Source organism: Hibiscus syriacus, unplaced genomic scaffold (genome assembly GCF_006381635.1).
Source record: "Hibiscus syriacus cultivar Baekdansim isolate YM2019G1 unplaced genomic scaffold, ASM638163v2 tig00009023_pilon, whole genome shotgun sequence".
In the NCBI taxonomy this organism is placed as follows: Eukaryota; Viridiplantae; Streptophyta; class Magnoliopsida; order Malvales; family Malvaceae; genus Hibiscus; species Hibiscus syriacus.
Window position 1 is genome coordinate 983,150 of NW_024062184.1, and position 72,089 is coordinate 1,055,238.

A 72,089-nucleotide genomic window follows, 5' to 3' on the forward strand; every position below is an offset into this window, starting at 1 on the left:
TGAATTCTTAATTTGGTCCTCGCTTTTGCTCGAGGTTCCAAATTAATTATTTGATCGAATAATTGATTAAAATTAATTAAGATTAATATTAGAGACTCCATTTTAGGCTTAATTTCACATTTAGTTCTTAAATTAGGATAATTCTTAATTTGATCCTCGTTTTTGCTCGATTCCATCACATAAGGAGTTGGATCAACATTAGCACTACGATTGATTCAATCACATAAAGAGTTGAGTCAACGTTTTCGAGAGAATAAGTCCATAATGAGAAGAACTTGTACAATCAAGTCTTACCCATTGATGAAAGAGGTGCATTGACATCCCTAGTGAGGATTTGGTAACGAGAAGAACTCGTAGCTCAACAAATAGAGATCACGTTGAAATATCGTGCTTTATGTCTTTACTCTATTCCAGTTCTACTACAATGAGAAGAGAGGGGCAACTGTAATCACCATTTTTTAACTATTTAAATATTATTATTATGTTATTATTATTATGTTATTATTATTATACAAACTCAGTGCCCAATTCCAAACCAAAACTCGGGGCCCAAACCAAAACCCTAGCCTAAACTAACCCTAACCATAGCAGCTGCTTCCCAAGCTTGTGACGACGTCGATTTCAGCAAGCAACTCTATTGATGTCGCTGCCCGTCGTCCGTAAGGTCGGCCGCCTTCCCTGTTCCACCATCATCACCTCAGTAACAACAAAAGGAAAAATCAGATCAAAACCAACCAAAACCTAAAAAAAATATAGGGAATTAAAAGGCGCAAAACATCAAAAACATTGATGGTCAGAAGGCAGTAGATTAGGTTTTAATTTTTTATTACATCTCTATAAACTCATGTATAAAACCCAAAAATCAGCATGTGAAGGGCATTTTTCCCTCATTTTCAAAAAGAATACCAAGCAAAAATTTTAAGGTAGTTTTTTTTCTTTTTTGTTTTTTTAAAGTTTTTTAATATACGAATCAAAGTATAAAAATATAAAAAATAATAATAATAAAAGGAGGTATAGGGGTTTACCTTAGGGGGGAGAGTTTATCATCAGGATTTGGTCGTCGGAGATTGAAGAAGCGGAAGGGTCAAAGGCTATTTTGTGGGGTTTAGGAGCATTATTTGTTAGTTTTAAGCTTAGATCTGTGTAGAGGGGTTTAAATCGAGCGATCTAGGGTAGTTTGTGACAAGGTTTGGTTAGTCCGACCACCATCGGCGGTGGTCAAAGGCGATAATGGGCCCCAATATACGGAGGACACGACTGATTTCTGGATTGGTAGAAATTCGGCCGAGTAAAGGGAGAAGAGAGAGTTGAGAGAAAAAGGAAAGTTTTTTTTTTTTGGGATTTTTGGCTACAAAATGAAAAAAAAAAGGACAAGTGGCTTTTATAGTATAAACTTAGGGTTATGTAATCTTAGATCCCTCTACTTTTACTGTATTTTTGCACTTTGGTTACCTACGAGAACCAAATATGTTATTTTCCCTTTTTTATATTGCACTCATTTCGTTATTTCCCCTTTTATGCATGTTATGTGTATTGGTATATTTGCTTCTTAGTAGCCCTAATTTTAGCATATTTTTGCATTTTAGCCACTGATTTTGGATTATTTTGGTCTTATTTCGAATATGGTTCATTGATTTCATTTTGTTTATATTTTGATCACTTTTTGTACTTTATTTTATTTTAATTTTGATATGTTCATTTATTTGTTTACATTCTAGTTATATTTACATTTTGTTTTATTTTAGATTTGGCATGCTTTCATTTTTAAATTTAATTTGGTCATCATTTCTGCTACTTTATTTGCTTTAATTTAGCTATTGTTTTATTATTTGTGGCATTTTGATCACTGCTTTTTTTTTATTTATTTGTTTCAAATAGAATGCATTAATTTCGTTATTTTCTACTTATTTATCGTTATTAAAATGTTGATATTAAACACTAATATGACCTTGTAGCGACCCGCCTTGGGTATGATCCACATTATTCATGGTCCGGATAAAATTAAATTAACCCGAAACCTCTTTTCTTATTCGATTAATTTATTTTTCATTATTTACATTTTTACCCTTTAAATTTTTATTATTTTAATTTGTGCCTTTTCTTTTCAGCATTTACATTTCAGTCCTTTAAATTCCATCTTTGATTTTCTACAATTTCTTAATTTAAGCCTTATGTTCTAATTTATTTCATTTTAGTACCTTACTTAATATTTTAATTTTAGTTCTATATTTTTAAATTGTTTCAATTTGGTCCATGTTTATATGTTAATTGTTTTTTATTTATTTAATTGTTGTCTTTAATTTCAATTTCGTGAAATTATCCCTAGAATTTTATATTTTTAAATTAAACCTTTTGATTTAGATTTTTAATATTTTAGTCCCAATCTAGATTACTTTTATTTTAGGTTTAATGCTTAAATTAGGTGAATTCTTAATTTGGTCCTCGCTTTTGCTCGAGGTTCCAAATTAATTATTTGATCGCATAATTGATTAAAATTAATTAAGATTAATATTAGAGACTCCATCTTAGGCTTAATTTCACATTTAGTTCTTAAATTAGGAGAATTCTTAATTTGATCCTCGTTTTTGCTCGAGGTTCCAATTTAATTATTCGAATTCCATAATTGATTAAAATCGAGTATGGTAATGTTTAGAGCTTCCATTTTAGGTTTAATTTAAACTTAGTCCTTTATTCTAAGGAAATTTTTGATTTGGACTTCGCTTATGCTAGAGGTTCCATTTTGGCTGTTCAATTCGATAAATTACCAAAAATGATTAGGATTAATATTAGAGCCTGCACTTTTTAGGTTTAATCCCCTAGATTCTTTAAATCTCATAAATTGACACTTTAGGTTAGGGGAAGCCTTAATTAAATCATCTAGCATAATTAGGTATAATAAAAAGTTGTTTGCTTGCATCTGATTTAAAATAGTAAGGCAATATTCTCTTATTAGGGAGTCAATAGTATATATATCCCGTGAGTGTGCTCAGGGGGTGACTACTGGTGATTCCCGAAATAGGTCGACATCTTTTTCAAGTCCGCAGGTTTCTTGACATGATATTCTCAAATGAATTTTAAAGGAGCTAAGTCCGATTTTCAGAAGTTTCTTGATGATTTCCCCACATGTGTTTTTAAAGAAGTTAAGTCTGATTTTCAGAGGTTTCTTGATGATTACAAAACCAATATGATGGTTTCAAAAGTTTTAAGAAACTAAGCTTGATTTTAAGGTTTTGATGAATATGTCCTGGGCCATCAGTAAGTCTTTCGAGCATGATGCTTAAATCCTTCGAGTCATCTATAAGCCTTTCGAGCAAGATGACAAGTCTTTTGGGCTATCCATAAGACCTTCGAGCAGGATGTTTTCACATTCTTTTCAAAAAAATGATAAAGCGATTTCCAAAGCATCTCATTTAAATCTTTTCTGAAAATTGTTTTTTAACGATTTCCAAAGTTTCTTACTTAGTAAGTCCTTCGAGTCATCAGTAAGTCTTTTGAGCATGATGCTTAAATCATTTGGGTCATCTATAATCCTTTCGAGCAAGATGATAAGTCCTTCGAGCCATCCATAAGACCTTCGGGCAGGATGTTTTCACATGATCTTCAAAAAATGAGAAAGCGATTTCTAAAGTTTCTCATTTAAATCTTTTCTATAATTTTATTTCCAAAGTTTCTTACTTAGTAAGTCCTTCGGGCCATCAGTAAGTCTTTCGAGCATGATGCCTAAATCCTTCGGGTCATCTATAAGCCTTTCAAGTAAGATGATGAGTTCTTTGGGCCATCTGTAAGACCTTCGGGCATGATGTTTTCATATGGTGTTAAAAAATAAAATAAAAATAAAAAAATGCTAAAAATGAGAAGTACAAAAAAAATGAAAGAAGTCAAAAAGGAAAATAATAATAAATTCCTAGATGTGATAATTAATAGTATATGTATTCTTCTTAGGTTCTTCATTTGTGAGGTTGGAGCGAGCCAGATGATAAGATTTTCCAAATACTCATAGAGGCAATCTGTTAGATTGTAAGATGAGAGGAAGAAACGGTAGAGGATCAAGGAAGAACCTTGGTGTGAGATCAAGCTTAAAGAACTGGATATGGAGACTCAGCCAAGAGAACGAAGCAAAGATGACGTCATTTGCAGCAAAGACTCGATGATTCAATCACAGAATGAGGTGAATCAACATTTTCAATAGAAGGGTTCGTAATGAGAAGAACTCATCTGATAAGGGAGAAGAAGTTTATAATGAGAAGAACTTATTCAACATTAACTCGATTCCATCACATAAGGAGTTGGATCAACATTAGCACTATGATTGATTCAATCACATAAAGAGTTGAGTCAACGTTTTCGAGAGAATAAGTCCATAATGAGAAGAACTTGTACAATCAAGTCTTACCCATTGATGAAAGAGGTGCATTGACATCCCTAGTGAGGATTTGGTAACGAGAAGAACTCGTAGCTCAACAAATAGAGATCACGTTGAAATATCATGCTTTATGTCTTTACTCTATTCCAGTTCTACTACAATGAGAAGAGAATGGCAACTGTAATCACCATTTTTTAACTATTTAAATATTATTATTATGTTATTATTATTATGTTATTATTATTATACAAACTCAGTGCCCAATTCCAAACCAAAACTCGGGGCCCAAACCAAAACCCTAGCCTAAACTAACCCTAACCATAGCAGCTGCTGCCCAAGCTTATGACGTCGTCGATTTCAGCAAGCAACTCTGTTGATGTCGCTGCCCGTCGTCCGTAAGGTCAACCACCTTCCCTGTTCCACCATCATCACCTCAGTAACAACAAAAGGAAAAATCAGATCAAAACCAACCAAAACCTAAAAAAATATGGGGAATTAAAAGGCGCAAAACATCAAAAACAGTGATGGTCAGAAGGCAGTAGATTAGGTTTTAATTTTTTATTACATCTCTGTAAACTCATGTATAAAACCCAAAAATCAGCATGTAAAGGGCATTTTTCCTTCATTTTCAAAAAGAATACCAAGCAAAAATTTTAAGGTAGTTTTTTTTCTTTTTTGTTTTTTTAAAGTTTTTTAATATACAAATCAAAGTATAAAAATATAAAAAATAACAATAATAAAAGGAGGTATAGGGGTTTACCTTAGGGGGAGAGTTTATCATCAGGATTTGGTCATCGGAGATTGAAGAAGCGGAAGGGTCAAAGGCTATTTTTTGGGGTTTAGGAGCATTATTTGTTAGTTTTAGGCTTAGATCTGTGTAGAGGGGTTTAAATCGAGCGATCTAGGGTAGTTTGTGACAAGGTTTGGTTAGTCCGACCACCGTCGGCGGTGGTCAAAGGCGATAATGGGCCCCAATATACGGAGGACACGACTGATTTCTGGATTGGTAGAAATTCGGCCGAGTAAAGGGAGAATAAAGAGTTGAGAGAAAAAGGAAAGTTTTTTTTTTGGGATTTTTGGCTACAAAATGTAAAAAAAGGACAAGTGGCTTTTATAGTATAAACTTAGGGTTATGTAATTTTAGATCCCTCTACTTTTACCGTATTTTTGCACTTTGGTTACCTACGAGAACCAAATATGTTATTTTCCCTTTTTTATATTGCACTCATTTCGTTATTTCCCCTTTTATGTGTGTTATGTGTATTGGTATATTTGCTTTTTAGTAGCCCTAATTTTAGCATATTTTTGCATTTTAGCCACTGATTTTGGATTATTTTGGTCTTATTTCGAATCTGGTTCATTGATTTCATTTTGTTTATATTTTGATCACTTTTTGTACTTTATTTTATTTTAATTTTGATATGTTCATTTATTTGTTTACATTCTAGTTATATTTACATTTTGTTTTATTTTAGATTTGGCATGCTTTCATTTTTAAATTTAATTTGGTCATCATTTCTGCTACTTTATTTGCTTTAATTTAGCTATTGTTTTATTATTTGTGGCATTTTGGTCACTGTTTTTTTTATTTATTTGTTTCAAATAGAATGCTTTAATTTTGTTATTTTCTACTTATTTATCGTTATTAAAATGTTGATATTAAACACTAATATGACCTTGTAGCGACCCGCCTTGGGTATGATCCACATTATTCATGGTCCGGATAAAATTAAATTAACCCGTAACCTCTTTTCTTATTCGATTAATTTATTTTTCATTATTTACATTTTTACCCTTTAAATTTTTATTATTTTAATTTGTGCCTTTTCTTTTCAGCATTTACATTTCAGCCCTTTAAATTCCATCTTTGATTTTCTACAATTTCCTAATTTAAGCCTTATGTTCTAATTTATTTCATTTTAGTACCTTACTTAATATTTTAATTTTAGTTCTAAATTTTTAAATTGTTTCAATTTGGTCCATGTTTATATGTTAATTGTTTTTTATTTATTTAATTGTTGTCTTTAATTTCAATTTCGTGAAATTATCCCTAGAATTTTATATTTTTAAATTAAACCTTTTGATTTAGATTTTTAATATTTTAGTCCCAATCTAGATTACTTTTATTTTAGGTTTAATGCTTAAATTAGGTGAATTCTTAATTTGGTCCTCGCTTTTGCTCGAGGTTCCAAATTAATTATTTGATCGCATAATTGATTAAAATTAATTAAGATTAATATTAGAGACTCCATTTTAGGCTTAATTTCACATTTAGTTCTTAAATTAGGAGAATTCTTAATTTGATCCTCGTTTTTGCTCGAGGTTCCAATTTAATTATTCGAATTCCATAATTGATTAAAATCGAGTAGGGTAATGTTTAGAGCTTCCATTTTAGGTTTAATTTAAACTTAGTCCTTTATTCTAAGGAAATTTTTGATTTGGTCTTCGCTTATGCTAGAGGTTCCATTTTGGCTGTTCAATTCGATAAATTACCAAAAATGATTAGGATTAATATTAGAGCCTACACTTTTTAGGTTTAATCCCCTAGATTCTTTAAATCTCATAAATTGACAGTTTAGGTTAGGGGAAGCCTTAATTAAATCATCTAGCATAATTAGGTATAATAAAAAGTTGTTTGCTTGCATCTGATTTAAAATAGTAAGGCAATATTCTCTTATTAGGGAGTCAATAGTATATATCCCGTGAGTGTGCTCAGGGGGTGACTATTGGTGATTCCCGAAATAGGTCGACATCCTTTTCAAGTCCGCATCAGGATTTCTAAAATATCGAGGCAATGTTTGGTTGTTGGGCACAATAGTTGATCTCAAGCATCCATGCTAGGGGGCGAATGCTATTGTCTTTAATAAACGAATACTTTTTTCAACTTTGCATCGTAAATTATTTTAAAATTAGATAAAGTTCAAATTCAAAACTTTCGATTCTAAATATAGGGCAATCAACTAGGTACCAATTTTTTGGCGCTATGGGGGTGCTAATCCTTCCCCACGCGTAACTGACTCCCGAATCTATTATGGTTTCCGTAGACCCTAAACTTGGTATTTTGATAAAAAAAAATGTTTTATTAAAATCATATGGTTTTTGTGGTGTCCCGATCGCACCTTAAAATTATTAGTGGCGACTCCTCACATTTCAAAACTTTTTCAAAGAAAACCCCTAAGTTATACTGGTTTTTCCCCACCCGAGCGAAAAACTGTGTCAACAAGTCTAATTCACCTTCTCCCAAGTTCAACATTTTGCAAGTAATTAAAATTAACTCTCAAGGAGGGATGGATCCACAAGTATTAGAGTATGGTTACATTTCTAAAATTTTTAAATACTTATATAATATTAATTTATTTTTTATTTTTTTTAATGATTTAATTTTATATTTTTAAAATTTTATACTTTCATATCTCATAAAACTTTAATATCAAAATTTATATTCGTTACATAAAATTTTACTTCAATCATGCATATCCCAAACTTCCTTAGCAGAAAACCAAAGACGACGAGCCTTTAGAAATTGCAGAAGCCCTCCAAGTTTAAATATCTTAATACACACTCTATTAGGAGTATTTAAAAATATCCGACCCGCTTCCGCCCGGTAGTTTTATTATATATACATATATTAGTTTAAATTATATTTTTATTTTAGGTTCCTTAATATTTTTACCTTGAAACTAAATTTAAATCCCTAAATTCTTTATAGGTTTGTATTATTTACTTTTAGGTTTTAATTTTTTTTAAATGGTTTTTATTTATTTGTCAATATGAGATTCAAAAGAAAAAATCACGACCGATATTAATATTTTTTAATATTTTCTTTTGGAAATAAACTTTAATATATATATATAATATTTATCCTTAAAACTAACTTCATATCACTAATTTTGGTGTATGGATTGTGTGTATTATGAACTTTTAAATTTTATGTGTTTTCTATGTAATTTTTTTTTAAATGAACTAAGTATTAGTGACCCGAAAATGTAAATACCCGAATTTTATGAATACTCGCTACCGGGTACTCGAACTTAACGAGATAGATCACGGGCAGACAAATCTACTACCCGAAAAACCAAATACCCAAATTTAAACACCCTACACTCTGCTATCCAACTTTCTATACGACAGAAACTCCCATTGTGAATCAAGAGATTATTTCACTGATAAAATTTTATTAAAGAAATACTTTCTAACATCAAAGGCTTTAAAATGGAACCCATAAAATGCTCTCTTTTCAATACATTGCAAATTTGGACCCTATTATTTTAGGCCAACAAACTAAGCCCAGTGACCATTATCTCACCACACCACGTTTCCTTCATAGCTTTAGAATACAGAGTACATATGCTACTCTAAAAGTTTGCACAGTTCACATAAAATCTTGACTCCGTCTCTATTCTCGAGTAAAAATATCTAACGGGAGGGAGAAGCATGAGCAGGTGACATCAAAGACAAGTGATGGCGATTTGGACTCTTCGATGTTGATCCACCATGGCTACCCCTCTTTGTGGTTTTCCTTCGAGGGCTCCAATTGCCACTCCCTAAAGCAGCTTTGGAAAGGCTATCACTCACCACTTCCCTTCCCCTCTGTGGCTTAATGGGCTGTTTGTTCAGGTACGTGAGCTTAGGGAGTAAGCTAACAACCGCCTTGCGCAGTTGATCGTCGCTAATGTTGCTTTGAATCGGATTTCCCAATAGGTTTAGTGCTTGCAATGAGTTGTAGTTTGCAACGAGCTGACCCGGTGCTTTCGTTGTTGTTATCTTGTTGAAACTCACGTCTAAGACTGTTAACTTCAACAGCCTATGTAGGCCTTCGAGATCGCCGATCTTGTTCCCCACTAGGTATAGTTCTTTGATCAAGGTGCAGTTTGATAACCCTGTGTACAATGTCGGAATTATAAGCATTTCATGGAGGAAAAAAAAGATGGGTTCACTAGTTGATTTACCATGTCCGATTCGAGCAATGCGGTTATAACTGAGGTCCAAGACTCGTAATCGCCTTAGATCTCGAAGTCCTTCGATGGAGTTGATCTTGTTTCTTGACAAGTTGAGTGAGTGAAGGCTCTTTGGCAGTGATCCTGGAGTGATATGGCCTGTTGAAGCAGGGGCATATCTGAGTCTAAACCAATTAGCATATTAATGAATCATGAATTTTTTTTAAGAGATTTACCTATGGAGTTATTTGATAAATTGACAGATCGAAGTCTGGTGAAGCCTGTGATGATTGGAATGGCTTTCAAACATACTCCTGAAATGTGAGCAACAGTTGAGTAGGAATTGAGAGTCTGAATGACATTATCGGCATGCAGAATCGACTCAGAGAGATCGGTATCCGAACGGTGATGCGTGTGGGCTGTGTTTCTTCCTGGTGATTTATCATTACGAGGAGGAAAAATTGCACCCTCTTCACCATTCACATCATCAGAAGGCTGAGCAGTTCCGATTTCGAGATCTGTCACCCACTTGTCGACTCTCGACATTGAAGATGGCGTAGCAGGGAAGGCAACCCATTGTTTCTGGGGCCATAAACCAGAAACTAGTCCATTATGAAAACCATTCCAGCTCGTGTTGTCATCAAAATGACCACTAAAATCTTTATTCAAGGACTCTCCAGTAAATGATCCAGGTGATTCCATTCTGCTTAGTTTCATTGCTTGATGTACCTCAACTGTATCCGAAGAGTACCCACCATGCTGGTTTGAAGTAGCTGAGATGGTAAGATGCCGTGCCGGTTTCGTTGTCCAAAGTTTGTGCAAGTTTCGGTGGCTCCATAGGAACAATTTCCACCATAACCTTCTGCTTCTCGAAGGCAGAACTTGACTAGAAGAATGTTTTTTCAACATTACTCTATCAGCACTGCAATGAGTCATTGCAGAAGCCGGACTCGAAGGCAACCCTTGCGATTCTTCGATGGATTTATCCACCTTTCTTTGAATATACCGAGCCTCTAAATTTGAGCATGATCGTTTAAGCTTCGGAGGAGCCCGGAACTCAGCCCTGCTGATCCCTGGATCACTGATATGTCCACTCTCTATCATTTCAACAGCTTTTTCAACATCTTTTTCAGCTTGAAGTGAATCAGGAGAAGCCAATATTTTGGTTTTGAAATCGAATTCTTCGTATTGTGGATCAATCGCCGAGAATTCTCTCTTGATTGATGCATGTTCTTCATGTTCATCTTCAGCTTCGTAAGTTACCTCTGCCACTTCAGTTCTAATAGGGCTCCCCTGGGGGACTAACTTGACATTCCAAACAGAATCCTCCCGTAAACCAACCGGTATAGGGACGGCAAAAGTTGTCAATTTCGAATCATCGCTGTCGAAAGGCCGCAACAGTTGTTCGAGCTTGATTTGGAGAGTCCTAATCCCTTCCTTATGTTTACCAGCATTTGAAGATCCATAATCTCCCTATAAGTAAACAAATTAAAGAAGATGAAACCGAAAATCAAACTAATACTTAATTTACAAACATTCTCACCTTATCTTTCTTTTTGTTCCAGATTAATAAAGAGAAACAATTCAATTTTGCCATTTGAGGAAAAGGCTTGCAACTTGAGAAGGTCTCCCTGAGTGCTTTAAAACAGAACAAACCAGTTAAACTCCATTGAAAAACATGTCTTATTATAGTGTTAGATTAACAAAAAAGCAAGCATCTTTATTGTCTTTATTATGTATGAATCGATTCTCTGTTTCATGGTAAACAAGTCAAATGAAATTAACCACCATTGCAAAACAAAACAACCTCTGAAAATTATTTTAAATCTCTAAAAACCCTTAGAGGACCATACTCCTTAAGTAGAGACCTTAGAATTTCTCTGAGACACTGCGTTATCTTCGAAACTATCCTTTATCAGGATTACACTTTGAAGTCTATATTCCACAATTTTTGTCGTGACATTTGCCAGTCAAATATGTATAGGTTGTCAGTCTATTGACATGATGATCATGGGTCTGGCACTAACCACCCTAGGGTCGAGGTATTTATACTTTGAGGAAAGACTTGAAGGGGAGTCTCACTTTCCCTAACTCTCTCATCTGCATTATTAATCTTCTCTCTTATGATACCTTTTTTCTTCTTCCTCTCATAAAAAACCATCACCTAATAGTTGTCTTTACAACGAATATGACTATCGAGGAAGCTGAGGAGACTTTTATAGATTTACGATGATCAACATTAGATTTGAGGAAATAGTCTTCATATTCGAGTTTAGGAAATAGAATTCATATTCAATTTCATTATATCTTCAAATTCTTTAAGGAAAATAATTCTTGTATTTTTTAATTTAGTGGACATTTTAATTTTACAAATAAATTAGGCAAATAATTATTGTATTTTTTTTAATTTAGTGGACATTTTAATTTTACAAATAAATTAAGAGATTATACCAATAAGTGATTGATTATTTTACATAAAGTAATTGACTTTTAAAATAAATAAGTCAGTTTCGATCACCTCATTCTACTTTCATTATTGGTTTTTCAAGTAATGTAATTGGACATAGATACAATAATTCTTACATTGATATTCGTTTGTATCATATGATTATAAACATGACACTATGCATATGTTTTTTTGTAAATTTTGTTATATAAATAATTTATTTTATGTAAAACTTTAATTAATTTTTTTTATTTCGTGTGTTATATTTTAGTTGATTTATTAAAAATCACATCATGATAAAACTATCATATCTAACAACTAACGTGTTCGACCTTTGTCAATTGAGCTTTAGTAGTTGAGATTTAATAACAATAATAATAATAAATTTAAGATTTTATTTAAATTTATTTTAATCTAAATTTGAATATATTTTAGTATTAATTTAATAATAATTATGATAAGAATTATTTAAATGTATATTAAAACATATGTGATAGTGATTTTAAAATTACACTAACCAGACGATCTTAATAGTTAAAAGAATTATTGTTATTTTTAGAAGTTTCAGGTTTGAGCACAAAGATTATAGAGTATTTAAGCATTTATTACTAAATGATTGAGAATCTTTAGAATATATATTATCATTTATTACCACCTTAGATTAATAATAAATAAATAAAAACTTAAAATAACTGACGTCTTCCTTTTTTATGATTTTATTTATGATTGGACCACGATGGAATTGGCATGCTCAGTCACGTAATCAAACTATAATTATTCAAAATAAACCAATAATTTAACTAAACCTGGAGCACTCATTTGTCTCTCTTATAATGCATCCAGGGAAGGCGAAACTTCTTGGAAGTTTCGGTGTTTCAACGCATTTCATTTAAAAATCCTGTAATAATGTTTGGAAAAAAAATTAATTATTCCCTTCTTAATAACATTTAAATTTTAGATATTATTTTCAATTTCAATAACCCTTCAATTTTGCTGTTAATTTAAGAATGTAAGTTTATGAACTAACTTACTTCCGTGATTAAATAAATTGTAGTTGTTTCTAGAGGTCGTGAGTTCGAGCACCAGCGATTGCAAGAGATTGAGCGTTCATTATCAAATGATTAAGAGTAGTTAGATCAAATATTACTTTGTAATCACCTTTAACTCAATCAAAAAAATTGTAAGTCTTCCACGTGTGTTATCATATTTCACATATTATAAATTTATATATAATTTTTAAGCGGGTTGATAATTTTTTTGATGTATTTACATATTTATAATCATATGATGTATTTATAATTTATTTGTTTTGAACCAATCGTTAGTTACTCATAAATTTTGAAGAGCATAGTCACCAGCAATGGGGATATACATATCTCTTGGGGACATGAAGAGCCATTAATAAGTTAATGTGCATAATTTTTTTAATGTAAAAGTTAATGTGCATAAAGATGGGCAATCCAGGTGACATGTCCGGGCCTTATAAGGACATTAACATCATTGCTTCATGTAACCTCATTTACAAGATTATAGCAAAGGTTTTAGTTAATAAACTTAAGGTGTTACGATTATTTTTATATCAACTCATCAAATGACCTTAATGATTAAGTATGGGTATTTAATTATAGTTATGATGATGTTCCCTACTATGGACTCTCAGATTGAATTTTGATACGTGATTTCATGTTCGTGGATAGTTTCTCACGATGCTCAACTCTTATTTACGGTTCTCAGTGATTTTTCAATAGTTTAATCTTCTTTTGTGGTTCGTTCGCTGATGCAGTCAAATTTGTTTGTATTTATTTATAGTTCGAGTCTTTTGATTGAGTTTTTAACATTTTTCATGTATGGTCCTTGTATTCTAAAGTGACTAATTTCTTGTTTCAATGTTATAGGGAAATTGTCATACCCCTAAAATTTTAATTTAAAAAAATCTTTTCAATTTAATTAATTTAAATAAGGGATCAGAACGAATATTTTTTAAATTTACTGAGTCGGATTCAAATATTTAGGAAGTTCAAGGACTCAACCTTGAAGTTTCTCATTTTTTATCAATAAAGAAAATAAAAAAACGTGCGGCTAATGGGATTTGAACCCCTATACAAAGAACAGGTGTAACCATCCCCAACCAACTAAGCTAAGTGACTTAAACTATTTTTTTGAGGTTATCTGGCTCGAGTTATAACCCTTAAACTATTTTCTCAAATCAGAGTTCAAAACCCAAATTTCCTAAACCCTAAAATCCCTAAGTTCTCTCGTCGTCCCTTCGCCTCCGATCAATTATTTGACCATCGTGACCATCATTGCCACCATCATCCGACTCGCCATCGTCCTCCGACCAAAATCTCTTTGGTCTTGCACTTCTCATCGTCATTTGTTGTGAAAAGCCCCTCGAATTGTAGTCGAAAAACTAAACGATCGCCACTGATTTTACCATTTTCCAATAGAACCGATCGTTGTTTCATCACACCACCACCTCCATTGGTTTTCCCGGCGTCATACAATCAAAAGCTAGTCAGTTTTGTCTCCCCATCATCACGCCACCATCGTACGTCGTTAGGGTAAGTTTTCGAACATTTTCTATTATTTTAGCATGATTTTGGATTGTTCTTGGTATGGTGTTGGTTGATTTAAGTGTGTAGATGAACTAAGAGTAAACGGGTCGTCGAAACAACCTCCATCGTTGTCGCACGCATCACCCCTACGCACGGGGCTTCTCAACCGGCTCTTGAACCTTTTGGAACTGGTATGCTTAAACCAAACCGGTCTGGTCATACCGAATTGGGTCAAACCGATCCAAACCGAGTCAATCCAAATAGTGTCAACTCGAACAGAGTCAACCCAAATTGAGTCAACTCAAACTAAGTCAACCCATTAACTTTAACTTTGACCAACATTGACTTTGACTTTGACCAAAAAGTCAAATTTTTCGAAAACTCATATTTTTTGTTTTTCAACGTCTTGAGTTCGAATTCGAAGTCTGTTTCATCAAATTCTAACCCGAAAGCCTCTGAATTGATCAATAGACATGAACATGCATATATACTTAAGTATTTTATTTAAGCGTAATTAAATTAAGGACAATGATTGATTTAAGATATTTATTAAAGGTACTCGTGACTATCCTGACTGTTCGACAGCTCGACCCAACTCCTATCGATTCGTTCGACCCCGTAAGCCAGTGATTACTCGTATGATTCGTGAAGCTTATGAATATTCAGATTTAAATAATACTTTGATAATAACTCTATTTCATCATGATTTAGGTTCGAGCACCGCTGTAGAGCGTGGCGAGACAAGTGCTCAGTAGACTCCTGGATTGATCCTTTTTGCAAGGTGTGTTCCATGTGTGCTATATGACTGTTTTACATGATTATTCTATCTAATTTGAATATGAATAAAATATCTGATTTTAATCCTAATTCCCGATTCTTGAATTACTGGTCATGAAATATGATTGTCTAATACATGTTCTCTGGTTACTTGTTTTATTGAATAACGAATATGTCTCATTTATGATTTATTGTATTCACTGATATTATATAAATTGTTTTTATTGTGCTATTTTCTAGGATTTACATGGAGTTTTTGAGGTACAACTCCATCAAGCTAGTAAATCCTTATGGACCTAAGGCAACCCTTGGGTGGGATCGTAGGCCCATTGGGCCTAGGGTAAGACCTTATGGACCTTACGGTACTTCCTTATGGTTGCTTCTCTTCTTTGTGCATTGGGTAAGTTCTTATGGCCTGGGGGTATCCCCAGGTGAGCTCTTACGCTTTGGCTAGGGTAAGCCCTTACGACACAAGGTGCTCCCTTAGGGTGTGTTTGTTTCACGGAATGTAAGATTACCAGTGGGAATGTAAGATTACCAGGGAATAGGATTATTGGGAATGTTGTATTTTGTGTTTGGTTGGTTTAGCAGGAATGTAAGATTATCGTGTTTGGTTAAAGGAATAAAAGATTATTGGAATGTATATTTGACCAAATTGTCCTTATTATATATTTGTTTTTTAAACAAGTTGGAAAATATTTATATATATTTTTTTAAAAATTTAAATTCATAAAATTTATATTTTTTTACAAAACTGAAAAATATAAAAAGGTTTAATGAAAGGGTAAAATTTTATTTTAACCCCTGAACTTCATATAAAATTTTAATTATAGACTTTTTTGTAAATCTAAAATAATTTAAGGATAAATTTGTAATTTAACCTTCTTAGAATTATTCAATGACAGAATAATGATATTTTTGAAGAAAAAAAATTTAAGGGCATTTTAGTCCAAAACGTTGGTAATCCAACAATACCTAAGGAAAGGGAGGTAATGACATTCCCGGTAATATATCCCAAAAAATCTACTATTGGTAATAAAACATTACCGGGAATGAGATTCCCGGCCAACCAAACATGGGAATATGGATTACATTCTCATGGGAATCCCACATTCCTTGAACCAAACAGCCCCTTAGGTTGGCGGTATAGGGTAAGTCCTTATTGATGTAGTTCTAGGGGACTTAATTTCAGTGTATGGGAGGAGGGTGGTTATAAGTTTTTAAATATAAATTGTACTGTGACTTTTAGTTGCACTATTGGAACACATTGAGTTCCCTAGTTCACTCGCCAAACTTTTTCCTTTTAGATATTTTTGGATAGGCACCCTTGACTTGGCACTTGGAGGATCGACACATCACCTAGAGAACCTTTTGTTGTAATGTTTCTATCTTCCAAATTGCCTTATTTGGTGACATATGAATGTATTTTGATTTACATATTTTATGACGTATATTACTTTTACTGATGTTGTATGAATTATTTTATTGTTGGTTATTTACTATTTGGAATTTATCGTGATATTTTACACTTAACTTACTAATTTGGGTAATACCATGATTTTAAAGTACTAAAGAATGTTTTGGAAATTTCAATATAGTACGTTAGATCTAGTCATAACGTAAAGGTTGGGAGTTTACATATTAGTTGTAAACTCTTATTGTAATTTTAGATATTTTTGTATTTTAACAAGACTAGTGGTTTCTATTAAAAAAATATAATATTTTTCCTTAGAGGTCTTGGGTTCAAGTAGTTGCGTCTGCAGGATGTGTGCGTGTTGTTAATTAGTTAAAAACGTTATGAGAAAATATAGAGACAGACCTAAAATTTTAGGTTAGGAGGGGCAAATTTTTAAAATTTTAAGAGGACGAAAATAGATTATCAATAGAAAATATAAATAAAATATCTAAAATATACTATGATTTAAAATTTTCAGAGTAAAAGGATAAGAAGACCATGTAAAGTAGCTCCTAAGGTTGATATTTACAAGCCTACCACCAGGATGACTAGGAATTTTTCTTTTAAAAAATTATGTTGGCAAAATTGGATTTGATAATAGAGGGGTGAAATTGATCTTGTGTTTTATCATTATTTGATTTCTTTTAAGGGTAAACTACATTTCATATCTTTGAATTTTAAGGGTAAAATATTTTATTATTCTTATCGTTTTATTTTAAATTGTTTCAAATTTAACATTGAATTTTAGTTTTTTGTTCAATTAGGGCACTGGACTGATTGTTAAATTGTTAGCCACATGGTTGTTTATTCCCAGTGAATTTTAGTTTGTGTATCGATTTTATCACTAAATTTTAGAATGCTTCTATTTTAAGCACTAAACTTTAATTTGTTTATCAATTGGTCCCTACGGAAAATTGTCAACTCCTCCGACCATCATTGTCGAACAACCTTCATGTAACAATCTAAATTTTAAGTCACCTACCATGTGTTGACATGCGCCATAAATTAATCAATTAGTTAGTGTTATTAGGTTCGTTGTGCCAAGCTCACTCCATTTATCAAACCATTCACATTTTAATTTCAATGGATCACATTTTAGTTTTAAATTTGAATTCATAACTTTCAAAAAATCAATGTAACACATATTTAGGTAAAAAAAATTGAGATATGATTATAAATATTAATTCTCAATATCATACCGATGAATGGATCTTTCCTTTTATGATATCAGTGCTTATTAGAAAAAATATTAATTCAATAATTATGTAAATGTAATTATAAAAATAAAAGGTGATAAAAACAAAAAGTGATAAAAACAAAAATGTTATTTTTTAGTTAAAAAATAAAAATCTTGTATCAACCACGGTTGAAATTAAATATTATTCATGTTAATTATCTAACAATTATTTACTTGGTAAATAATATTAGTGATGATTTTTGTAATGCTATGATTTCTGGGTTAATAGTTTCGGGTTAACTCGATTGGGTTTAAATAAACTCAAGTAACCATTAAGAAGATTTGAATTTAGTGGGTTTGATTTGGGCTTGGATGGAGCCCATTTAACCATAAAAGGGTATTTTTGAATTTAGAGCAAACGAGGAAGTACAATGGAAGAAATTAACCCATTAGTTGTTTTTAAGGCTGAAATCCATTAATTTTGAGTAATATCACCGGGCGTGGAAAGGAGAAAAGGATGAACCCCTTCTCATATCTCATTTTCTTCACCAATCTTGTCTTCTTTCTCTTTTCAAACTTCATATTCTCTCTTATGGCTTAGGAAAAGGTGAAGGTTTTGTCATCTTTTCATCTCTATTCTGAATTTGAAAGGTAGGTAGTGAAATCTCCATCTCTTAAGCTTCCATTCAAGTCTCTTTTCTTAAGTTTTGACCATGGAAGCCATAGTTAGAGGTTTTAGCAACTTTGGTGGAATTTGTTAATTTTGAGATGAAATTAGATCTTAGGAAGTCTCCTTAACTTCTTCTCGAGTTCCTAAGAGAATTAGCAATTCAATTCTTATTCTTTGATTAGTGAAAGAGGTGGGAGAAAGCTCCAAGAGCAAGGAAAGCTAGTGCATGGTTGAACCTTGGGTTGTTTCCAGCAATCTAGGAATAAGATAATAAATTTCTAACTCATCTATATCACTTGTAGATCATTAGATGTGTATGAGTTACTTGTATGAATGAATAAAGCATGTAGGTGCATTTTAGCTTAGAAATGATTTTGGATGGATTTGTTGTTATGAAGCATAAGAAAAGACCTATTATGACATCATTTAACTTATGTAAGCTTTACATAATGTTTAAAGACTTGAAGGGTCTTAAGGGTTAAGTTGGGGTGACAAACTCGTGTAAAATAGAGCATTTTTATATTTGAGTACCGGTACTGGATGAATAGTATTGATACTTGTCTTCAGATAGCCAAAATAAGAATTTTTTGGTTGGGTAGTATCGATACTCTATTCATAGAGTATCGATACTATTGGTTAGGTATCGATATCGTCGTTAAGTTTCAAATTCTAGAATCTAAATTTGGTACCAGTACTAAAGAAGTATCGATACTACACAAAGAATAAGTATCGATACCCTAAGTAAGGGCATCGATACTAAATTATTTTCTCTGAACATAGAATCTAATTTAGGTATCGATACTCAGGATGATATCGATACCCTAATAGAGAAGTACTGATGCTCCATATAGGGGTATCAATACTATAAGGCTTCCTCAAAACATCGAATTTAAAATTAATATCAATGCCAAGGGTGGGTATCTGTACTTTAAAGTTAGTACCAATATTAAAGGGCATAGTATTTGTATCATCAGACATATTTAGGCAAAGAGTTTAACATTAATTAAAGACTTAGAAAAAAGGGTCTAGTATCGATGAAACTCCTCTAATAAGCTTGCAAGTGAGAACAATTAAATAAACACGTTAAAAGCATAAGAATATTATGAAGAATGGTGCCATATAACTTATGTCCTTGTATGACGCTCGGGAAATAGCGAGGACGCCCGAATTACTTTACCAAGTATGAAAAGCGTCTTCTTTGATTTGAAATATTCAGATATATCTCAGTTAGTTTCAAGACACTTATTTTTCTAATGGTAAGCTAGTCTGGTGTACTTTTTCGATGCATAAATTTCAGATCTCATCCTAGGTACCCAAGGGTGTCATGGGTAGGCTAGAGGGGTGTGAGTCCCGAGATGTAGTAAATACGTACCTCCAACCACACTATGATGCCTACTTATGTTTGTGTGCTAATGTTCTTATGTGTTTATGTCTATACCTGCTAGTATGCCCATGATGAATGCATATAGTATAGTAGAGTTATTTATGTGGTACTAAGCTTGTGAGCTCGGCATTCAGAATTTGTTTTCGTGTGTAGGTTCTTTGGAGAATTCGAGGAGCTTATTGTCGGATCGTATTCCAGATTTGTCGAGACATCAAAGTACGTCTTGAGTATATTTTAGAGGACATTTACTATTCATATACCTTTTTGTATTCGAGTCGTAACTCTATTTTAACATACTTATTATATTATCCTTCTGACAATGTATTTGGGAGCTCCCCACTATTGTAGACTTATTATACTCATGTTTTTCATTCATGATTTCATATGGCATTATTCAAATAATGGTGATGTTGATTTAAAAGAAAAATTTTGGGTTAGTCACTTCAGTGGTTTCGTGTAAAACTTTAATCCTTCGATCTTCGGGTCGAATCGGATTAGGATGTTACAAATTTACCTAAAAAAAGTCGATGACCAAAATAGAAAAGTTGTAATTGTTTAGTGACCAATAGAATTGTTTGCCATAAAAAATAATTGTATAAGGCAACTAAACTAAACTAAACCAAACCGGATTTCTTATTCTACCTTCTTGAAACCTTAAGATCGTCAATGAACCCTAACTATATATTAAGAAGTGACTGACCCAAGTATTAAAATTGGGCTGTTGTATTGCCGGTGTGAACCCAGTTAGATTCTAACTAGCCCGTTTGTTTTATTTTGTAGTTTATATATATATATATAGCTGCTTGATATTAGTCATTAGAGGTGGCAAAATGATCCAGAAAATGAGAACTCATTTAAAAAAAAGGCTGAGTTCAAATCTGAAAAAATCAAAAATAAAAATTGAATTTGAAAAAGGTTAAATTTGAAAAGATTTGAACTTAAGAAATTTAAATATGAAGAAACTTAAATTTGAAAACGCTTGAATATATATATATATATATATATATATATAAATTAAGGTAAGTCTACACTGGTAGTCACTAAACTTTTAGGGTATTCCATTTTGGTTATCAAAGTTTAAAAACTTATAACACAGCCACTAAACTTTTAATTCGTTTTCAATACAGTCACTATTGTAACCTACCGTTTAAAAAAGTTGATGTGGCATGTTATTTTCTTCCCATCATCTCTTTCTTATCTTTTTCTTCCACGGTTGAACCTTTCTCGTCAATGCGCAACTCAAAGTTCATCGCCCATCACCTCATCACCCCCCTTAGTTGGTAATTCTCAATTCACGTTAATCCCTATTTTATATAAAGAGCTTTATAATAAATAAAACTTTTGGTCCTTTGGGGACTAAGATGGGGACTAATGAAAACTTTAAATAATATGCATTGGGATGGTAAAGTGTAGCAGCACAAGTTTCAGCTCCCATGTGAGAGAATAAAACGATTCTTATATTCCTCGAGACCCTTCAAGCTCCATTTTTTAACTTAATGCTTAGCAGGTTAATAGGACCGACCTTATCAAAACAATGGAGTTAATAGAAGATTGGATTCGAAAGGAAAGTTGAAGTATATATCCATAAATCATGTTGTTCAAGACACAAAAGAAGTGTGATTTCTAAAGTCCATGCACTCGTAAGCGATATCTAGCTGTTTACCACTTGAATCAGCTCCGTCAGTAGGAAATCTAAACACTCTAATGGAGAGTGTAACCAAGTAATGGAAGAGATAAAGAAACTCGTTGATAATAGTGTATTAACGCCATAATTAGTTGAAAAATAAAAAATATGCTTAGAATAGAGTGAGCTATTTGTGGTAATGTAGAAATTGAAGGATGAGTTCTTGAAATAAAGGGGGCATATTCGTCTGTCATGATCCTCGTCACCATGCTAATTAGTTATATCATCAATCTAACGAAGATTAATAGTTTAGTGAAAAAATATAACAAATTAATAATATAAATGATTAAAATATAACGATTGAAAGTTAAGTGATGAAAATAGAAAATATGAAACAAAAGTGATATCTAATACAATTTACCTCATGACACTTGATAAAAATACCCTACCTAATAATTTATTAGAGTGTAAACTATATCAGATACCATCAATCTTGAGGAATTGTATAGTTATACTATTGAACTTTAAATTTTATTAGTTATAATATTGAATTTTGATTTTAATTTCAATTATATTACTAAACAGTTAAATCGTTAATGACACAATCATGTAGATAAGGACTGTCAATGTAACATCTGACCAAAATAGTACCATTTTGATACGATTATTAATAATTTAAGGATTCAATAATATAATTGAAATAAAAATATAAATTCAATACAAAACTAAAAACTACTACCATATATAAAAGCACTGAATTTGCCCAGAAATCTGCTTTTGTTTCAAATCTTCCACTGTCTGACACTTGGATCTGTCCACAAAAATTCCCAGGAAAAAGGAAACACACACAAACCTATGATTGCTTATCTGTCAAAAAAGAAACACAGACACACCCACGATTGCTCATCTGTCTGTTAAAATTATATATATCTGAAATTCCATTTTTGGGGGTTTTTTAAATTAAAAGAAAAAATTCGAGACCTTTTTGGGGGGGTAATTTCCCGCGAATTGGCGATCCGTTGTCGGTCTTTGATGGCTACGAAGGTATGGGAAATGAGGATCCTAGCATTGTTTTTGTGGTGGAGGCTAACGTGCTGCGCCTCCCTTCCCGTTAGGGCTCCGTTGTGTCCCAAGAATTCCGCTCTTGAAGCGGTCTTTGACTTTGGTGACCGCTTTTGCTCCGTTAGCTCTGATTTTAATGAATCTATCGATTTCGTTGGAGTTACTGAGGTACGTTTGTCTTTTTGTTCTTTAATTTTAAGATCATTATCCCATTCAATTTTATTCATTGGCTAAGTTGATCCTGTATTTTGTATGTTTTGAACCAAGTTTAGAGGATTTTTAGTTGAAGTTTGTGCTTTTAAACTGTTACGAGCTGATAGATATGCAATCAGGAAACTAGGGATGGATTTAGGGTTTTTCATTTTGGCTGCTTGCCAGAGTGAACTTTGCTTTAGAAAGGTAAAAGGTCTCAAGAATCTTTGATCGAAATGAAAATGGAGATATGCCACCATTAAATTTCATTAAGCTTTTGCCTATACCTTTCTATGAACTCATCTCCCTTGTTAGACTTGCACTGAATTCTGATTGTATGCTCTTTTGTATGTACAAATTTTAATTATATTCTCTCTGTCTCTGTGAAGGGAGATGAGATTTCATTGCAAAAGGCACTAGACATGGTTCAGAGGAACAGCCGTGAATTTGTAGCAGTTCTTTTCTATGCATCTTGGTGCCCTTTTTCGAGGTCTTTCAGGCCAAGTTTCACAGTCCTTTCATCTTCCTATCCATCCGTGCCTCATTTTGCTATAAAAGAATCAGCTGTCAGGCCAAGGTTTGCTATTGAATATCTTTCGGTTTGGTGTTTGCAGTGATATGAGTATATATCTGGTTAAACTAATTAATGGTGGTATTTGATTTCTTCAGCATACTCTCGAAGTATGGAGTTCATGGGTTTCCTACTCTTTTCCTTCTAAATTCTAGAATACGTATACGTTATCATGGAAATCGGTCTGTTGAATCTGTTGGTGCCTTCTATTATGATGTCACTGGTAAGACCTCTGTTTCTTCAACTTTTGAGCCTCTATGACTATGCACATCCATATTATGTTGAGTTAACGACTGATGGAATGTTTTGATATGAAGTTTTTTCATTCTCTATTATCTGCTTTGTTGTGTTATTTCTGTTCATAAATTCTCTCATGTATTAACTGGTGAATTGTGATTACCTATGTGGTGCTTGATTTATCATCATGCATTTTGGTTGTGTTAGTGCTCAAGATTATGGGTTCGACGTTTTTGAATCTGAAACCATTTTCATTTTGTCTTTTGTTTCTGCTGTATGTAAAAGGCAAAAATGTACCATCTCATCCTACATCTACGCGCGATTATTGCATTCCCACTGTTCTTCATAAGATCCTATAACCCTATAGGATGATAATGAGATAAAATAATTTAAATGAAGACAACTAATTTATTACTCTTGTTTAGTTTTGTAATGAATATGTTACATTGTTCTAGGCTTTAAGAACAAATCTCTGGATAGAACATCGCTGGAAAGAATCCAACATGTATCAAAACATGAGAAGCATAATAGCACTGAACAGGAAGCCTTCTCATTCTCTTGGGCAAGATCTCCACAGAATTTACTTCAGCAAGAGACCTATTTGGCCTTAGCCAGCACTTTTGTGCTTTTAAGGTTGCTTTACCTGTTGTACCCAACTTTACTAGTATCCGCTCACCTCACTTGGAGACGGCTCAATCGAAAGGTGAAGGTGGGAACCATATTGGAACACCCTGTGGCTTATCTTAAAAGAAAATTTCAGTTCATTTCCCTGAAAGAACCCTGCAAGATAAACAACTTGCACGGTGCAATGAATGCCAGAGCATGGGCGTCTAAATCCCTTGCTACTGTTGCAATCGGAGATGCCAGTTCTAGCCGGTCCTCGCTGATGAATGGATCGATCTGACCCTTTTAGCCGGTGTAGCTCCGTATTTGTTTCCTATAAAAGTTCAGGTGCCTTGGAAGCAGGAGCCTTTTTGTCATTGAATGTTCTGATCCTGTAATAGTTAAATTTCATTTGTTAATGTGATTTTAGAATACATATCATCCCCCATAAGCAGCACTGTAATTTGTGGATAGGTTAAGACTTATATAACTAGAGCAATGTATGACTATTGATGTAGCAGTCATCAAGCATAAGCCATTTGGCACTGCAAATGCAATTCCCGTTTTCAACGATTAATAATCCTTTTAAGTTGGGAATGATCTTGATGTAGCCATCATCAAGCATGTTCAATTTTTCTTATATTTCTTTCACATAATTTTGTCTTTTATGTCATAAATATCTTTTGCATTGCAAAAGATTCAAGCTTGGTTTGAGCCTTTTTCATCCTTGGTTGATAGGTAGTGGTATTAGTGTTGAAACTGGTCGTCAACGATTGATAAGTTGTGGTGTTAGTTTTAATATTGATTGTACCTCGTTGATATATATTAATTTTCCTTTATATTCTTATATCGTATCTTTTTTTATTATTTCTAATAATTATGTTTTTATGTCATGTTTATTTCGTTTTTTTTTTCTTTACATTTTTTTGTCTTCTTTATTGATTGTTTGACTTTTTTTCATTTAATTTTTTAAGATTGAATCTAACATAGCCGTAATTAACTAAGATGTTATCTTGTTGATCTTTTTTACTTTGGACCCTCCAAATCGTAATTTACATATGTAGATAATTTTCTTATGGTGCTTGGTTTTGATTTGCGTTTGTTGATAGCTTTTTAATAATTTGATTTCCTATTGTGATTTATTTGTCGTAACATTCAAATATATTTGTATTTATCTTTTTATTCTGAGTCTTTTTGGATTTATTTTTCATATTTTTCTTATATGATTTCAAATAGTTTATTTTTTATATAAATATTTATATAAGAGAATATCTTAATTATATGTCTAATTTAGAATTATAGTTATAAACTTTTAATTTTATTTTTTTATTTTTAATAAAATTAACTACTTTTATTGTCAAAAACAAAATAGAAAATTGGGACTGATTTAAAAAGTAAATAAAATGTTAAATTTTGAATAACAACCCTTTGAAGTCAGGAATGATCATAATCTCCTGATGTTCTCAAAATCTGAAGGTCAAATTCTTTTATTGATATTTAATTTCAACTTTAATCTTTTTACTTTATTTTTTAACTCACGTATCTTCAAATTTTAATTTATTAAATTATACTATTAAATCTTATATTTACTTTTTAAATTTTACAAATCAAATTTAAATTATTTGATTATTCTGACAACTTATCACTCTAATGTGTCAAAATATAAAAATTCCACATCATTAAAACGACTTAAGTTCCAATACTAGAATTTTAAGACTTTATATTTTAATTTATAAATCCGCCAAGTATGAACCACAATTGATGAGATGAAGAAAAATAGACCAAATTTTAACAAGGACAGGACAGGACAGGACAGGCATCGTTTGATTCCAATCCCAACACAAAATTGAGTAGAACCATAATCAAAACTAGAAAGAAAGGGATGAATAGAAGCAACGACACTGCAAATATTCTCAGAAACCCATTCTTTGTAAGTAGATTAATTTATTCCTCCAGAACAAAGCCATCAAGAAACTCAGACTAATTCTTGCGAGAGGCAATTCCCTAAACCCCATTCTTTCATCCCAAACAAATAACACTTCTTTAACCAAGAAGCTGCAAAGAAAGTGGGAGTCATATATATTTATAGTGAAACTAAACCCTAATTGCTCACCTTTTATCCCTCACCCGGCCACCTTGTTTGACTGCTTCACCATCATTCTCGGGCCTATCTCGGCCCATCATTTTTTTTCTTCTAATTTCCCGAATCATCACAGCCATTTATTTTTAGACAAAACTTCAGATATACACAGAAAATAACATTAAATTAAAAAGGGTAAAATTTTATTTAGTCACCCTACTATCATTTTTCTTCTGTTTTGGCCATTAAACTTTTTTTCAAAATAATCACTAACGTTACATTTTTCTTTATTTTAGTCACTCGTTTAAAAATTAATATATTTGTTGACCTGATATTTTTTATTTTTTAATAATGAGGCGACATTACCTTATTTTGATATATCAACATTATCGTTAATTTTTAATAGTATGTGACGAAAATATAATGTTAACGATGATTTTGAAAAAGAATAATTGAGTGACCAAAACAGACTCATTGAAAAATAATTATGAAAAAGAAAAAGAAAATTAACTTTATTTAAAAATATAAAAATCTTAAACTCTTTTTTATTTTTAAATCTTTCATTAACTATAATTTAATACATATAAAATATATAATTTATTTATTAGATTTGATTCAGTAATTTATTTCTATCATTAATATATATATAATGTTGTGAGTATTATTCAAGAAATATTCATAACATACAAAACATTACGAATAACACATATGTATACCTCAGTGATCAATAAAACATAAATATTTATGTCATATAAGTTATTACATTTGCATGCTCAAGCGGTACGCAAGAAAATATGGCAATTACAGCATATCATATCGTTGGTAGTCAATCACACAACTCTCAACTAGGGGTGCACAAAAAATCCGAATATCCAATTTTACGAAAAAAATATCCGAAACCGGATTTAGGAAAAATCGGTTTTTTTTAACCGGATCGGATTTTTTTAAACCGGTTATTTTAACCGGTTTGGAGAAAAAAACCTAGACCGGTTTTTTTACCGGATAAAAAACCGGTTTGAAAAAAACCGGTTAAAAAACCGGTTTTTATCCGAAAAAAAAACCGGTCTGAGTTTAAAAAACTAGCCGTTAATATAGCCGTTTGTGACCGTTTTGACCGTTTTTTTCTTTAAAAAATTACCATTTTACCACCCTAAACATGTATAAATAGGTTGGGGATGTATTTGGTTGATTACAACTTTCTCAAATCTTATTACACAACACTTAAACATCTCTCAAATCTTAGTTTTGTAATTTTTTGTTCATCATGAGTAACACGGCTGAATCTTCCGTCGGGGGAAACCTTGAAGTCGTGAGAGTGATCGAACACACTCGAAACAAAGATATTTGAGACCACTACGATTTATGTGAGATGTCAAATGGCTCGAGGAGGGCACGTTGTAAACTTTGTCTAAAGTTTCTTGCATCGGAAGGAAACACAACGTTGAAGAACCATTTGACAAAATCATGCAAGGCACTTCGCTCAAGATCGGATCCTAGTCAATCGAATCTTACACCGCAAGGTGGTGTTTTTGTTTACGACAACGAAAAATTACGAGAAGCGTTTACAAAGTTCGTGATTACAAAAGCATTGCCGTTCGACCACTTTGATGATGATGATTTCACGACAACAATTCAACAACTAATGCAACCACGTTATACTCAAGTAAGTCGTACTACCCTTAGAAGAGATGCTATAAAAATGTGGCGTACGGCGAGAGAAAAAATGATTTTAGGATTCCAAGAACACCGTTATGGTGTGTCGCTTACATGTGACGTTTGGAGTTCCCCTCATAATACCGGAAAATCTTTTTTTAGCCGTTACGTCACATTGGTTAGATCAAGATAATTGGCAAATGATGAAAAGAACAATCGCGTTTGAATTATTCGGTGAGCCGCATACCGATGCTAATTTATTTACACTTTTAAAAAGGGTAATTTGTCTTTATAAATTAGAAAATAAAGTTTTTTTCTATATCCTTTGATAATGCATCGAATAATACAAACGCGGTTCCAAGATTGAAAATATTACTTTCACCGATTTTAGATGGTGCGTTTTTTCATACCCGTTGCGTTGCACACATAATTAATTTATCCGTGCAAGCCGGTTTGGAGGTTATTGAGCCAATTAGATTAGAATTTAAAACAATGATAAAATCGGTTCTTTGTAACAACAACAAAAGACTAAATGATTATAAACGATTTTGTAAGTTTGTTAATAAAAAAAGCTTTGGGTCCTAATTTGGATTGTCCAACTCGTTGGAACTCAACTTGGATGATGATGCATACTGCCTTAAGGCAAAGGGAAACATTGCAAACATTTCACGATCGGCTTTTCGAGAGGGGTCATGTCCCAAACATTTATCCGGATTCGAGTTGGGAAACTATAGCCAAAATAACCGATTTGCTTGAGGTTTTTAAAAATGCAACAACTTTTTTATCCGGTGTTTATTACCCTACTAGCCCGTTGGTTCTTAATCAAATATTTTTGTTGGCTACCCGACTAAATGACTTTGAATTTGAAACCGAAGTTTTTCAAGAAATTGGCTTTGCAATGAAGGAAAAACTTTTAAAATATTTTAAGGAGATTCCCCCCATTTTTACTTGTGCCGCCGCTTTAAACCCAACGTTAAATGTTGGTGGAGTTGAAACACTAATTGAACAAATTGCGTTTGCTTTTAATCTAACCGATGATGAACCCAACTTTGTCCAAAACCAAATAAATTATTTTAACAAATGTTTTCGAGACATGTTTGCAATTTATTTAACTAAATACGGATCAAGTAGTGTAATACACGATCAAATGAGAATGAATGCGGAATCATCTAGTAGACGTCCAAGTAACATAAATTTGAATCTTTTTAACACTCTTGTAAATTCCCAATCCAAACGATCACGTACTACCACCCAAGTAGCGAGTTGGGAAATTACATGTCATGCGATTTTCTATCAAAAATGACATTTGAAGAGTTTGAAAGTTTGGATATTTTGGCTTGGTGGAAAGAAAAGGAAGCACAATTTCCGATTCTAGCCGCCATGGCCCGTGATTTACTAAACGTCCAAGCTTCTACGGTAGCTTCGGAATCCGCTTTTTCTGTTAGTGGCAGGGTTATATCGCAACGGAGATCAAGACTAAGTCCCGAGTCGGTGGAAGTATGCATTTGTTTAAAGGATTATTTGGATGGAGCGGCTCGTAAGCAACATATCACCATCCTAGAAGATGCAATTGATGCCGATTTGGAAGCAAACTTACACATTGAAGAAGTCGAACTTGGAATATCCCCTCCAAACGAAGAAGGCGAAGATGATGAAGAAGAGATGGCAATGTAGTTTATTTTATAACTTTATTTCAATTATCGTAAACTTTGTTTCAATTATCGAACTTGAAGTTTTTAAGTATTTGAATTTATCGAACTTGGAAGTTTTTAAGTATTTGAATTTATCAAACTTGGAAGTATTTAAGTATTTCAATTATGTTGAGTTAATTAAGTATTTCAATTAAATATTTGAATTTATCGAACTTGAGGTTTGATGCTTTCTCTTTGATTCTCTCTTGATTCTAGTTGCTTGATGTTTCTTGTCTTTGATCAATGGCTTCTAAGCTTGCTTAAATACACCTTGAATCACTTCTGAACGTTAGTGATAATTAATGAAGATAATATAGCCGTTTAAGTGTGAAAACATTTAATAAAAATGCTTGGAGCGTGGGGGAATCGGTACCCTCTCATAGGGAATCGGTTTCCTCTCATAGGGAATCGGTTCCCTAAGTGTAAAATTCAAATATTTCGACCGTTGAATAGGGGGAATCGGTACCCCCTATGGGGGAATCGGTTCCCTCCGAGCATTCTGGAAATCTCGGAGCCAAACCATTCAGTGAGGAATCGATACCCCCTTGGGGAGGAATCGGTTCCCTATGAGCAATCTGGAATATTAAAATCGGTTTTTTTATAACCGGTTTTTTAAAAAAACCGGTTTTTTTAAAACCGAAACCGGTTACACCGGTTAGGATATCCGGTCCTCCAAACCGGTTAGAAATCGAACCGGTTATTTTATAAACCGATTTTTTTTCTATGGAAAAAAACCGGATCGGATAAAAACCGATCCGGATCGGATTGAAATCCGACAAATGTGCACATCTACTCTCAACACAAACACATGTAGCACTAAACGAGTAACACACATCTAGCAAGCTATAGCACCAAAGCTAAGCACGTTTCTCAAGTCCGGTAGTACTAGGTCTAACAGCGTTCTAACAGCGTTAGAACCTACAAATTCGAAACATTACATTAATAACAAAAATAACTTACATTCTAACTATAAAGATTTGCGATTCCAATGTTAAATCATCTTATGTGCAACTCTAGTCGAACGATTAAGATCTATATGAACATGATGAGACGAATCCAAGTTTACTAGCGAGTGTTCGGACCACCTTCACATACAAACAATCACATTAAAGACAATTTTTAAAATGTTACTGTAATATAAAAGTCTAAATAATTAATAAGAATGACAAACTAAAACTTTCAGGTTAGAATTTGATGAAACAAACTATAAAAATGGACTTAGGGCGTAGAAAGGTCACAATAAAGGTCTTCAAAAAAGTTAACAGTCAAAGTCAATCGTTAAAGTTATCGATCCGATCAAAGTCAATAGATCGAACAAAACTCGAATCGAGTTTTGTTCGACTGATATCGATTCAAGCTCGGTTTGGTCAAACTGGTTCAGGCTTGATTTGAACTAGACCCGTTCAAGCAGTTGGACTAATTTCGTAGAAACCGCACCCCACTCGCAGCGACAGCACATGGGTACGCGGGGTACTCTCTGGTGCTCCAAAAATTATAAAAAAGATACCAAATTTGTTATTTTAGGTACGAGTAGTCTCTTACCGAAGTTGGTTCGCGACGGTGAGAGGCAGAGATGCTTAAACCCGAAAGTTTCCTCCTTTCCCTTTTGCTAACAACGACGACGGAGGAGACAACACAAGGTGGGTTTTGATCACAATGATGCAACAATCACAGTGGCGTGGGCGTTGTCGATCACAATGATCGGCAACGTGGTAGTCGTAGAGGTTTTACCTCTGAATGAAAATATTTAGAGAGAAAACCCACTTTTTTTAAAAACGACTTAGCAATATGAAGAATTAAAAAGTCTTCGAGGAAACTACCCTAGGTTAGGGTTAAAGGATGAGTTAATTCTCAAAAAAAGGTCCTTGAGCTTCTTAAGTTTTACGAAAAGGATTAGGAATTTTCAAAAACTTTATTTTGGTCCTCAAAATAATAAAATAAAATTTAACCCCAAACTCGGGTTACACAGTTTTTACATTTTGGAATTTGAACAAATTTAAAACCAAATGATAGTATCTATCAAGAGAGTATATGTACTTCTCTTGTATGTAATATCAGTACCATAAGAACAATATTTGTACTGTTCATGCACTATCAATACTTCAAGAAGTATTGGTAACTATTTACTTAGAAAAGTTTTTTTTTTCAAATTCTTATTTTTTTGGACTTTGAATTATTTGAACAAATTCAAGTAAATCTAAAAATATTTTGTCTTTATTTATTAACTCGAAAACAAGGATAAACGTGGATGTTGGAGGTGTACGTGTGGGTGTTAGGCAAAGTTCATCGAAGTGTTAGTTTGAGTGCATGGTGGCCTAGAAAGGGAGGGGGTTTCCCGGCCTGTTTTAGAGACGTTGGGGGTGCAGAGCTTATCTTATGTATAGGCGCCGCGGTGTGAGGCCTAACAGCCTGGGTTAGCTGAGATGCAATAGAGGAAGGATGGAGTCATGGATTTAGGTTCGACAGTTTTACTTGGTGCAAGGGTGACCGACAGGTGAACAATAGGTCCACAATGAGGTTCGATAAGAACCAGTGGTGGTGGTTAGAGTGACTGCCGACGACAATGATTATCAGATTGAGGGCTATAAACGACGATGATGAAGAGGAACTGGTGCAGAGTTTGGCTTGCGAATAGGCGTGCAGGGCAGATGTGGTCTGGTTGTCTAGATCGATTGAGATGCAAGAGAGGAAGAAGAGAATCGCGACTCTAGGTTCAACGGTTTTACTTGGTACAAGGGTGGCCAATGAGTGGACAATGTGTCAACGCTAAGGTTCGATAAGAAGTAGAGGCAATGGTTAGAGTAAGGACGACGACGATGATTATTCGATTGACGACTATAAATGACAATGATGAAAAAGATCTGCATAATCCTGGACTTTTAGCGGTTTTCTAACACTAAAAAGACAAGAATTTTAGACAATAAATAACACAGTTTTAACTGATAAATTAATACTTTATTTTTTTATTAAATTATTTCAAATTAAAATGAGGACCAAACTGATATGATTTTTAAATATTAAGGATTTATTGAATTATTTTAAATTAAGACCAATATGATAGAATATGTAAGTTTTAGAGATTAAAACTATTATTATATCATACTATATCACTATTTTTTTAGTTAATGATTATACTTAACGGGCGAGGCACCAAAATAGAAAAAAACGTAATGTTAGATATTTTTTTAAAAAATAATTAGGTGATCAAAACATAAACACGATAATAAATGGATGACTAAATAGACAGTTTACCCTTTATATTTTTATGTGGAAGATCTGTAAATACCACTCTTAGCTCTTTATGATACTAATAATATGTGCCAACTCTGTACTGAGTAGCCTCTCATCACCTAAACTTTTTTATGATAAAAAAACATAATTAATGGTAAAACATAATAATCATATTTTTTACGATATCATATTATCTGGTTTTTATCATTATTTTCTATTTTCATCGATCTTTAAAGTATTATTATAATATATATTCTGATAATTTTTATATCTATTTTTTTAACATATCACATTTCATATTATTTCCGTGGTATAATGTAATCATGTTTGTATTAAAAATTACTTAACATAAAGATAAAGATGAGGTCGTAGTCAACATATGGCTGATAACATGGAACCAAGTCTATTATATTGCGTTCTTCACCAAAACTCCTACAAAGAAGCCGACCATCAATCACAACACATGCATTGCTCTTACTCTATTCTGGCTATATCCAACGATCCATCAAACTGTCTTCCGATCTTCAAGAATTACGTCTGGCTTTTGAAATCGGCACCTCTACCGTTGGTTTTTGAGTCGGAACTCGGAGTTTTCGAGGATATTTCATAATATGCTTTCTTGGGGTTCCATCTTGAAGGTGTTCTTGCTTGTGCTGTAAGTTTCCGAACATGTGAATTTAGGATTTTAGTCTTCCCTTTATGGTTTTTGTTTGGTATCAGATGGTGCAGTTTTAGTTATATAAAGTAACACTGATTAGTTAAATGAGCTTCGCATCATGGCTATTGGAATCTGTATTATGCAGAATGCATATCTGTTTAGTACAGGAATCGTAGCACACCCGTGCAGACCTGATTACAGCAACCATGAACACGAGAACATCTGCACCAGCAGCAGCTCCACAGCTCGGATTCAAGCCTTTAGACCCAGCAGGCAATTAACCATCTGGACATGAAAACTTTGGTGGCTGCCAGCCCTATTGCTGTAAGCAAACACCTAAAATGAGAGTTCTCTGCTATATATAACATATCTTAATCAACTGCTCATCTGTTTTTGCAGCAAGAGTCTTCACATGGAGGAGGGGGCACACCAAAGACCCAATCGAGAACGCTTAAGTACTTGGAGCGAAACACTTCCCGCTCCTGTGCGTAGCAGTGCATTATGATCGCTGTTGACAAGCTAAATATTACCACATCAGCTCTCTTAAGATTCATTGACTTCGGCAAGTACCCTACATCTGCCATGCATGTAAAGAAGCTCTCTATGGCTCGTGCAAGGCAGTAGAGTGATATCTCCATCCGCCTACTTTTCTTCTCAACTGCCAAGGCTAGACCCGTTGGAAACTGCCCAATAACACATACTAAGTAAGGAACAATTGGGAAACACTTCGATAAATCGGTAAGAGTCATTTACCGTTCCCAATGCTACAATTGGTATGTCACATTTTCCGAAAAGTCTATTCATCGTGCAAGTCCACATCCTGATTCAAAGTTACTGGTGTTAGAACAATGACAAAGGTCTCTATTTTAAACGAAAGAAAAATATAACAACTCGTGTTACTAACTAGTTCGATGTAGTGTTGCAAATTCAAAAGCACTATAAAGAAAATAAAAGAGCAAGTATGCCGTTACTCAACTTTCAAGCTGTGACTAAACCCATCTAGTATATTCAATGTCATAAACCAACGTTAAATCTCTAGCTTGATATAGTTGATGTTCGGTAAAATACAGACTGGGACAGAGAGCAATAAATTCTTGTTCTTCTCATTTAAGCATCTCACCATTCTTATTTAGTGTAACGACATTTAAACATTTCTCATCTAGGTGAATCGCTCAAAGATGATCATTTCATAGTTTTATACTCAATGCACATCATCTTTCTAAACAAATGATTACATTGAATAGAAAGATCTTTTGTTCATGTTCATGGCACTGAAAACTTTATACTACTTAAAGGGGAAAAATTCTCCCATGGTTTTTCTTTAAGTATTTTGCAAGAAATTATGAACAGTAACTACTATCTGTGTTTAAACCAACAACCTTGTTGTCCCAATAATCAATCTGAACTTTGGAACAAAAAGAAGAAGACATTCAAAGTGTACTGCCACAATAGATGCACGGAACAGCTAATCAAGGTATGGGATTTTATGAGTCTTAAATGGTATGTGATTATATATGTAAAAATGATTGCTCATCACTGACTAATAAATTATAGTTGACCAGAATGCGATACAGTGTTTGTAAAAACAATCAAAATAGCAAAGGAAAAGAATGAAATATTGGATGCAGTTTTTCGACCAACAATGACTATGTTTTAGTTAGTTCAATGATAACACCAAATATAAATTGACTACTTACCAAAAAAAAATTAAAATGGGAGAAGTCTAAAATTGAAGTTGAAATTAATTAAGGGGAACTAATTGACAATGTTATGAAAACAATGCATGACATGATGAAATAATGATACACTAACCAAGCAGATGAGGTGTAAGCAGATAAAAATAAGCTTGATCTGGCTGTACCAAGAAGACTCTTTCCTAATATTGTGTAAGGCCTGCATTAAGACAAAAGAACTATGTCAGACAACAAAGATAACTTGGAACGAGCCAATGAGGGAGGACAGAAGAAAGCAAAACTCTAGATGTTGTGTTATACTAGAAAATGATAAAAGAAGAAGAACCTCTACTGATGATTTTTCTGATGCTCAAATCATGAGGTGATTAAACTTAATTAGACGTAAAATTCTCTGTTAACCAAAACGCTATGAAGCAAAATTTTAACCAGCCTACCAAAAACTATAGTAATCATGTCCTTTAACAAGCTTAATCTCATCAGATTATAAAACGGAACTTAAGTCCTGTAGAAGGAAAAAAGAAAAACTACAACAATAAAATTGGCCAACTTCTGTTGTCTTCAAATACTATTAATAATATTAGAAAAAGAAAATGATCTTGTAAGTGAATATTTCACAAAGTTTCAGCTAAACAGTCTTCAGAGAGGGGAAAAAAGGGGGGGGGGGATCTAATCGCTTTTACCTTCTTAAGAGGCCTTGACGATGAACTAGCAATGTAGGAATCAAATAAACCTGGAAGATATACTGGTAATGATCTTTTATATGCTTCACGAAAAAAAGTAAAAACATGTGAACTGCAAGCTTGATTCCCGTGTATCATCTGCAAATAGCTCAAGGATTTAATCATAATTCTCAAAGGTAACAATATACTTTTGCCAGAGAACTTCAAGCATTAGCAGCATGAGTGCTTGAATTCAATCTGCTTTTAACTTTCTAAAGTTATTTTAGTAATTTAAACAGAAATCACACAAACACAAAAAATGGATTCCTACAAGAGAATCTAGTTTGTTTCAGCAATCAGGCAAACTGCTTATGCAAGCACTCTTAGCTCCTTAGGATCATATGTCAAAGAGAATAATTGCATATGAGATTTGCTTTCAAGGCTTATAGAGATTCTGAAGATGATCACGTGCACTACATACTTTTCGGAATGGAAAACTCCAGATGGTAACTGCATGATTTTTAAGCTGTCAAAAATGCATTGACTATGTGCTTCTACATCTATGAGTCGGCACATATTTCCAACAACAATAATAAAAAGATCAATTTCTCAAATTCTTAGAAGTTACAAGGCAGTGTCAGGATAAAAAACAGACCAACTAAAGTCAAGGAGCCAAAAAATGAGGAGTTGCGCATTCATGTACAATTGCTTATGTTTTCAAATATTTTCATACGCTCTCCTACTCTTGTTTTTGTACTTCTATTTTGTAATTCCTAATAAAGCAGCATGAAGGAGAGTTTTTTTTTTAGCAAAATGAGCTTTGTGAAATATAAAAAGAGAAAAGAATTGAAAAGCTGAATGTTAATTCACATTACCTTTTTCTTAACCAAGACCTTCATACCTGGCTTTCTTCAATTCTAGAAAATTATTCTTTCCAACATGCATCTAACTTAATCTTCATCAGAAATGGAAAGTGAAGCGCTAATCTTTAACGATATTACTCAAGATGTGGTCCTAAATAATTAAAGCACAACTGTGAAGCTTGTCCACAATGTGGATGCTATGTAGGGGAGAATGCTTTGCTAGTATCGTATTTGTTCCAAATGAATGCAACTATGACCAAAATATATACATTAATGCTACATGGCAGAACAACAGAAAAGGAGAAACAAGGATCATACCGAACAGGGGATTTTCATGTTTGGGTCTAATTTAACGGCTGCTCCTTTTGCCTTGTAAAATTCCTCTATTCCTTCCAAATTAGTGTACGGAAGGCCACTTGCATGCTCTTTTACACCTTGCAGGATGACAAGATCCTTTCCGACATGTTTATTGAGAAAGGACCTATATGAAGGGGGGAAACTCTCTGGCTTCAAAAGATAAGAGGACCTGAAAATATAAATGCTTACACTTAAAAACTACATTCCAAAAAACAATAATAAAAGTACAGTCATCATCTTGTTAGGAAAATATAGAGTAAATTTTCCCCATATAGGGTTTTGGATGCTATTTATTGTACAACTTGTAAAGCTACTCAGTTGCAAAAAGCAAAATTTTAGAGATTGGAAACTTAACCCAGAAGACTGGAATCCCAGGATGCTTACTCATTTAGTCTATGTAGTAAATTCTATGACTGATAATGACCATAATTCATCAAGAAGAATTGCACTATAGTTTAACTAATAGCAGAAAACTACACCAACAGCCAAGAAAACTTAGACGAAAGGAGCATACAAAATTTGAGAAGAAGCCAGACACATAAGGAATATGTCTCCATGCTCCCATGTGAGGGGTTTACAAAGCTTCCCAAATCGTTTACTCTTTATCCCGCATCGCGACGCCAATACGGCAGCTCGCATGAGTATGTATATGGCCAAACTCTTATGCTGTGTATTAAGCCCGGTAAGAAGCATGGAAGGACCTGCAACAAGTCCCGCTATTAATGCCCTCCACTTTGCAGTCCTGAATCAAAGTTCATCACTCCAAACAAATCAAACCCAAGTTCATAACTCCCATTCATTCAATTAAAGATGGAGAAAAAATAAGTTAAGATCGTTGCCTGTTATGGCCTCCGAGAGCAACAATAATTTCATCAACTGAAACAAAAGTACCAGAAAACGTTCCAAGAAAAAGACCGTATCGAATTGTCTCCTTGATCCCCAATACAATCGCTTCTTTATCAGACATCGACTCAACTTTCCTGAAAAGGTGATTAATGCTTTAGAACTGAGTAGTCTTTTCAAGCAAATCAAAAGAAATTAATTACCCAACTTATTTATAAGATAATTACCTCGAACTTTTGCGCCGCAATCGTGCAAGAATGGAGAAGAAAGCCAAACCACCTCTAAGGCCAGCTCCGATAGAGAAGCCTTTAGCTGAGGCGACGACCAATCTCCGGAGCTTCTCCGAGTTCGTCAACGGAATCGAACCAAAACCAAGCGTAGAGGAAGAATACGACGATGGTTTCGATCTGCTACAATGCGTGCAAGTCTTGTCAACGTCAACCAATCTCGGGGTGGCGCCATCCTTGAAACCACCATTCTCTCCGGAGGGAGTGGAGCATCGGCAAGCGCAGTTGATGGCTCCATCGGCAGACGGCGACATGGTGGTTAGGTAGGATTTTGTGCTGGGCGGAGTTCACGAAGCTTATGGAGCAGAAACTAAAAAGGAAAGAGAGTAACTGAAAACGTTACTGAGCCGACACGATTGGTGACCACTGAAAATGACACAAAAATTCTCAGTAGGATACCATTGATATACCGAAACGCTTCATTTGATCGTTCATCGATAAACCAACACGCTTCATTATGCTAAATTTCTGCAGTTGCTTTCCCTTTACCAGTCAACCATTTTCATTTGTCATCACTAGCAAAATTATTTTATAGAAAAACCATTTACAGGTGGCAAAACGACAGGATTGAGTTCTTGCGTTGAATAAATTTGATTGCAGCATTTTCATGTGGCTTCCAGAATTGGTGTTTTAGGATTCAATTATTTCACTTTTTAATAAATTCCATTTTCTGTCGAATTACAAATTTGCATTACTTTTAAACAACTCGATTCCATCTCTTAAACTTTTTAATAAAAGATTTTTTTTGAGTTGCGTTCATGATTCTAAAGTTTATTTTTAGTCAATTCAGACCGCATCTCACTTGATTCAAACTTAAAATTTTATTTAAATGATATCAAACTACTTATCATTGAATTAAACTCTATTGATAATAAAAAATTATTACATAACCCTATTCATTATATTATATATGATCTTAATTGCTAAAAATCATTTATTTTATTTATTTTATTAATAATTAATTTTTCCATATAAATATAAAATAAATAATTATTTGAAAGTTTTTTTTTGATAATTAAATTATTTGAAAGTTAATCATAAATAAACTAATAATATATAAAATGAAATAAATATTTTTACTAATAAAATCTATAAATATTATAATATTATAAAATAAAAATTTCCTTTTTAGGACATCAAGAGTCAAGACAAGAAGCCCAATTCTAGCTGTTCCATAGCATTAAATTTCTGCCTATACTTGACAAAACTATATATATATAAGTTTACGGCACACATCGTATCGAAATTAATGTAACATATCAATATACATTATTAATTAAATTATTCTTATTAAATAAAAATAATTAACCCTTTATTATTATCTAGTTTAAATTTAAATATGAATACATTTAAATTATATTTTTTTATTAAAAATATAATTATTTTAGAAATTTTATCTTTTAAGATTAGAACACTTAATTTATATAAATTTATATTCACCCAAACAACAACCATCTAAACCAATCTTCGACGATCTGATCTTTAATGGTGAAAAAAACTAAAAAGTTATTGAAATCGATAAATAATAAAACAAATTTAAGATGAAGGAGCAAGCCACATTTGCTAAAGAGAATGGGCCTGCCTATGATAATGAGCAAGTTTACTTATAGTTTGCTACACCACATTCCATAAAACATTAAAGGGAATCGAATTCGAGATTTACTAGATGCCACATTCCAACTAGACCAAGCCATGAAATTTCAATAGTTCAATTCAATCGTATTAGACAAATTGATTAAACCAGATCACTCTACACTAAGCAGAGCTGACATGGAACTCTTAAAATTAACCATTCGTAGGTTTTAAGAAAAACTGAGTTGACTTCCTTCTAGTTCCATGGTTTTATATAATATAAGTTAAGAAATCGACTTCAATTTCAACATCCGCCCGACGCGATGCATTCTCGTCGGAAGTCGGCATGCTTTTTGCTGTTACAACTTCTGTAGTTATGTTCTTTGGTTTTTGCACAACGAAATTTGACCAGATGACATGTTGGAGATTGTTTCATCACATTGTTCTCCACATCTCATTTCTGTTTGATTGCATTCAACACAAATCAAGAAACAAAAACTACTTATTGGCCAAATCTAAAAATCAGAAGATAAAAACATCGTTGAATAGTTGTCAGTAAAATAAATAATATTGATAATAAGAACATTGATTATGAAAACGATACAAACAACAGAACATATAAAAAATAAGAACGCTATAATATCGAAATTACATAGATTTGCGACTAATACATTATTTTTTGTTGGGGGACGTAATACATTATTTGAGGATAGGGTCGTCAACGATTGATTTTGGTGGTTGTTGTTGGGATAAAGATGTAAATTTATATAAATTAACTGTTCTAATTTTAAAAAATAAAAATTCTTAAAATTATTATATTTTTTAATAAGAAATAATTTAATTACATTTTTATTAAAATTTAAATTAGATAATAATAAAAGATTAATTATGGATAAGTCATTATATTATTTCATATTTATTTAATAAATATAATTTAATTAGAGATGTGTATCGGTATCTTGTATTAATTATATGTTTCGATGAGAGGGAGAGAGAGAGATCGTTGGTCAGATTAATCCTCGGTCCTGATTTGGGTTTAATTTGAACATAGAACTTTTAGCTTGGAGTCTAGTCCGATTCATATAAAATTAAATTATTTTAAATATATATTTTATTTAATTTTAATTATAAAAATATATAAATATTAATATGAAATTATATTTTAACTCAAAATAAATTATTTAAATAAATCAATATGAATTTACTTTTCTTTTTCAGAAGATCTCCATTTAGTTCGACTGGTGAACACATATAATTACAGACTACGGTAAATACAATTGGACCTTAATATAGCGAATTTTTTTAAACTTCTAAAGTTCTAGAATTTGAAACTTTTTATAATTTAATGTTTTAAACGTAGGATAAACTACTAGGCATGTAAACGAACCGAACGTACACGAACGGAAGTATGTTCATGTTCGTTCATTTAATAAATAAACGAACATAAAGAACAATTTTTTTCATGTTCGTTTATTAAGGAATATAATTTGTTCATGTTCGTTTATTTGATAAATAAACGAACATAAACGTTAGATACCCTACCTATGGGTGTTAACGAGCCGAGTCGAGCTCGAGTATTGCTAAGCTCGACTCGAACTCGAAAACTTTCAAAGTTAGCTCGACTCGACTCGAAAACTCGCGAGCTTAAAATTATCAAGCTCGAATCGAACTCGAAATATAATATTGAAACTCGACTCGAACTCAAAAAGGCTCGAACTCAAAAAAAATTAAGAGCTCGATTAAAACTCGAGACTCGAGCTCGATTGAAGCTCGATTCTGAGCTCGATTCAAGCTCGAAATTGCCCCAAGCGCAAAGATGCTTAAACCTATTCTCCCACATCTTCTTTTATATAAGTTACCAACCCCGAGCTGCTTGTTTGCTACTGATGTGGGATTGCATAACGTTCCTCCACTTTCTTTCTTCCTCTCTCATTCAACAACAGTCGAGATGAACACAGATTGTGTTTCATGTGATTGCCGACCTTAATCATTGGGGATCAAACAAACATGTCTTTAGCTTCGTGCTATGTAGAAGTTGAAAATTGGGAGATGAGAGAAGTAGGTTGGTTTATTGTTCACACCAACTCATACATCAAAAACCATTCTTTCTCGGCTGGCTAAACTTCCATATCCGGATGGCGCATAAAATTTGTTTGATGAAACATGTAACACCCCCAACCCGTATCCGACCCGGATACGAGTCTGAAGTGTCACATTGACTTTTCAAACCTTGACTCTTAAGAAAAATCCCGGGAAATTTAAAACTTTATTTAAAACAAAATACAGACTTTATCAGAGTGCTCGTACTTAATGACTTATTACATGCCAACACTTTATACATAACCAAAACATACTTATCAAATATTTCTGATCTGATCTTTTGGTAAGGAAAACTGACCTGTCTTGCTCCGCATCACTCCTTACTCTTCTCGAAACCTACGTGTGAAACAATCACACGCTAAGTCGAAGACTTAGTGAGGCATAACCACTTATAATGCACTTTAAAACCTATATTGATACATGTATGGGTTGTTCTATCATGTTACAGCAAGTTCATGCATTTTTCATATCGTATAAAATCATATCAGATTAATTGCAGTAAATACATGCATACACATAATTCATCATTAACAGTTTATCATATAATCACATACTATTTCAATCAAACACTATACACACACAACATCATATCATTTCTATAGCATTTATCATACCACTAACTTATATTGGTTCATATCTCTGGATTAGCCATGTACATATGTGAGAACTATCGATATGTGAGTCTATAGAGGTTGTGCACTATGCTGTCACCACAGCTGTATAAATGCACCGAAGTGCCCCGTAGAATTGCACCGAAGTGCCCGTAGAATTGCACCGTAGTGCCCGTAGAATGATGTCCATAAGGACCACGTAGAATTCCTTAAGAATCATATATATACTATGGATCAAGTATGTGTCTTTCAAGACTTCACACAGGTTCCAAAGGATATACATATGTCCTAAAGAACCGAATAAACCCTCGACTCTTGGCATGCCAACTATACCCCTAGCTCTCATGACACATAACATGGGCGTTATCATTTATTTCATTTCAAATATACACATAAACTTGTAATTCACTTTCACATATCACGTATCACATAGCTTCTTTCATATGATCACATAGTCACGTAGTTCACTTACCCGTAGATCATTTCCATATAATTCACATGTCACATATGTCATGTTTTCATATAATTTCTATCATTTCTCACCCAATCACCTTTATTCATATAAACAGACTTATCATATCTTGTTCACATAAGATCATATACTTCATATAATATATCGAAACACCTAGAACACTTTCACGTAGCTATAGTCATAAGTTTTGTCTCGTATCATATACTTGTTTTCACATATATATTCCTATCAATTCTTATACCATCACATAATTCCTTTAACATACATAACATATCATGTAACATTATAATAGAAATACTTATAAGTCATATCACTTAAAGCACATATACTTATAGTCACATTGCTTATATCTTAATCGTATGCCTTCTCTTAAACATATATTCACATGTTCAGGTAATTCACCATTTCATCACATAATTGGGTATTCATATAACTCATTTCATTTCATTTCATATCTATCTATATATATATATCCTCAAGATTATCCTAATATAAATCATATAGCACTCTTATATTTCGTATTCATCTAGGGCAGACTTATACACATATCTCACTTCTATTATTTCTATATATAATCTAATCTGTTACTTAATTCAATTTCTTATAGCTCTTATAATCTTCTCATATAACTTCACAAATTTCTATCATTCAACCCATGTGTTATAGTTTTATTAAACCTATGACTCTTTCCCATCTAGCTTATCTTATACGTTCATCTTATCATTTATGTTCAAATCCCTAGTTGGTGTACTATTTTCACTTCATCCTATAGATCAATATTATTCAGTTTATTTCACTTATCATGTAAAAATATAATTATATTTTACTATGATCACATAGTTTATATCTCATACTTTGCTTTCTCATGTTCACCTATATCATGTCATATGGCTCATATCTTTCTCATGCAGTCACATAGTTCAGTTTCACATATGTATATATATATATACCTATATAGCACATACTTCTCATAACATACATTCAAAAGCATGTCAACACATATATTCATGCATACATACAATTCATGTCATTCATATACGTATAATCATATGCATTCTAACATAGGAAATAGACTTGTCGCAAGTCTTGTTTCCATTTAGCACCATCAACTAACTAATATGCACTCACCTGGACTCACTAGCCAATTCCAATCTCTTATCTTTCCCTTGATCGATCTACTTGCCAAACGTTCCGGAATTTCTTTATGCGTAGAATCTACATAAATGTACATTTCGTGACAATCATTAGATACCTACACCTTCTAATTGGATACTAGCAACTTAAACGAACTTATTAAACCCATATTCCCAATTTTCCTTTAGGGGGAATCGGTTCCCCCCTATGGGGGTATCGGTTCCCCATGACATACTGGAAATTCTTGTTCGTTTGAAGGGGTATCGGTTCCCCTTGAATGGGTACCGATTCCCCTTGCCCAGAAATCATATTTTGAGCTCGAAAATCCTTCATTTTCAGCTCAACACATCATACTTCATTCCCTTTAATATTCCTAACTTTCATACACATACTTAAACTCATTTCTACTCCATAATCCCTTCTTTAAACTCAAAATTCTATCTTCCATATAAGATTCAAAAATCATACCAAATTTCCAATGTGTTCTAATTCCAATTCTAACACTTCCTACCTCTTAATTTAATCCTTGACAAGTCAAATTCAACTTCACAATCTATTAACTCCTTCCATATCAAAAATTCACTTAAAAACTCATTTTTCTTAATTCTCATAACTTGTTAATCTTTGAGGTTTAAGCCCCCTAAAGCTTTCCTTAATCTTTCTTAATATCCCAAGAATCAAAACAAGCTTTAAAACGAAAGAATTAACCAACTAAAGACTCACTTACCTTATACCAAGCTTCACGGTGGAGAGGAGGAAGAAGAAGACTGAAGAATGCTCTGGACTCTTCTTCATACGTGCTTATTACCCTTAAAAAATTATAAAAATCTTTCTGGTCAAATGACCATAATACCCTTAATTTCCTTTAATAATTACCAAATAACCTTCAATATATATTCAAATAATCATTGAATTCTTTCATTCTTCTACTTTAGTCACCAAATTCTGAAACTTTACAATTTGGTCACTAACCCGGTATTGCGGATGTTACAAATCTCCCCTCCTAAAAAAAAAATTCGTCCTCGAATTTTTCACTAAACAACTTAGTAAGAACATATCTTCTAATGTTCTTATGTTACTTCTTTTACTTAATCCTTCTTTCTCTTAGTTCTTCAACTACCTTTTTCCTTTATACATCCTTATCATGTTACTATCATATAACCAATAGCATCAGTTCTTATCACTCAAAATCCTTAATCAATCAAATTCTTTATCAATCTTTAATTACCTTATAACCATACCAAACTTGTATTTCGTCATCATTGACCAAAACACAACTTTAAATCTTTCAATGTGTCTATATCAAAATTGTCCTCTGTACCTCCATAGTAATCGTATCTGATCCTTTAAATCAATCCCTTCCATTTCTTTACTCCTTATTCCTTTACATAAATCATATATTTCCTTTCATATTCACATACTCTTGTCTTATCACTTATACTCATCTTTATGTACCAATCTTCATTGCATCCTCATTACTTAATAACCCTTTTCTTATACATAACTTCATTCTTTATCATTCTTATACTTGTATTTTTCTTCCTGAAGATTCCATGCAAATACTTATCTCAGTTTCTACATCATAGATATCTGCTCAGAATATACAATCATATTCAAATTCACATCATAATCAATTAACTCAACTTTACCTTTTCCTTCAATCTTATTATTCTATCACTTTTACTCTGACAGCTAGTCAATAATATATGTTCAATCTAGGGTACAAACCCTAATCCACCAAACACATACATCTGTCAAATCGAAATTATCTTAAAAATTCACTTACTCAACTTATCAATTTCACCTCTATTCTCTTATATCCCGAAATTTCTTTTATTCAAACTCAACATTCTGACTTCCTGTGTCCTATAATTTGATCATCGATATACACATTCTCAAACTCTTCTTATCAATCCTCAGCTTTACTTAAATATACAAATTCTTACTTCCTTTTCCTTTACTATACCTCATTATTATGATCCAAATATGCAACTGTATCCAGATCCATTGCAGATCTGGTTATCATATCCAGACAATATCTTATAATCTTATAATTCCAGTACATTTTTATCGCATACTCTAGTTAGCCAATGCTAACTCTTTCCATCTTAACCGCAAACCCTTATCATAAACATACTCTTGTTTATGCGCAATATTATCACTTCGTTCCAAACTCATAAGCTCTGACATATACATCTTATACGCTTGTCACTGATGCACTTATCCTTGAGTTCTTCTATACGTAATCATCACGTCATTAGATCTTTTTAACATTCTTATGGTGACACCCGTTCACCATATTCTATCTTATTCACATAATAGCAAAACTACTCTACATCATTTTTCCGATTCCAACCGATGAAAATTTTCTATCATCATTCAGATATGATTTCAGCTTTCTGAAATCAACTTTTGATCTTACTAGGCATTTCCTGAGGTGTCCGCTCTTCATCTTGCCTGGCCAGGGCAAGTGAATAGCTATCACCATCAGGAATATCACCTTTCACTTACTTCGAAATTATCACGATCGGATTTCTACTGTATTAAACTATTCTTATTTATTAGCAAGACAACGTATTCCTTACACTATCAGATCAGAAATTTTTCAATCTATGTTGGCATGTACACCTTTTATGACCTTTTGGACTTCGGTTTATGCCGAGAATCGGCTAAACCATAGCTCTGATACCATTAAATGTAACACCCCCAACCCGTATCCGACCCGGATACGAGTCTGAAGTGTCACATTGACTTTTCAAACCTTGACTCTTAAGAAAAATCCCGGGAAATTTAAAACTTTATTTAAAACAAAATACAGACTTATCAGAGTGCTCGTACTTAAGACTTATTACATGCCAACACTTTATACATAACCAAAAACATACTTTATCAAATATTTCTGATCTGATCTTTTGGTAAGGAAAACTGACCTGTCTTGCTCCGCATCACTCCTTACTCTTCTCGAAACCTACGTGTGAAACAATCACACGCTAAGTCGAAGACTTAGTGAGGCATAACCACTTATAATGCACTTTAAAACCTATATTGATACATGTATGGGTTGTTCTATCATGTTACAGCAAGTTCATGCATTTTTCATATCGTATAAAATCATATCAGATTAATTGCAGTAAATACATGCATACACATAATTCATCATTAACAGTTTATCATATAATCACATACTATTTCAATCAAACACTATACACACACAACATCATATCATTTCTATAGCATTTATCATACCACTAACTTATATTGGTTCATATCTCTGGATTAGCCCATGTACATATGTGAGAACTATCGATATGTGAGTCTATAGAGGTTGTGCACTATGCTGTCACCACAGCTCGTATAAATGCACCGAAGTGCCCCGTAGAATTGCACCGAAGTGCCCGTAGAATTGCACCGTAGTGCCCGTAGAATGATGTCCATAAGGACCACGTAGAATTCCTTAAGAATCATATACATATACTATGGATCAAGTATGTGTCTTTCAAGACTTCACACAGGTTCCAAAGGATATACATATGTCCTAAAGAACCGAATAAACCCTCGACTCTTGGCATGCCAACTATACCCCTAGCTCTCATGACACATAACATGGGCGTTATCATTTATTTCATTTCAAATATACACATAAACTTGTAATTCACTTTCACATATCACGTATCACATAGCTTCTTTTATGATCACATAGTCACGTAGTTCACTTACCCGTAGATCATTTCCATATAATTCACATGTCACATATGTCATGTTTTCATATAATTTCTATCATTTCTCACCCAATCACCTTTATTCATATAAACAGACTTATCATATCTTGTTCACATAAGATCATATACTTCATATAATATATCGAAACACCTAGAACACTTTCACGTAGCTTATAGTCATAAGTTTTGTCTCGTATCATATACTTGTTTTCACATATATATTTCCTATCAATTCTTATACCATCACATAATTCCTTTAACATACATAACATATCATGTAACATTATAATAGAAATACTTATAAGTCATATCACTTAAAGCACATATACTTATAGTCACATTGCTTATATCTTAATCGTATGCCTTCTCTTAAACATATATTCACATGTTCAGGTAATTCACCATTTCATCACATAATTGGGTATTCATATAACTCATTTCATTTCATTTCATATCTATCTATATATATATATCCTCAAGATTATCCTAATATAAATCATATAGCACTCTTATTTTCGTATTCATCTAGGGCAGACTTATACACATATCTCACTTCTATTATTTCTATATAAATCTAATCTGTTACTTAATTCAATTTCTTATAGCTCTTATAATCTTCTCATAACTTCACAAATTTCTATCATTCAACCCATGTGTTATAGTTTTATTTAAACCTATGACTCTTTCCCATCTAGCTTATCTTATACGTTCATCTTATCATTTATGTTCAAATCCCCTAGTTGGTGTACTATTTCACTTCATCCTATAGATCAATATTATTCAGTTTATTTCACTTATCATGTAAAATATAATTATATTTTACTATGATCACATAGTTTATATCTCATACTTTGCTTTCTCATGTTCACCTATCATGTCATATGGCTCATATCTTTCTCATGCAGTCACATAGTTCAGTTTCACATATGTATATATATATATATACCTTATATAGCACATACTTCTCATAACATTACATTCAAAAGCATGTCAACACATATATTCATGCATACATACAATTCATGTCATTCATATACGTATAATCATATATTCATGCATTCTAACATAGGAAATAGACTTGTCGCAAGTCTTGTTTCTATTTAGCACCATCAACTAACTAATATGCACTCACCTGGCCTCACTAGCCAATTCCAATCTCTTATCTTTCCCTTGATCGATCTTACTTGCCAAACGTTCCGGAATTTCTTTATGCGTAGAATCTACATAAATGTACATTTCGTGACAATCATTAGATACCTACACCTTCTAATTGGATACTAGCAACTTAAACGAACTTATTAAACCCATATTCCCAATTTTCCTTTAGGGGGAATCGGTTCCCCCTATGGGGGTATCGGTTCCCCCATGACATACTGGAAATTCTTGTTCGTTTGAAGGGGTATCGTTCCCCTTGAATGGGTACCGATTCCCCTTGCCCAGAAATCATATTTTGAGCTCGAAAATCCTTCATTTTCAGCTCAACACATCATACTTCATTCCCTTTAATATTCCAAACTTTCATACACATACTTAAACTCATTTCTACTCCATAATCCCTTCTTTAAACTCAAAATTCTATCTTCCATATAAGATTCAAAAATCATACCAAATTTCCAATGTGTTCTAATTCCAATTCTAACACTTCCTACCTCTTAATTTAATCCTTGACAAGTCAAATTCAACTTCACAATCTATTAACTCCTTCCATATCAAAAATTCACTTAAAAACTCATTTTTCTTAATTTCTCATAACTTGTTAATCTTTGAGGTTTAAGCCCTCTAAAGCTTTCCTTAATCTTTCTTAATATCCCAAGAATCAAAACAAGCTTTAAAACGAAAGAATTAACCAACTAAAGACTCACTTACCTTATACCAAGCTTCACGGTGGAGAGGAGGAAGAAGAAGACTGAAGAATGCTCTGGACTCTTCTTCATACGTGCTTATTACCCTTAAAAAAAATTATAAAAATCTTTCTGGTCAAATGACCATAATACCCTTAATTTCCTTTAATAATTACCAAATAACCTTCAATATATATTCAAATAATCATTGAATTCTTTCATTCTTCTACTTTAGTCACCAAATTCTGAAACTTTACAATTTGGTCACTAACCCGGTATTGCGGATGTTACAAAACACGTTAAAGAACTTTTCAACCTATGGAATAAGGCCTCACCATTATTGGGTTCTTGAGTTCAAAGTAAGCTGACTTGAGTTGCTGGTTGATCACTATTTACTTGTAAATTCGAATACTCCATTATATATGAAAGAAAAGAAGATTATTTGAGTATAAGAAACGGTGCTTAATACTTAACATCCCTTCCGAAATCCATCACCTTTGGACTTGGTTTCGAAAGCAACCGGTTTCTAGGACTCCTCTTTGCTCATCATATAACCAGCAGGTGGCGTAGTCATATAGGGTTTCGACACAGTGAATGTTGACGGTGATGGGTATGCAGCTTATGGATCGTTCAAAAAGAACTAAACCATGTTAATATTGTTGGGTTTTCCAAATAAAATTGGGTTAATTATGGAGTTGGTCATCAAAATATCAGATTAATTAATATTTTTAAGATACTTACAAATTGGTCACCAAAATTGATTTAAGAAGATTGGCTTAAACATAAATGAATGAACATAAACGAACATAAACGAACATAAACGAACGAATATAAACGAACATAACCGAACATTCACGAACGTAAATGAACGAACGAGACCTATGTTCATGTTCGTTCATTTAATTAAACGAACACAAAATCTTGTTCATGTTCGTTCATTTAATATATAAACGCACATAAACGAACTTTCCGCCGCACGGTTCATGAACGGTTCGCTGAACGTTCAGTTCATTTACAGGACTATAAACTACGTATTCAACAATCACTTTAATTTCGTTTTAGCCATCCAACTATCACTTTAATTTCGTTTTAATCATCCAACTATTTTTTTTTCAAAATCATATATAATGTTACATTTTGATTCCATTTTGGTCACCCACCTTAAGAAATAAACAAGATTGTTGAAGCGGTAATTATATTTTTTTCAAAGATGATGCAGCTTTACCTTATAATGATATGTCAGTATCACCATTAATTTTTAACTACATGTAACCAAAGCGGAACCAAAATATAATTTTAGGTGTGATTAAGAAAATAATAGTTTGGTGTCCAAAACAGAACAAAAATAATAGTTGGATGACTAAATAACGTAGTTTACCTAAACAATAATTTCAACATTTTAATTATTTTTCAAATATATCATTATTATAATAATTTAGTGATGTGATAAGATATTTTTAAGAGTATAATTTTAAAAAATAAGAACGTTGAGAGTTTTTTTTGACTATTTTATTTTATTTTATTTTGATTGTTTGAGTTGTTAATCTTTTGTGCGACACCAGACGGTGTACCTTGGTGTATGCTTTTCGCTGACGACATTGTCTTAGTGGCTGAAATAAAATCTGAGTTGAATAGCAGACTGGCTACCTGGAAGACTGCTTTGGAAGAAAAAGGTTTAAGGATCAATATTAAAAAAGACAGAGTATTTATGTTCAAACTTCAGTGGGAACCAAAATGATGAAGATGTAGAAGTATGCATAGAAGGACACGTTCTTCCCTCAAAGGATTGTTTCAAGTACTTAGGGTCTATGATACATAAAGATGGGGGTGTAGATGATGACGTTACACACCGTATAAAGGCGGGATGGCTAAAGTGGAGGGCCGCTACTGGAGTTTTGTGTGACAAGAAGGTGCCTCTAAAACTTAAGGGAAAATTTTATAGAATGGCAATAAGACCAGCGCTGTTGTATGGATCAGAATGTTGGGCACCCAAGAAGGATCACGTAAGGAGGATAGAGGCCGCAGAAATGAGAATGCTTCGATGGACATGTGGTAGGACTCTGTGGGATATGACGACAAACTCTGCTATTAGGATGTCCTTAGGGGGGTGGTATCTGTTTCCGAAAAAATGAGGGAGGGAAGACTACGGTGGTTTGGGCACGTCCTTAGGCGACTACCGTCGGATGCGGTCAGGAGGGTAGAGTCGATTACAGTCGACGGTGCCAGAAGGAAAGGACGACCAAGGCGGAAGTGGGATGACTGCTTGAGATCTGATTTGATGGATTTAGGCCTTACCGAAGACATGACCTATGATAGGAAATTATGGAGGCTTAAGACTAGGGTAGTCGAGTAGTGTGGGTCACATCTATAGGGTGTATCATCTTTGTCTTCTTTTAAATGCATTTGTAGTAATTTCCATGACTTTTACTTTTTATACTTTTCTGTTATTGGTATTTATGAAAGATTAGAACTGGGATTGCTATCGTTGTCTCATGTGTATCATTCTCATCATGTTTCCTCTGTTAATTTTAGCCGGGTCTTAGGTTTCTGTCTATATGCAGAGATTCTTTCGCAGGGATTATTTTGCAGGGATTACTCCCCATTACAGAAGCACATATGATATTAATGACTGCATATGAATACTGTTTAGCTATGTATTTATGTAATTATTTATACATGCATTGCATTTTATCTATATTTTTAATTTTCTGACTGCCGGAGGTCTTTCACGGAAGCTATTCTCAACCTGGCGTTGGGGGCAGCCTACTACCCTACCTCCCCCTTACCCCATACATATGGGAATTGGGTTTTGTTGTTGTTGTTGTTGTTGTAAAATATTTATATATTTTCTTTAAAAAATTAAATTCATAATATTTATATATAATTTTTTTACAAAATTAAAAATATAAAAAATGTTTAATGAAAGGGTAAATTTTTTTTAACCCCTGAACTTCATATAAAATTTTAATTATAGACTTTTTTTTGTAAATCTAAAATAATTTAAGGATAAATTTGTAATTTAACCTTCGTAGAATTTTTATTATTCAATGACAGAAGAAGTATATTTTTGAAATAAAATACAAATTTAAGGGCATTTTAGTCCAAAACACCGGTAATGTTACAATACCTAAGGGAAGGAAGGTAATGACATTCCCGGTAATATACCCAAAAAAATCTACTATTGGTAATAAAACATTACCGGGAATGAAATTCCCGGCCAACCAAACATGGGAATGTGGGAATCCCACAATCCTTGAACCAAACACCCCCTAATATTAATTAGCTACACTAATTTATGATTATGCTTAAACAGAAAACTATGTAAATTGAGGTTTCGAGGCTACCATTTTACCTTTGTGTTGAAACATGCAAAGCTTCAGAGCCGACAAATCTAGCAAACTATGTTATGTATGTATATATAGCTTTTAAAGACGAATTAAGAAATACAATTTTAATTAAAGTCGGAGTTGATATGTTATCCTAAAAAAACTAGATGATGATTACCTAATAGATACTTGCTAGCACAAGAGACTAAGTCTTTGCTTGGATAGCTCCGGTGGGTGCATGAATTTCCAGTTAGGGCAACCACAATGTGGCACCGGCTGCACTCAGGCACCACCATCTCTTGCCGCTCCTCCTCCTCTTCCGCCACCATCCACAAGCCACAGAAGTCTCTGCATTAATCCTCCTAAATTGTTCATCTTTTTATCGATTGAACCGATAGTAACCTGCCGTAATGAATTGTATGGTAGGTATAACTCAAGGTCAAGGTCATGTGACCCAAAATAAGTCATATTTACTCGTACAGACATATACATATGAAAAGTATTTTGAGGATCAAATTATAAGTTTTTAAACAGTAGAAAACTCCAATTATTTCTTCTTGAACCTGCAAACAAACCACTGTGTGTCTACTCACTGTACGAATGTCTTGATGTAAATAACTATAAGATCTTTCAATGTTTCATATTTTAGATTCAATCTTACAACCAAAGGTAATCATCGTCTTCCTAGCTGAATGTCAATAATTCAATTCAAATTTAGTTGTGAACTCACAATCGTTCTTTTTTTTTAACTTTAAACACCATTAATAAAAATATCTTTCACAATTCATTAGAAGATCTTATGGTTCTTGCTTGCGCATTCAATGCAACCCCCATTATGTTTTTTAACCCCAATCTACACTCCAATCCAGTAATGGCAGCCCAGGGAAACAAGTCATCAGCACCATCTGCTCAATCTAATCAGAAGGAAAATAAATACGTATTAAAACAAACAAGAAATATCCTACACTGTAGCTCCAAAGCATTTGTAGTTTAACAGTTAGGATTAATGACTTCCAAGCAATTTGATTACTAGCAAATGCATTTTATAGGGTAACATTTTTTATTTTCAAAAGTATTAGGTCAGTGGCCACATGCCGATCCAAATTTTTTTGTTTACTTAATATAAAAAATTAATAAACCTTTTCAAGGTCTACGTAGCTTATACTTTTTCAGTTTAAATATTTATTAAATTTAAATTATTTGTAAATTTTTATAATTAAATCATTAAATTTAGTATTGTCTTTGAGAGTATACGTGTGTTAATCCTACTTCTCAAAGTAATACTGAACATAACTGTTGACTTTCGGGGGAAAAACTCTTTTTTGAATTAAATTATTTATTTTATTTTATCTGTTAGCCCCCGAATTTTTATTTAAATGTTACTTGGACCTCGAAATTATTTGTTTCTCTAACATTTAATCTCAGTTTGGTCTTTAAATATTTATCGGATATTTTATCATAATATAGATACTAAATATAATAATTTTCTTTTTACAATGGTTTAACACTTACACACCCAACACAAATAATGGGATATTCTTTTATGTTGTTATTGTTTTCTTATGTTTCAATCTTGGTTAAATGAGCTAAATAATGATATGAAAAAGAAAATTGGGAAAATTAGGATGACTGATTATTAATTAGAAATTGAGGTAGATTTTATTGTGATATTTGAAGTTGCCACTTAAACTGAACGATTTTGTGGAAGTCGCCGTTTAAGGAAAACGGCTTTTTTCCCTTTTTTTTTTTTTACAAATTTGAGAATAAAATATAAGAAAATGGAATTATAATAACTAAAATAAGAATTTTCAAAAAATACTTTTAAAGGTGAAAATTTGAATTTAAATAATTACAATTTTGGTATTTATTAGTTTTTAAAATTTTTGATTTTTTTTTAAATGATGTTAGAAATAAACCAAGACTAGCAATTAGTTTGTTTTGATTGTTAGCCTGTTGGACAGTTATCATATGGTTAGCAATATGAGCTATATAAGTTCAGTGCTTGTAATGGGTTAAGAATACTTTTGATTCGTCAATTCAGTTCTCAAAATATTTTCAATATACTTTCTTTCTTTATTTTACTCTAATAAATCAAATCCCTACTTCATAACAAATTCATAGGCCCAGCCACCATGGCTGCTTTCTCACAACTGATACTATTATTGTAGGTGACAATTGCTGATGATTTTGATTCGATTACAAATCTTGTTTGTGTCACATGACCAAATTGAAAGGAAATTAAATTATAAGAATTAAATTAAATTTTTGAAAATTTTGAAGTAAAATTACAAATATCAAATTATTATTAATAGTACATTTCTGTATAAAAAAATCAAAATTTTGAGTATAATGAGTTAAAAAAGAATGAAGTCAAAGATAAATTTCTGAAATTTTATATTTTAGTTATTGTATTTTTTTATTTTTTTCAATGTTATCTTAAAAATTAAAAAAAAGGAATAAAATTATTACATTAAACAGCAACTTCCACAAAATCACCCTTTTCAAATGGCGGCTAGTATGACGATAAAAAAACGCCCAACTTCCCTCCTTATTAACTCCTCATCCCACTCATTTTAATTTTTCCATTTAACCTTTATTTTTTTATTAATATGAAGTAAATATATTATATAATATCTATTCAAACATAATTTTTAATTATTGACATTAAATATTTATATTTCTGACTTTCCTACAGTGACAGATGTATATAGAGGTTAGGGTGGGCATGTGCCTACTTTGAAAAATGAATTTCTTTATATTAATTGTTGATTTTACTGATAATATCTATCTTAAAATTTTATTTGTATTTATCCCATATGAATTTTTTTTGTAATTAATATACATGTATTCCCCTTGAAAATATTTTCGAATCTACCACTATATTCCTGATACTCATTCTTAAAACCTTAAAAAATAACAAAAATTATTTATCGTAACTTAGTTTGTGCGTATATCTAGGCGTTTTTATCAAAATATCACCCTACATTTAATAATTATATGTCAGACACTATTTCTCATAATATTATTGATCTAACACATTTTCTGACAAAGCGTGGATTGCCATTCGCGCCTTTGTAGGGTTTTTTCCAAGCTGGCGCCTCGTCAAGATAAGCGCAGATATCCATTCGCACCTTCGTGAGATTTCTGACATGCACGTAAGGCACGAATAATGATATGCATCTTTCCTTTAATACCTCAACCGTCCACCTCCCACATTTATGGGAACCCGTCTACCCCCTTCCCTATTCTTATAAATACCCCCTCCCCTCTTCCCCCAAACACATATTCCAAACCACACTAAAATCTCAAATTCTCTCATTCTTTCAAGTATCAATTTTTCTATTAAGAATATAAAATATTTTTACTGTATTATGATAAATCAATAATTTATTATTTTATTAAATTTTATTATACTAACTTTTTATTAATTTTTGCAGTTATATAATGGAAGGCGGTTTGCTACGTTTTAATGAGAATCATATCTCGAGGCATTTTACCGATACGGTAACAATTTTAAATTCTATTGTAATTTTAATTATTGTTAATGTTTTATTTATTTAATTTGTTAAGTATCAGTTTATATTTTAATTTCTATAATATTTATTAAATTAGGAGAGAGATCGTATATTATATTCATTCATTCGTAACCTTAAGTTAGAGATACCTACTTGTGTATGGCCATATTAGTCGAGGTTGTATTCGGTTACGTAGCAAAATATGAAGGGCATTGTAACCTTGAATCCAACCTTATTTCTGCATTGGTTGAGAGATGGAGACTAGACACACACACATTCCATCTTTAGTGTGGAGAGTGCATAATTATGTTGGAGGATGTTTCCATGCATTTGGGGCTTCTGTTAGATAGAGATGTGATTTTTGGGGTGGCATATGGTGATTGACATTCATTGTGTGAGGAGTATCTTGGAGGTGTCCCGCCTAATTTCAACGGTGGTTGAATACCGTTAAATTGGTTGGATATAACTTTCCAACATTTGAGTCGCAACGCCTCCGAGGAGCAGGTTAAAATGTATGCACGGGTTTGCATATTGCAGCTTATATGAGGGATCCTAATGCCCAACAAATCGCGCAACCAAGTTCATTGTATGTGGTTGCGTCACCTCGCAAATTTTCATCATGCTGGCACACTCAATTGGGGCTCCGTAGTTTTGGCATTTCTGCATATGGAAATATGTCGAGCTACTGACTATCGAAAAAATGCTATCATCGGATGTCTCTATTTCTCCAGTCTTGGGCGTGGTATTGCATGCTCTTTTTATGTCCGGTGGTGAAAAACTAGTTGGTATTCCCGCTATTATTGACGTAATTTCAATACTGATTTCGTATATAAATAATTTTGTTGAGTATATAATAAAAATTATTTCATTGAATAGGTGGTCAAGTGAAAGAAAAGATCATCGGGATTTTCCTGATGAATTAGAAGAAATTAGACTACTCATTGATCATAAGGCTGGTACAGAGGTATGTATTTAACTATTATTATCTATTTTTAATTATCGTTATATAATTAGAATATTATTTTGATAAAAATTATATATATTTGTTTTAGTTTCAATGGACTCCTTATTCTATTGAAGAAATGAGAATTTACATCCCACATCACTTAAGAGACTCATTAGATGTATGGATGGTGGTGGTCCCTCTGATATGTTATGCTATTGTCGAGTGGCATCCTACTGATCGCGTGTTCCGCCAATTTGGTTTTGTACAATCTATTCAGAAGACACCTAAGAATCTCGACGATTTACATATCATTGATAGACGGGGCAAAAAAGAAGTCGATTGGCTGTTAAAGCACATTGAGTGGGTAATGATATAGGAGGATCGACGTGGGCGTATTCCCCATACAAAACTCATTTTTGTGGATTATTACTCGGTTGTAGATGATTATTATGAGTAGTTCAACACGAACGGGAAATCGTTCCTACTTTTTGAGGAAGCATGAGGCGGGAGCATTCATCGACATCGACAAAGACTTCTATTGTCACATCATCATCTTCCCCCAACTCGCGAATGAGAGCAGACATTTCCGGCTCATCCTCAGGTGCAGCATCGAAACTATCACAGCAGCAACCGTCTACGCCGTTGTACATTTTGATGTCGTTTTAGATGGAACCGTAGTCGTATAAGATGACACCGCAACCATTTCATATGCCACTGTATCTGGGTCAGACGCCACCGTTTCCATACCAAATGTCGTCACCGCCGCAGAGATTTATGACCCCTCTTGACGGATATTATATTTTCATGCTTACAGATCCAACTTGGGGTTCATATGATGGTTATTTGGCGAGTAAAGCTTCACCATATACATAGACAACTCCGGTGCAGTTTTCGTACTCATCGATGTCAGTGTTTTTGTAGATTTCACAGTTTTCTGTGAGTGATGGGATAGTCAACCATACACCTTCAGGGTCCTTATTCTATGGAGGTGTTACATCGTCATTCGTCCCTCATCAACAAAATGTATGTACTCCTGATGATGATGATGATGATGATGAGAGTGAGGAGGCAGAACAATTTATATGAAGAATTCCTCATCGACACAGACATCCACTGCCTTGCATAACACATTCAAGACACTGTCATCGATAGAGTTGTTTACTTCATTATGTTTTTATTTAATTTTATTTGTTTACCAGCAATTGTAAAGTTTTATTTAATTATAGACTTTTTATTTATTTTGTTATTTATTTTTTATTATTTAATTGTTCGAATTATTTTTATTATTTAGTTATTTTTATTTTTTTAGTTGTATCATTTTCTTGTTTTTAGTTTGTTCGAATTGTTTTTATTATTTAATTTCTTAAGTTGTCAATTAATCGGTGATGCTTAAATGACATTAACTGAAAATAAATGAAAATTAAATAACATAAACTTATATTTGATAAACAACAACTACATCAATCACAACATCAACGGTTACTTGATGACAAAAGAGATGAACATTTTTTCCTATTGTGTTGTAGGTTTTTACAATGCCCACATCTTTTGTTTTCTCTGGACGTCTCCCAACTATCCATATCACAATGAATTTGAGTGGATTTTGGACGACTGGGCTGCCAAAATAAGGACGGATCTGGTACAATCAGAAGCCAATTCTGAACCTCGTCAGGGTCTTTCTCATTACCTATGGGGGAACTCAAATTCATATACCTTAAACACTTCTGAAAGTCAGTATCGGGATCCACAAAACGGTTATAGTATTGACGGGTATGAGAGCAAGTTGCTATGACATCAGAGAATGAATACTTCAGAGCTTGAAAAAACCCACAGTCACACCATCTGTCTTGCATATTAATTCTGAACGAGTTAACTTGAATCCCTTGAAGAGGTCGTGACATCTTTGTGACACGAAATAATTCATGGGTTGATGCAACAATTCTTTTTTGTAGATCTGTAATTAATCTTGGGTGATAGACATAACCGTTTTGCAACCAAGTGTGAGCTTGTCCCCCGAGCTTGGCAAAAAGAGCTCCCAAATGAAAATATGTCATTTTAACCAAAGTCGTTACTGGTAAATGGTGTGCCCCCTTTAAGGTCGAATTAATAGTCTCAGCCAAGTTTGTCGTCATGTGTCCATATCGATATTCATCATCATATGCATTTGTCCACATTTCTTTGTTGATGAGGCTGATGTAGTCATATCTTTCCTCGTTCTTTCCTCGCAAAACTTGAAGTATAGACTCAAATGTTTCATGTAATAGTTCATAACCTGAGCATCAAATGTAGAACTTACTGTTAAGTTTCCATAAAAAATGAAAATGATTGAGAAATAAAAAATAACATTTTGACATACCCATGCGCACATGTGGCGCTCATCATTCTTCTTGAACCTTCCATGATAGTTAGCAGCAATGTGTCAGATACAATACCGATGTTGGATATAGGGTGGTTGCCACATTAGATCCAAAGAATCCATTGTTGCTTTGATCCTAGCTTCGCGATTTGAAATGACACAGATTTTTTCTCCCATGACAACATGTAAACGTAAGTTTCTGAGGAAAAAACCCAAGAATTTGTATTTTCTCCTTCAACAAGGGCAAAAGCAACTTGAAAAATGTTGCGATTATCATCTTGGACAACTTCCAATAGTAAAACTTGCTTGTATTTTCCATACAGGGATGACCCGTCGATTTTAACCACGAGCTTACAGTATTTCACAGCATTAATGCACTGTGTGTAAGTCCAAAAAAGCCAGTAGAATTAGCATCGATCGCGAAGCACTCGATCATTGTGGTATGCATGGCAAGTTTCGAAGTCGACAATTTTCCCGTGATTCAATCTGTGCACTACCCTAAACCAACTTCGTAGTTCGTTATAAGATACATCCCATTCGCCATGAAGTTTTTTAATGGTATTTTGTTTTGCCTTTCATGCTTTCCTGTATGAGATGATATACCCATACTATGATTGTATAGTTGAAATCAGCACCGCAATAGCTATATGGGAGCTTACTTTTACCATGGGCATGATGGCTTGGTAGATATTATCGGAGTCTAAGTTGGGATGATCCTGGTTGATCCCTCCAGCATAGCATGTGTGAGGACCATTGTATATCGTTACTTCCCATATATAGTTTTTTCTCTTCATATTCGATACGCGAACCATCTAATTACATCAATTATCACGTTGAACACAGTGGCGACATATTTTTCGGCGGGTGGAACGGTCAACTTTAGACTGATTAGAATTACGAATGTTATTATTCTTAAGGGTAAAGTATAGTAATGGTCACTGAACATTTCTGAAGCTTGCATTTAGGTCCCCCAACTTTTAAAACTTACAATAGAGTCCCCCAACATTTATTTCGTTTGCAAAATGGTCCCCCAACTTAAACCACCGTTAGAAATTAGGGTAAATTATATAAAAGGTTATTGAACTTTTTAGACACTTGAATTTAGGTCCCCCAACTTTTAAAACTTGCAAAACAGTCCTCAATTTCATTCTAAACCCGAATTTCCAAAGTAATTCAATTTCATTCTAAACCCTAAATTTCAAAATAATTCAATTAAATTCAATTATGTCAGATTTATTATTATTTAATTTCATCTTATTTCATGTGATACGTATTTTTTATATAAATATAATAGTATAATTCTTATCTGTTGAAGAAATTTTTTAATTAAAAAAAGTAGTTAGGATATAAAAGAGGTTGAAAATAATTCGAATTTTAAATTTATAAATTTTTATTTTGACGTATAAATAAAAGTGTAAACTACTAGGTTGACAACTTAACTATCTAGCCCTTTTTACTTTTGTCATCATTCTTTTAAATTTATCAATCATACAACATAATTATTTAACTGTTTCAACTAAGCCACTAGTCGTTACCAATTGATACAAATGATGAAGTGGCAGTTAAAAGGAATTGACATTATTATACATTCAGTCTTTATTATTTATATAATCAATTTGGTCCTACATTAAATAGAATTTAATAAATTAATCATTTAATTAGGATCTGACATGTGTTAGCACATGATCATGACACGTGTTATTGGTGACACATGTCACCACCTAATTATTTATATATGCTATCAATTTGGTCCTAAATTAAATAAAATTTAATAAATTAATCATTTAACCAGGATCTGACATGTATTAACACATGATCATGATATATGTTATTGGTGACACATGTCACCACCTAATTAGAAGAAAATTAAGTTACAAAGAAATAAAATTTGGGTCTTGGGCAAACTCAAACCTGAGTCACGCAAATGAAAGATACAGGGTGGAGCCACTAAGCTAACACCATCGTTTGTGTTAAGAGATATACAATAATACATATACTAATAGTATGACCAATGCCAGAAAAAAAGAATATAATGGAAAATAGAAATAATGAGATTTGAACTTCGGCAAAAAATTTGAAAGCAATAAATGATGGGAAAATATTATATTTTTTACAATAAAAAATATTATATTTGATAAATTGTTTGATAGATTTAATATTTTTTTAAATATTAGTTGATACAATATTTTAAAAGAATAAATTTAAGATTTATATATTTTTAAACTAAATTTAATAATTATATTTTTCATATTTATAATTCATGATTATATATAATCTTAAGTTGAGTATTTTAATATAATTAATAATTTTAATTTCTTATTAAAAATAAAATATTCAAAAATATAAATGATTCATACATTAATATATGAATATATTTTTTATTTATACATCTAAATATAAATATACATTTATATAAATATATTTTTATTCGTATATTGAAATATTTTGATTAAAATATAAACATATTTTAAATACTAGTTTATACAAGAAAAATACAATATATAAAAAATATAAATGATTCATACATTTAAATATAAATTGAATCATTTATATTTTCTATACATCTATATTTAATAAGAAAATAAAATTATTGGGGGACTGTTTTGCAAGTTTTAAAAGTTGGGCACCTAAATTCAAGTGCCTGAAAAGTTCAATGACCGTTTATATAATTTACCCTAATTTTCTAACAGTGATTTAAGTTGGGGGACCATATTGCAAACGGAATAAATGTTGGGGGACTGTATTGCAAGTTTTAAAAGTTGGGGGACCTAAATGCAAGCTTCAGAAATGTTCAGTGACCATTACTATACTTTACCCTATTCTTAATTGCCATCATCGCTTCTTCTTTACATGAAAACTCAATTCCTTTATATGACTCACCATCATTGACTGATGTGTTAAATTCGTAGTCATTGACATTAGACATATCCGTAAATTCTAGCCCGTACATTGCACCATAGTCAGCTTCATACATGTGTGTTGGAGGTTCAGTGTGCATCGTATTTGTGTGAACTTCAACTAGATCATCATCATCAGAGTCCATGTTGAACTGCGGTGATTCTGGATGAACAAATAGTCCAGTCTTAGCACCATCCGCACCTGGCTTACGAAGAGGTTCTTCTGGTGGAGATGAAGGTTTCGGTTCCTCCGCGATGTCGATATTAGGTCGAACAAGTTAGTAGTTACATGTCTTCCCCTCGAACTTGAAGGCATCTCGACATTGAGGTCAAAGAAGCTCACAGTTGAATGTTTCCCCTTGGAACTTGAAGGCATCATGTCTAATGAGTATTGCACAGATTGTTGCGTCGAGGGCATCTCCGTATTCAGCTCAAAGAAATTGGAAGATGAATGTCTTCCCCTTGAACTACATGCAATGTTGCCATACGGATTATTTATGGAGCCACCTCGGTATAGATTGTAAGAAGTTGCTGATGATTGTCTCCTCGTTGAACTTAATGGGATGACACCATGATGTGGATTTCCCATTAACGAGTTAAAATCATTACACATTACTTGAGTTGGACTGTCAACTTGATCAACCTGTTGAGTCAACCTATAGTGGGAGCATAATGACATACCAAGAATAACACGTACTTCAACAAATTTCTCATACATCTGTGTATCGGCATCTGAATATTGATTTTGAGAATCAACCATCATAACAACATCGTCATCGTTGGATAGTTTAAATGTTGTATAAGTTAACGAAAATACCACAGTTGGAAATATGTACTAAAGTGAGGACAATCTTCTAATACTTCAAACATGAACATTCGTTGAAATTTTTGTTATCAACTCCTCAAGAGTGATGTTTCTCTTGAAGGATATTCTGAAAGAAAGATTTGATGCGAAGATGACGCCAGTTTCATCTTCCTGAATTTCTCCATCATAGTAAACAATAGCTGAAATACGCGTCATTTTTGAGAATTTGAAAGATTGAGAGTTATATTTTCAAAAAACAATAGTTGAAATACGCATAATTAAATAAATAGTATATGAATTAAAATATAAATTAATAAAAAAATAAAAAAAATTCACAATAATTTAAATAAAATAATTTTATATTGTTACCGTATCGGTAAAAATATTTCGAGGTATAATCCCATTTTTCAATTTTACAACTGCAAAAAAATAATACAAATTAATTAGTACAATAAAATTTATTCAAATAATCATATATAAAATAAATATAACATAATAAAAAATAATTTTACTTTACAACAAAAATAAAAAAAAATTGATAAAAGCAAAAATAAGAAAGTAATTTTAGTGTTGTGATGTTTACATAGAGAGAGTTCTTATTTATAATGGAGGGGAGGGTTTAAAAATCGAACTGCTCGAGTGGTACTAATAGTGGAAGACGCAGATCATTATTTACGTCTTACGTATATGTCAGAAATCTCACGAAGGCAGAGATAGCGATCTGTGCATTTTTTGATGTGAAGTCAGCTTAGACAAAATCTCGTAAAGATGCAGATGACGATTAATTTTTGTGAAAGAAAGTGTTAGATCAATAATATTAAGAGAAAAAAAATGCACGACAGATCATTATTAAATTTCGGTAAAACCGCCTCTCTTCGTCTATGCTGATGTAATAATAATATCTTCACGCAATCCAAGACATTTTCAGGACCGTAACAATATCATTTCAGAACTTTTCAAAAAATTTCGGAACTTATTCCTTATCCTTTTCCAAGAAAAAATGGGTGCTTCCTCGCCGGAGAAACTGATCGTTGTGACCCGTGATCCTGCTGGGGTGGGTACTATTACCATCAATCGACCCAAATTTCTCAATTCGTTGACCAGAACCATGATGGAGGATCTGGCCAAGTCTTTCAAGGAACTTGGGAAGGACAAATCGGTGCGGGTCATCATCTTGACCGGAGCAGGACGGGCTTTCTGTTCGGGCGTGGATTTGACGGCTGCCCAGCAAGTTTTAAAGGGTGATGTTAAGGACCCGGAGGTGGATCCAGTAATCCAAATGGATCAATGCCCCAAACCCATCATCGGAGCTATCAACGGGTTTGCCATTACTGCCGGGTTCGAGATTGCACTCGCTTGTGATATTCTTGTCGCTGCTAAAGGAGCAGCTTTCATTGATACTCACGCCAGGTTCTTTTTTTAATTATTGATCAAACTGTGAAGATAAACAATCGGTGTGTCAATTATGTGTTTGATGTTAGTGTGTTTGAACAATTGGTTGTAGATTCGGGATATTTCCTTCATGGGGTTTATCCCAGAAGCTTGCACGCTTTATAGGGCCAAACAAGGCGCGGGAAGTGTCGTTGACGGCCATGCCTCTGTCGGCTGAGGAGGCTGAGAAATTGGGGCTCGTCAATTATGTCGTTGAGCCTGATGAAGTGTTGAAGAAAGCTCGACAACTTGCGGGAGCAATAATGAAGAACAGTCAAGACATGGTTCTCAGGTACAAGTCTGTGATCAATGATGGGTACAAGTTGGATCTTCGTCAAGGTCTCGCGATGGAGAAGGTATTTCTTACAGTTATCTCTATCTTTTCTTTTGATAAGCATTGGTTTTGTTTATATAGAAAGAACCGAAAAAAAATCTGATTTAGTCTTCACATTATTAATGATATGTGTGGTTATCTGCTGCAAAGTTCCATATTATCTGTTGTTTGTCTACCTTAAAACCTGGTAATGCAGAGCCTGGATTTACCGCCTTGGTATCTTACTGCCTTAGTATCCTTCTGGACTTTATTCGAGAAAGCAGAATTCGAAGGGCAAGTGGTTTATGATTATTGTTCCGACTGAGGGAACGCACTTGCCGTTCACTTCTATCCACCATGATCGTAAATGGTTCTTCGCTACAGGCTTTGGCCTTATGTTGTGTAGTACATTTTTGCCAGAGTACTTGATAGCAGGGAGTTTCCAGACTAGTTGATCACCTTGCTGCGGATTAAAACTGAAGGGCTATTCCTAAGAGAACAGACTTGAGGCAGTAAGAGCCAACCGTGCTGAATTATGCAAACCTTAACCCGGGAACAAAAGTTCCTTAACTCATGTACTTTAGATTTAGGTATGCAAGTTGATTTGCATGCTAGTCTTTTTCCTTCGGGTTATTTATGCTGCTCGGTCCAGTCAAACCTAAAACTAGATTGTTAATTATGTCCAAGACACTTTTCAGAAGAAATGGCTGCACCAGTTCTGGACAATGAACAGCAGTTACTGAATAAGCTGAAGTTTGCCTTCTGAAGGTACGAACTTTGTACGCCAATGGTTGATCATTGGTATACACATGGCTAAGTCATTGGTATCTGAAGAACAGGTTTAAGAACTGTTAGTTTGAACTTTCAGCTGGTTTGGGAAATTAAGTTGAAGTCGTCAATCCACATCAATGGTGGTAAATTAAAAAGATAGATGAGTAGTGATACACGATTCCTTTAAAGAATCCATGTTCTACCGTCGTAGGTTTCTGTGTGGTTGTGGAACAGATAGAGTTAATTTTCTTGATAAAAAATCTTGGTTTTTTGCAGGAGAGGGGTCATAAATACTACGATGGAATGACTCTGGAGCAGTTCAAGAAGATGCAAGAATTCATAGCCGGGCGGAAGAAACCATCATCCAAGATGTAATTGAATCTCCATGGATGTTCTATCTTGGTGTTTAGTCACTGTTTTATAATGAATGGAAAAAGAAAAGAAGCAACAATGTTGGAAACAAATTTGTTGGTTACTGGACTCTTTACAGTTATATAAGATTCAGTTCCGTCTAATGAGGTTTATAGTTTTTAACATAATAAAGCCGTGTTTGAAAAGTACTTGTAATTTGCTTCATTTTTCCTATCTTTGGAGTCAGTCCTGTCCATGTATAAGTGTGGTATGTGACGTTACAGGGTCTCAAAATTTAGTAGCCCCACACATGAATGTTATTCAAGTCCATCCATGTACGACTTTTATACTCTAATGACATTTTCGTTTGAAGGTAACATACATTTTTCAGTTGGTTCTCGAAAAAGTGGTGGAAAAAGTTACAAACGAAGATTTTGATAGTACTTTTATCATTTTTCATGATGAATTGTTGTAAAAAAACCTTGTAGATCTCTTATAATTTCAAATTTCACAAATTAATCGTTATTGTAAAATATTTTAAGGGTCTTATTTGAAAAAGTAACATGGGACCTGTCAATCTTTTGGGATCGGCATGTTCAGAGTTTACAATTACCTTTTATTTATTGGAAGATGGGTAGGAGTAATGTAGATTAAATACTAGGCTTAATGTAAAAAAAGTGTATAAACTATATCCTAAGTTAATTTTAGTTGTCTAAAGAATTTTTTGTTAAAAATAGGTGTCTAACGTTTTCTCCGTTACACTTTTAAGTACCTACCATAAAAAAGATAAAAAGTTATTGACACATGTCATATTTATATTTTTTGATATCTTTTTTATTTTTTAAAAAATTAAAATTATTATTATTTTTAAATATCCAAATTTCTCTGAAAAAAAACCTCCAAAACTCTAAAATTTTAATTTCAAACTCCATTTCAGTTATCTCCGACTACCGCCGTAACTTGTCTCCGCCCACCTATTAATCGAGCATCACCTTTATCGTCACTCTAAATCTCTAAATATTTGAACCCCTAAATACCTAACCCCAAACTTAAAACAAGAAGGATGAGTGCAAACTCAAGCAAAAATTAATAATATCTCTTAAGAATAAGCAAAATATTTTCCTTATCTATGTTTTTTATCTTTTACAAATTCTAAATTTAATCCTAATTTTACCTAGAGGGAAGAGGAAGGGGACTCTAAGGGAAGGAAGAGGAGTGCTCATAATGGATCTAAAACTCGTCACCTAAAAAAATATAAAAAAACAAAGATGAAAAATTTGATCAACCAACCAATTGTATTTGTACCTCTATCTATGTTAAAACTATGTCAGTAGGTTAAAATTACTAAAAGAAGTTAGTGTATTGCTAACTCATATAACATAGCACAAGAAAAAGAAATAATACTCCTATCAAACATAACATAAATGTTTAACTAACATGTAAAATTGTTATTAGTTGAAAACAACTGGATTTTTGCATGATCTTGATAGTGCAATCAAATGACAGTAAAAAGATTCATGACAATTCTTTAACATCATCAGTTAAAGGTGTTACTATTTTGGAGCTAATAATATCATTATAAAAAAAAACAAAATTATGTCAAATTACAATGTAATATATGTTCAAAATTTTCTTATCTTATTGACAGTGCATACATATTCTATAAAGACAACTACTCAAACCCGAATTTTTAAGGAAGAACAACATTCTCTTTTACCATTAAAAAATACTCAATGGATTTGTTAATCCTAATTAAAATGTTTCACATAGGATTTATCACATTTCTTGAGGCTTGGCAATGTTCCATTACAAGCTTTTCTTTCTTCTCTTATGCTTTTCACACTATGAAGGAATAAATAAATGAAGAAACGAACAAAAAAGAAATTGAAAGAGAAGAAAATCCAAAAACAATCTCAATATTGGATCCAAGATGAAGCATTCTCATGCATTTGAAAGCATGATTATATTATGTGGGAAATTATCGATGCATAGAATACGATGAAAAGTAAAGCATTGTAAGACAAAATCTTGAGAGTATGTGATACCAGGCAGATTCATTGAAACAAAAGTTTAGAAAATATTAAATTTAGCTTTACTCCAAGGTATAAGTTCCCCTGCAAGATTCACCATTATTTGCTTAAAATATGGTAAAACACATGTATGTAGTAGTAACGTTTTTGTCTTGATATTGTAACTGCTTTGAAGATACCAAGGCAATCCCGTGTGACACTGTCGTTATTTTTTTGATCTTAACAATTAAAGAATTATTGTATTTTATGAGATCTCGAACACATTATATGCAGGGTATATAAACTTTCACTGTCAAATGATGAGAGTCTTTGAACAAATATTATTTTATATTCACCCTAAATTAATAAAAAAATCCCACTATTAAGACACAAACTTATTCTCTGTATGCATTATAATTTAATTTCTTACCTATATAGATAATTAAAAAATAACAATATAGATGAGAAAAAGAATGTGAAATGGTGAGAATAGTCGAAAATAAGAGTGCTGCAAAATTTGTATTATTTAATTGATACAAAATAATTGTACATACTAATTTAAAGATCCTATAATATTATGATTTTCACAATTAGAATAAAATCATTAAGACATTTATATTTTGAGTTATTGAATTGATTTTAGAGAAAGCTTTTGTAGAACAGAGGCTTAAGGAAGAGTTTAGTTTCTCTCAATTTTTATTTTTTTACAAATTCTAAATTTAATCCTAATCTTGCTTATAGGGAAGGAAAAGAAAGTGGAGTGCTTTTACAAATTCTAAATTTAATCCTAATCTTGCTTATAGGGAAGGAAAAGAAAGTGGAGTGCTACTAGTGAGTCTAAAATCCCTCAGACCACATACAAAATGTTCCCTAGAGAATCTCATCGTGTACTTTCTTAAGAGCTTATCGGGACTTTGGACTCCGCTGAAAAGGTTGATGTTTGAGTGACATATGATCATATTTGCCAAAAAAAATGGTCGACAAACATACTAGATAGTTGTTTAAAGTCCCTTACTGACATCGTAAGTAAAGAATAATACCAATTTTTAGCTCCCCTTCAAAAAGTAGTAGAAAATATTTTACACTTCAACTCATCAGAGGCTCTCATAGTATCCATGTAATCCCTATACAAAGACAAATGTCTAGTGGGATCCCTAGTTCTGTAGCAAGTCTCATTGGGAGGTTCAAAATTTTGAGGGTAAGAGATGACCAATACATTATGCATGAGAGAGCTTTGCTCCTCCCCAAACCAGTTTCCTTCAGGGTTTCTGACGGCTCGTAGATTGTTGATCTACCTTTGTAAGATTTTCTCTATTCATGCTCTATCGGGTCGAGTGGTTAAGGCACATATTCCATGTTATCCCTCCTCTGGTCATCTTATGGAAAAGAAGCACTGACCTCATGGGCGTTCAAGCAAGCATATGCCTTCTCTTGATGACATTTTTATTAGCGTTAGAAGCCCCTTCATCGTCTTCCCATCTATGACCACTCCCTTATCGCTGGGAAATTAATAGCTCTTGAAGAGTTTTCTAAATCAACTCTTTTTATTGTTGATTATATTGTTGCAGTTGTAGGTGGGCTTCCTGAGAGTCTTAGAATTGTTCTTACAAGTTTTTTAGATCGGCTTGCAAGTCCTGAACTTGTGAGAGGTTTTGATCTTGATAGTATATGTATTGTTAATAATGTTGTCAGAGGTAACCGTGACCAGAAACCATAATAAGCTTCGTATGATTTGTAGTACACCAGATCATATGTGTTTTGGTGTTGCTGGCCAGGGGGAGATGCATCGAATGAGTTTTGAGACGAAGATAAGATGTTGGATTGGTTGTCCTGAGATGGATCTTGGGAGTTCATCACGGTTCACCTTTTTTGGTTTGGGTGGAGAGACATAATCGATGGTTGTAAGACATAAAGTCTGAAAAAATTACTATGGGAGTCCCACTTTTCTCCTCTCACATAGATTTATATATCGACCCTTTAACCGTGCTAGTGTCAAACCTAGAATCATCGTTACCTAGATATATGCCAACAATATATATAAATACAGTCGTGATTTAACCCTGACAAATCTATTGGGTTTATCAAAAGTCTTGTTAAGGACCTTTGGTTGGTCGTGTTCCTTTATAAGTGAGTCTATTCGTTGATAGTCTTAATAAGTAGGCGAGGAAGTTGTATCTTCGGAAGAGATATATTTTCGGAGGTATAACATATGGCAAGAAAGTTGTATCTCCAAGAGAATTATATTTTCAGATGTATAACAATTTACATCAAACAAATAAATATGAAAAAGTAAACTAATAATAATATAACTATTTTTCTTTTACAATTATTCATTTCATTTTCTAAAAGCTTTTAATCAAAATAGAAAGATATATTGTTGTTAGAAATAACTATTTTTCAGATGTAGACACCTATTTTTGTTTTTGTCCGGGTTCTTGTTTTTATTAAAATATTATTATTATTATTATTATTAATTTACATATTTACATTCTGTTTTACGGGCCCAATTCTAGGCTTAACCCGACTCGGTTCAAGACCCAACAACTGGGACCCTACCCGAGATCCAGCACGCCCCCACACCACCCATATTCGTGCCCATACCCTGTTGTTCCTGCACACCAACACGCCCCATGTTGCTGCTGCCCATGCCTCACCCATACTGCTGCCCACACTTCACCCATCACTCCACCATCAAACAAATGCAGAAAATCATAGAACGGGGGACCCCGATCAGAATAGAAAAAAAACAGAGAGGGCCCCGATTGGAAAAAAAACTATGTAACAAGATTTTTTTTAGTAATCGAAAGCAGAACAGAAAATCCTAAGGTATTCTAGCCTTTGTTTTCATTTTCAGTTTATTTGTTCAATTCTTAGAATGCCACTGAAAAATATAATTTAGGTTATATGTTGTTCTTCGTTCTATGCTATGCTTAAAAAAATAAATAAATAAAAGTTAGAATTGTAGAATACCTGGATGCCTTGGTGTTCATCATGGAAATAGGGTCGTAGGGTTTAAGTCGCAGCGCCACCGTGTGTGGTGGCCTGCCTTGGGGTTTTGAACCTCTCGGGATGAGAGGATTAGAATCCGATTCTGTGGGGATCGGTCACCGCTCGAGCGAAAAGGAGAGAAGGGAAATCGAGGGATTAAAGTTGATTAGGAAATTTAGATCCTTGCTTGGTCTGGGTTGAGATCGTGGATGGACTCCATTTTGCGACGGCCAACGTTGATGACCTCTGGGCCGATGAATAGTGCTGCGTAGTGAGTGAAGAGAAGAGAGGGTTTGAGAAGCGGGCAGAATTAAATTTGGAGGGGAAAGTATTCTTATTTTGATATTTTGAGAAAATCACGCTAAGGTCCCTGGACCTTAGGCTTGTTTTTCATCTATGTCACCAAATCATGGTATAATCACGCGTAAGTCCTCTAGCTTTGTGAATCCAGTTATATTTTGGTCATTAATTTATGGGTAAATTACTGTTTGGTCCTGGTCCTTAGCAGATGTAGCGTTTTGGTCAAACGTTCATGGGTAAACATCCTTCAGGTCCCTGTTATTTTTATCGTGTTTTATTTCCATCACTAAAATTGGTCTTTTTGTTGTTTTTTAATTTGGACTGCATGTTCAGTTTTATTTCGTTTTAGTCATATGTCCGTAGGTAAAATCATTCTTAGGTTCCCCAAGCCTTGCCATGTTTGCGTTTCAGTAACTAGATACTTCGTTTTGATATTTTCTTTGATTTAGGTATCTTGTTTCAATTTTATTTTAAATTAATCACTATTTTGATATGTCATTTATTTGAATGTAGTCATTGATCTTTATAATATTTCATTTAGCCACTAATGAAGTTTTATTTC

At 33.1% G+C, this 72,089-nt stretch overlaps 4 protein-coding genes across 4 annotated transcripts; 2 read left to right on the top strand and 2 right to left on the bottom strand.

The window, feature by feature from the left end:
* Positions 1-8,752: 8,752 nt before the first annotated feature.
* On the bottom strand, positions 8,753-10,910 carry LOC120203089. The gene is made up of 4 exons (XM_039203442.1): positions 10,843-10,910; positions 9,537-10,766; positions 9,313-9,459; positions 8,753-9,243 (listed from the first exon to the last, which is right to left on the bottom strand). The coding sequence occupies exons 1-4, from the start codon at positions 10,895-10,897 to the stop codon at positions 8,780-8,782; spliced, it is 1,896 nt and encodes a 631-aa protein (XP_039059373.1). The 5' UTR covers positions 10,898-10,910; the 3' UTR covers positions 8,753-8,779.
* Positions 10,911-22,285: 11,375 nt separating this feature from the next.
* On the top strand, positions 22,286-24,628 carry LOC120203090 (5'-adenylylsulfate reductase-like 4). The gene is made up of 5 exons (XM_039203444.1): positions 22,286-22,619; positions 23,033-23,220; positions 23,313-23,437; positions 23,907-24,369; positions 24,403-24,628. The coding sequence occupies exons 1-4, from the start codon at positions 22,422-22,424 to the stop codon at positions 24,353-24,355; spliced, it is 960 nt and encodes a 319-aa protein (XP_039059375.1). The 5' UTR covers positions 22,286-22,421; the 3' UTR covers positions 24,356-24,369; positions 24,403-24,628.
* Positions 24,629-33,550: 8,922 nt separating this feature from the next.
* On the bottom strand, positions 33,551-38,377 carry LOC120203091 (transmembrane protein 135 homolog). The gene is given in 10 exon segments (XM_039203445.1): positions 33,551-33,688; positions 33,745-34,050; positions 34,121-34,187; positions 35,180-35,260; positions 35,742-35,791; positions 35,793-35,879; positions 36,902-37,109; positions 37,455-37,682; positions 37,780-37,920; positions 38,011-38,377. Coding segments are annotated over 9 exon segments (1,476 nt in total). The 5' UTR covers positions 38,325-38,377; the 3' UTR covers positions 33,551-33,688; positions 33,745-33,750.
* Positions 38,378-64,327: 25,950 nt separating this feature from the next.
* LOC120203092 (probable enoyl-CoA hydratase 1, peroxisomal) lies at positions 64,328-66,336 on the top strand. Its single transcript, XM_039203446.1, has 4 exons — positions 64,328-64,774; positions 64,869-65,151; positions 66,156-66,267; positions 66,309-66,336. The coding sequence occupies exons 1-3, from the start codon at positions 64,365-64,367 to the stop codon at positions 66,252-66,254; spliced, it is 792 nt and encodes a 263-aa protein (XP_039059377.1). The 5' UTR covers positions 64,328-64,364; the 3' UTR covers positions 66,255-66,267; positions 66,309-66,336.
* The last annotated feature ends 5,753 nt before the right edge of the window (positions 66,337-72,089 follow it).

Excerpts from the sequence above, each read along its gene's own strand:
- LOC120203089 (XM_039203442.1), bottom strand. The coding sequence starts at position 10,897 with ATGGCAAAATTGAATTGTTTCTCTTTATTAATCTGGAACAAAAAGAAA. Across the intron at positions 10,767-10,842 it reads GAACAAAAAGAAAGATAAGG|ATGGATCTTCAAATGCTGGT; the intron begins TGAGAATGTTTG and ends TATAGGGAGATT. Across the intron at positions 9,244-9,312 it reads CATTGCTCGAATCGGACATG|GGTTATCAAACTGCACCTTG; the intron begins GTAAATCAACTA and ends CATTGTACACAG.
- LOC120203090 (XM_039203444.1), top strand. The coding sequence starts at position 22,422 with ATGGCTACGAAGGTATGGGAAATGAGGATCCTAGCATTGTTTTTGTGG. Across the intron at positions 22,620-23,032 it reads ATTTCGTTGGAGTTACTGAG|GGAGATGAGATTTCATTGCA; the intron begins GTACGTTTGTCT and ends GTCTCTGTGAAG. Across the intron at positions 23,221-23,312 it reads GAATCAGCTGTCAGGCCAAG|CATACTCTCGAAGTATGGAG; the intron begins GTTTGCTATTGA and ends TGATTTCTTCAG.
- LOC120203092 (XM_039203446.1), top strand. The coding sequence starts at position 64,365 with ATGGGTGCTTCCTCGCCGGAGAAACTGATCGTTGTGACCCGTGATCCT. Across the intron at positions 64,775-64,868 it reads TTCATTGATACTCACGCCAG|ATTCGGGATATTTCCTTCAT; the intron begins GTTCTTTTTTTA and ends AATTGGTTGTAG. Across the intron at positions 65,152-66,155 it reads AAGGTCTCGCGATGGAGAAG|GAGAGGGGTCATAAATACTA; the intron begins GTATTTCTTACA and ends GGTTTTTTGCAG.